This window comes from Numenius arquata, chromosome 6 (genome assembly GCF_964106895.1).
Source record: "Numenius arquata chromosome 6, bNumArq3.hap1.1, whole genome shotgun sequence".
Taxonomy (NCBI): domain Eukaryota; kingdom Metazoa; phylum Chordata; class Aves; order Charadriiformes; family Scolopacidae; genus Numenius; species Numenius arquata.
The window spans coordinates 4,469,688-4,541,776 of NC_133581.1; the positions used below are offsets into that span (position 1 = coordinate 4,469,688).

The window sequence follows — 72,089 nt, forward strand, 5'->3', positions numbered from 1 at the left end:
TGATCCAGTGAACGGTTGAGAACAGCAGAATCAGCAGCATTAACAACAGCAGAGAGTGAAATAGGCACAATTCAGCACGGGGCACGTCGCAAGTGAACAGGTAGTTCCGTCTGGTCTTTGCAAAAGTTATACACATTTACTGGACTTCAAAAATAGCTAGCGATCTGCAAACCAAGAAAAAACTAGTAGAATCTTGCACTTAAATACTTTACACTTTTTAATCTTCTTTTTCTCTCCTCTTTTTTTTTTTTTTCAGTAGGCTGTATGTAAACATTCCACTAGTTGTACCTTTACTAAAAATACTCAAAGATGATGCAAATGTTCTTTTCTCCTGGAGCACGACCACGGCATGACATCACCGTAGATACATCTAGGTCCTCGCTCACAAAGCTCGTACACATTCTTGCAGGGATTTACATTCACACCATCAGAACAGAACAAGGGGTTTTTACATTTGAAAGCGTCAAACTGAGAACATGGTTTTTCAAGTAGAGCAGAAGAGCCAGGGGGTGGGATTTTGAAAGGTGCTCATGGCATCAGGCAACCGAAGCGCGTGGAAAACCCCAAGGGGCCCGAGCGCTTCCTTCCCTAAGACTTTGAAAATCCCACCCTTGGTTACATTTCTTTAGTCAGGTACAAAACATGTGAAAGCAATATGGCATGAGAGCGACCCACAGGCCAGCATCACCCCTTCCAAGCTCAACGCAAGGCCCATCCGTACGTAGCTCGTGGAAGCCACCAGATACCTCCTGTGCTGACCCTGGGTCACCCAGCTACACCACCATGCGTCTGTTACGGTCGCACTGGAGTCAAACAGAGGCATGTTTTTGTGGTTGCGTACAGTACTGCTAAGAACGAACAACCAGCGAAGGAGTAATAGCCAGGTGGCTTGCTCTTTGGCTTCTCTGGAGCTGACAAGCGCACGCAGGGTGTACTTCAGAAGCAGTGGATACAAGAAAAAAATAATGTTGCATTTCATCATTGACTAGCAAAACTGTTTTAAATGCAAAGAGCTGAGGCTGAATGTTCAGTGTCAGGGCACAGAAGCATTTTATAGTTTGGCTGAGTCACTGAGAAAACGAATCAAGCTGTGCCTCCTCCCTCCCCCTTCACACACACCTTTCCAAATCACAAACAGAGGCCAGTTGTTGCATCCTTATTAGTCACATGAAGAGGTACCATATTTTGCAGGTTGATTTAATTGATGTCAGATGTCTGCGGGCACCCTCTCAAGTTCAGAACAGACCAACCAAAGAACAAAATCCATCTCTGATGTGTTCATGAATGAAAGAAGAATCAAGCAATTTTCAAGTGAAAGTAAACAGAAGTCCCGCCAAGGACACATTGTAGAAAAACAAAATCCACCAGAGCATAGCCATGGAGATGTGGAAGTGTGGGTAACAAATAAAAAAAAGTCAGATGTCTGAGCAATTCACACGTCTCTACAGCAAAACTGAAACTAACATCCACACCTTATCTGTGAAAGGTCCTTCAACTCCTGGTGAGTTGGGGTAGCACCTGGTTGCTTCAAACCCTAAGCAAGAAGGGCTTGAAATATTGTGTCTTATATGTCAGGAATGATACCACCACTTACGATACTCATCAAGGACACAGTCAGGTATTTCAAGAGAAGACAGATCAGAATAAACGACTGAATAAACACATTCAGATAGTGCATATATTACAGGCAGAAGAACATGGAGGGCAAATTCTTTTTTTTTTATTCTGCATTCATCTATGTGAAATCCAGCAGATTTCTTCACAGAAGAGCATCTCCACACAAGCAGATGAGTGTTAGAACCTACTGGAAATCTCAGAAGGATATTTGTACCTATTGTTTACCAGCCAGCATCTTGCACGCTTAAAAGAAACTAACGGCCTGTTGGCATACTCCCAACTTAGGGACCCATCCTTTTTCTGCTGAAATTGCTAAAAAGCTCCCACTGGCTTCACCAGGAAAGCAATCACGGGCTTTGCTAGTAAGATTAAACACTTTGTGAGCATCCCTACTTATTTCAATTATTTTTACAGGTTCCCACTGTTACAACATTCTAGCAGAAAAGCTCAGGGAACTACTGAAGCTAAACTAAGGAATCTGCCACCCATCCCAAAATATGAAGTCACAAGAAGCAGTCAAGCGTGGGAAAACCATTTCCACCGGTTAAACTACACACTGTGTGAGGGCAAAGTGGAATTCATCTGCTCACCTTTCCCAGCAAACGTATCCTCCACAGCTACAAAAGAATTCCTTTACCCGATTACTGCTTATTGACCAAGAAGAATGAAAAAGGAATCAATACAAGACAGAAAAAAAACTGGGAGCAAACACATCTGGAAGAGGTGCCCTCAAAACCAAAGCTTTTGCTCTTAAAGCAACAAGAATTGCTTAGTGTTTTGTGGTTTAAACTGAAAGACAGAAGACAAAACCCAACGTTTTTTAAACAAGAAATCGCTCAGTGCAACTGCACATAATCCTTAGTGTTTCTAGGATTATAACAGTCCAAAAATAAAATCCAGATAAAAATCCCAAATATACCAAGCGCTTGATACTGTTGAACAGTTTCTGAAGAATACCACGGAAAGGTGGTCCTCAAGCACTTTTGCATTGAAAAAAATTCATAACAGAACTAAGCCGTAAAGGTGGAGCTACATTTAAGCCATTATTTTTTCAGTGCTGTCAAGTCAACACCAGTTCACAGCAACTGTGCAATAATTAAGTTTATTACATGAGCCATTGGAACAGATGTTTTTTCTTAGCAATTAGGCTAAATTGCAAACATCTTAGTCTTTGGCCCAGCCAAGAGCATTTGTAGTTCATTGTAAAAAGATTGTATATTTAAAAAAAAAAAAAAAGCGCAGCTTAAAGACAGCATTTGTACCGAAATCATGAAAATTTGGCAAGCTAAACTGTAAAATCTGTCTTTTTTTGTACCTACCCCAACTTTAGGCCTGAAACATCATCAAAAATAGCAACTGTATTAGTAGTCTTTACATTTACGCCATTATTAATTTTTACACTTTCCCAGGAGATAAACAAAGGGTTTATTCTGTCTTGTTTTGGTTTTTGGACTGAAAAAAAAAGGATGCACAACTGCAGTGTGGTTGCCTTTTTACAACGGCTGAAAAGGATTTCTTACACAACTGCACTAAGAGTTTCTGCCGGAAACCCCTGATATTGCACGATCATCCTGTTGGATTTGCGTGTTGACTCCAACAGAGTTGTAATGCTTCACTTGTACACTTAAAAAAAAAAAATAATCAAACAAATACAATACCAGAAAAAGTGTTTTTTTAAAAAAAATAATCAAACAAATAAAACCAAACCAAACCAGAGTACCAAAAGAAGTGTTTTTAAATTGCGCCTCGTTACAACTGAATAATTATAAACAGGCCAATGCAAGAACACTTTTGCTTCGGCAGCATTGAACGGAGCGGATGCAAAGCCTGCTTTCTTATGGCACACTGGAAGAATTGAGTAATTTTCTAAAAATCAGTTTACCTCTATGCTGAATATGTGCTGCTCCACAGTGCTAGTCTTGTTTAAAAGGCATACACAGACTTTCCATTCACCCTCACAGCATAGATTTGATTCTTTTATCTCTTTTTCTGTGCAACGTGTTAGCAATCTAAACAACTGCTCCACACAAACTGTCCACAAACCACTCATACACAACACTAACGCGACAGTAGATTACAACAGGACAGCAATACAAAATATTGTATCAGATCACGTATTTCTCCCCATCTGGAATGAAATTCGACTCTTGTAAGGTAGAAGACCCACAGTTCGATTTCTGCGTGTAGCCTCTCATCTGTGCTGGGGACAAAGTCTCCAGCGTGGACCCAGAAGCGTTAGCAGTCCTGACTTTATTGGCTGTGGATTGTTTAGCAGCAGCAGATGCTTTGTTACTGGCAACTACATCCAAGTTTCCAGTAGGGTCAACGATAGCGTTTATGACTGGGGGGGGGAAAGGGAAGAGAAAAAAGAAAAGAAAAAAAGAAATGAGACACACACAGACACATCAGCAGCCTTCAGCAGAGCTTCTCAACAGAAGGTTGCTGCCGTCATTTTGAATGCAGTACTCATGTACATTTTCGTCATGATATTTTCTTCATTAATACCTTCAGGCCTAAGCAGCTTTAATAAGCAAAACCTCTCCCAAACTGAAGCTATGAGGTTATGAAGCACTGGAATGGGCTGCCCAGGGAAGTGGTTGAGGCACCATCACTGGAGATATTTAAAAGACAGGTTGACATAGTGCTTAGTGACATGGTTTAGTGATGGTGTTTTATCAGAGTTAGGTTGATGGTTGGAGTAGATGATCTTAAAGGTCCCTTCCAACCCAGACAATTCTATGATTCTATGATATTCAACTTCCTGGTTGAATTGGGAAGGACAGCTACAGCAGCCAAATAACGAGCTTTGAGCAGGAGCCCAAAACAACACCTGTATGTTTCTATATGTCTTTATTAAGCTTCTAGATGATACAAGAGCTCGTCTTGCCTCTCCTGCTGCACAGAGCTCTACGTGAAAAATTCAAGCCCCAAAAGCACAGCACTGTTTATTGGCTGAACGAGCTGCTAAATATTATTTCAGAAGAACAGACCTTTGCCAGTTCATCTTACGGGAATACGCTAATTACCACAAACAAAGCATTTCCACAGCAACAGCTTCCACATTGCAAAAGTCAACAATTTTTCTCAAAAATTGGCAGCACAAGATAAATCTACTGTTCATTCCATATGCACTCATCAGAGAGCACTGTGCTAACAAACCGAACTTCTGCATCCTCTCCTAGCTTTCACTGGCAAATCAAGCCACATTATTTTATTTTGTGCAGCTTATTGGCATTTGAGAGACAAAAAGAAGATTTTATGTGACCAACCTTCAAGCTGTTTTTGAACTCTCCTGAGCTCCTTCAGGATAGAACTGATTTCCTGGAAACAAAAGCACCAGAATGGAAAATTAAGCAACAAAGCACTTAAATGACACAGGAATCTAGTCTTGTTCCCTCTGCCTTATCTGATCAAGAAGATTCAAAGTCAGTTCCAACATCACTTATTTAATGGAAAAGACAAAAGTAGTATCCACAGAAATGCTCCGAGGGCTGGAGCCCCTCTGCTGTGAGGACAGGCTGAGAGAGATGGGCTTGTTCAGCCTGGAAAAGAGAAGGCTCCAGCGAGACTTAATTCTGTGGTGTTTCAATACTTAAAGGGGGCTTATAAGAAAGATGGGGACAAACTTTTTAGTAGCAAGGCCCGTTTGTGATAGGACAAGGGGCAAAGGCTTTAAACTACAAGAGGGAAGATTTAGGGATGTAAGGAAGAAATTTTTTTACAATGGGAGTGGTGAGACACTGGCCCAGGTTGCCCAGGGGGTTGGTAGATGCCCCATCCCTGGAAACATTCAAGGTCAGGTTGGAGGGAGGGACAGGGCTCTGAGCAACCCTATCTAGTTGAGGATGTCCCTGCTTATTGGGGAGGAAGTTGGACTAGATGACCTTTAATGGTCCCTTCCACCCCAAACTATTCTATGATCTGTATCTAGGTGCTTCTGGTCACTGCATAGGGACCTCTCCTCTACATCTTTTCACCCAGTGCTACTATACCTCCTAGTTCATAGCCGCTGTGGATTTGATTTGAAATGCGAGCCAGATTAACGGCTCAAAAGCTCCTCCACATCCTCCTTAATACCAAATGCACATTTGCAAGCTCAACTTCTAGACCAGACAAAGCAAGTGGCCACATATATACTGCCGGGTCCATTACTGTACTTAAATCCCTGCTGACAGTCTCTGTAACTAACAATAAAGAGGTGATGAGAGCACAAACGCCACCCTAGGGCTGAAGCTTTTTTATTGCCCTCTTATTGAACTGTTACAGGTGAAGAAAACAAACATTGATGAGAAACACCTGTCTCCAACTGAAGCTGTGGGAATCACACCATAGGCGATGCTTTGGTAGATGTTTAAAAGAGGTCTAATGACCCTGAACTTGAACATATGTTACAGGACTGGGTCTTTGAAGATGAATCACAAAGGGAAGAGGGGAAGAGTTTGGTGAAACACAACACAACACCTGGAGGAACTCACTTTGTCACACTTAAACAGCAACAAAACCCAGCAGTTCACATAAATAGACTAGAAATCACAGAAATGGATTTAAGAAGGGCCAAAGCTTGTTATTTTGGTTTCTTACAAAGCTTTCATGGATGCCAGCCTTCAAAATTTCACTTGTTCGCATGGTCTTACCTTGTTTGATGTCTTCAGGATTGGCACTTCATTTTCTGAATTAATTTTGGCCTCCATCTCCTCCCAGGTCCTTTCCGAGTTCTGAAACAGAATCCTGCAGCACAAAAAGTTGAGCAGGTCTTAAAATTGCCATCCAAAAGCTGCTTGTTTAAAAGACTTAATTATCACAAGATGTGGCAACAAAGGAGATTAATGGATTAGGGGTCAGACAAAGCGCCTTTCAGCTGACATAGGAACAATCCAAAGTCCTTCCCTAACTGACGTCTCCTAGAGCACCAACATGCTTTGAAGAGCTTTCACAAGCCTTGGTGACCTGCAAGCTTTCTGAGAGCCTTAGGAGAGGGGAGGAAAGAGGAGACATGCCACCAACAGGAATACATTTTCTGCTAACGCTTTTCACCAGCAACATTTCAAAGTTAAGGCATCAACAGGCATTACAAATCCAGCAGTAAAATTCCAAAGGCCAAACAAAACAAACTTTCCAAGACAATGATGCATTATCTTCCACAAGCCAACAAGCTCAGCAGCAAGTCAACATTTCAGGCCAGGGCTAAAAAGTTACTTACTTCATTTTTTCAGCTAGGTTTTCTGTATTTTCACGGATTGTATGCGATAACTGGGACACAGGGTTCAACATCAGATTGTCAAAGATTACCTGAAATATAAGGGCAGATCAGAGAACTTTCAACAGAAGCGGCATATTACAAAACTGGAAATTTTTACAGTTAACAATCTCCACTGAAACACGTTTATCTTTGGGGATGACATTTGAAGTTCAACGGAGATTAAGATGACATGGAGCTTTGTTGCAGCACTTGGGCAAAAAGATTAATATTAACTTATTCAAATTTATTTTTTTTACAAAGGGACCAAGTTGTCTGCAGTAAGATAACTATTTAAGCATTTCTGAAAGAAAAAGCTTAAGACTTTCCAAGCCTCACAGGTATCTTCCCTCCCTGCAAAAACCCAAAAAGCCAAATCAGAACACAAGAAGTCCCACAAGCAGTCTCACTGAAACCATCTAATGCGATTTATATGAGTCCAAGCCACCTTCACATCCATGTAACATCCCACCACGTTACATTCTGCTTTATTAAAAACAACAACAAAAAAACCCACCAAACCCCAAATAGTCAAGTTCTGTGGTTCAAATGGAGCCCCAGGCTTCTGCCAGGAAAGCCCAGATCAGCTGAGAGGCACTGAACCTGCATCTTTTATTCAGCCTTGGCGTGTCTCTCCAGGGGAGTGAGGAATTGCTTCAGGCCAGTCACAGGACAGGACAGGGACACTGGTGGCTCAGCCAAAGTTCCCCTACATCACCCGTTTTGAGTCACAGTTCCCCTCCGGAGCAGCAGAGTGACTGTCCTGGAGCCTGGCTATCCCTTCCTGCCTCCCCAGAGCCTCTGCCCCAGCTCTTCCTTTTCAACCAGAGCCAGTAGAAGCAACAGCCTGCTCCTCTGCTCCCTGTCACCATCACCCCATTACAGCCTTCACTCCAACACCATTCCCAGCCTCAGGTTTCAGGCCAGGCTTCCTTCAGGCCAGAAATCAACCCAGTGATTTCTGGGTTACCCTGCTCTCTAGTTCCAGAAGAACTGCATCAAATCGCACACGTTGGAGGGAACAACGCGGGACAAACAGCTCGCTGCATAGACAGCAATCCAGCTGTGCCACGGCACTCGAGCCCAGCTGCAGAAACTCCTCATAAGGTGCAGACATGGGTGCAGAGGAGGTCACAAAGATGCTCAGAGCACCCCTCCTGAGAGGACAGGCTGAGAGAGTTGGGGTTGTTCAGCCTGGAGAAGAGAAGGCTCCAGGGAGACCTTAAAGCCCCTTCCAGTACCTGAAGGGGCTACAGGAGAGTTGGGGAGGGACTCTTGATCAGGGAGGGGAGCCATAGGACGAGGCAGAACGGTTTTAACATAAAAGAGGGGAGATCTAATCTAAATCTTAGGAAAAATTCTTTACTGTGAGGGTGGTGAGACACTGGAACAGGTTGCCCAGAGAAGCTGTGGATGCCCCATGCCTGGAGGTGTTCAAGGCCAGGCTGGATGGGGCTTTGAGCAACCTGGTCTAGTGGGAGGTGTCCCTGCCCATGGCAGGGGGGTTGGAACTGGATGATCTTTAAGGTCCCTTCCAACCCAAACCATTCTGATTCTATGATCCTGCCACTACTGCTGTATGGGCAGCTCTGACCAGCACACTCACTGCAGAAAAATAAGGTGCCTTTATTGGTTAGGAACAACTCTTTTCATGCCATGATTTCTTGCCATTAAACTATGGGTGCTGCAGATTTCGAAGTTGAGATTTTTGCGTTTTTCTTTAAAAGAGCACTGAAATAGCCTAAGTGGGCTCTGACACCAAATGCCTCCTCCCAGACAAGTGACCAAGCCTCAGGTTTTAATGGAGTTATACACAAGAGAGGAAATTTCCAGTCAGCATTGGCAAGAAGAATGATTCTGTTCCTTTTTTTTTTTCCCCTTTTTTTTTTTTTTTTAAACACAGTTTCTATACTGTCAGGGCTCCTGAGAAGTCCTTTTTTTTTTTTTAGTAGCCTCCTTTGGCAGCTTAGCAAGAACAGGTATACATACTGCAGCTTAAAGCAATGTCATATATGAAGTAAAGAAAAAGATGGCCTGCCTCCTCACGGTTTCTTGTCCTTGTTTTTCTTGAGGGATCCTCTTCTCTATTATCATTCATATTTTGGTCAAAATCCTTCAGTTCCACAGATCCCGGAGGCACTTTCTGGTAGTTCAGACTTGCTTCTGGAATGTGCTGCACCAACTTGGAAATAATGAGTAATGAGTCATTAAAAAATTAGTAGGGAAGGAGGCACACAGGCACTCACTGCAGGTATTGCAGATTTTCAAGGCAAGTCTCAGAAGAACACTAATTCATTTAAGACTTGTTCAGACAGGTATGGGTTCCTAAGCAAATTACCAGACCCCAATCCTGCAAGCATCTACCCACTGGAGTCATCCTATGAAACTCAGTGGGGCTATTCCACTTTATAATTTTGAGACTTGAGCATGTAGCTGAGAAGTATATCTTTGCCTTTTTTAAATTTAGGCTCCAACTCAAAAAGGCCCTGTTTTCCTATATCTTATGTTTTAATATATCAATGCAACATTAAAGCCACATTAAAAATTAACCAGTAACCATTCAGTAACACATGGAAGAGGTGAAAAAGCAATACAAAACCACTGATAATGCAAATAATTAACAGGAAGAACAGAAAAGGCAAGACATCTACTCCTGTTTGGTTGACTGACTGACAAAAACTCTAAAAGAAGGGGAGGAAAATAACAGTGACAAGACAGAGATACAAAAATAATGGGATGGAAAGTGCACCTGAGATGGATATGCCAGCCGAAAAGATCTACGAGCAATCTGTGTTAAAACAGAAACAAAGAGATCAATGCTAGTGAATGACTGTGACAGCAAGTATCAAAGAGAACACGTGGTTTGGTGTTATTTTGGGTTGACATTCCCAAAAGCGCATTCTTGAGGACCAGCACTTGATGCCCAACCCCCCGCATGCACTGAAGCCTGTGGAGGTCCTGGTCACCAACCAGTTCTGCACAGGTGGTCTCGGGCAGCTCCCCAGTTACTTCAAAACAGCCTGTGCTGAGTGGCATCCTGCAGATTTCCAGCAGAAATCCCAAACTCCTCTGAGCACAGAGAACAGGCTGAACGTACAGCCCAGGAGGCTCTTTGGTTGGCAAAGCACATGGCCCTTGCGAGGAAACCATGTGCCATCCAAGGTCCAGGTTCCTCATACCCTACGCAATAGCACTTTGGTTATACACAGGCAGAAGGCATGAGATATTATGGTGCAGGGGCACAACAGCCAAAATGTTTAGCTCATAAGCTTCGCTTTTTTTTTAAGCATCCTTTCGTGAAGCGCAGAAACAGTAAGTTAGGCTGCTTGCAGCGGTGTAACAGCGTCAGAAGGGAATGAGATATTGCTAAAGTCCAGCAGTTCCCAGCACAACCAGTTGGAAACAACCTGAGGGCAGCACCTGCTCCCTCATCACCAGGAGATTTTCAATGTGACCTGGTCTGTTCTCATGCTTTCTGTTCTGTCACACCTCTAAGCATTTCCTCTCACCACGCCAACACTCATACCCAGTACGTTAAACAACAACTTAATGAACATAATTGGGCTCTTAAGTTTTTGCTGCATCATTATCAACTTTTAAAAAATACCAGCCAAAAAAATTTTGGCTAAATTTTGCAGAAGTGGCCCATGATTTGGGATGACCCAGTTGACTGACTCCTCTGGCAGCAGCTGAGCCTTCAGTTTGACTGCTTGGCTCTGCAGAAAGCTGGCTCTAAGCTTTTTAAGATGTACAAACCCACAACCCAAGGCATCCTAAAGAAACCATGATTTTGGTAAACAGGGATCACAAAGGTCTTACCCTTGCTAGACCTCTTTTTTGTTTGGTTTGGAGGTTTTTTTTTTTGCTTAATTTGTAGCAGTATTTAGCTCAGTATGCCAAGAATCCAGGTTATTATAAACTATACAGCCGAGGCTACAAAAACAAACAAAAACATCCCAAACATGCACTAGGGAAACTGAAAACCTCCCTGGCGAACACCCAAGCCAACACTGGACCTGAAAGGACAGAACATGAAGAATAAGGTTTAAATCTAAGGCTACATCTTAGCTTTTAAGAGAACACTCATGATTTTACTCTTTAACCAAGCTTCATCACGAAAGTAACTTAAAAAGCAATTCATTTGATGCTGAGAAATGCTGTGCTACACACTGGTCCAAAGTGACACTTCTAGTATGGCATTAAACCCTCAAAAGCAATTCTGGCATCAGCCCTTATTTTTCCTGCATTTCCCCCTACTTCATTAGAATAAATATTTAGTAGTAGAAAAATAGGACCTAGCAGAATGGCATACAGCACTGCAAGAGCCAGAGGAGTATAAGACAGTCACACACAGCAAACACTTCTTATTCACTTATTTCCTTTTATGAGATCTTTCAATACATTACTGTTATAACGATAGTAGCTATTTCTTATCACTATCTCCTTTCCTATTTAATATAAAGTTGTTTAATAAACACCCACAAAATTCACAGTGTTTAGCATCACACACACTGATCTTCAGACACTTCCTACCAACTTCCCTGCATTAAGCCAAAATAATTATTTTAGCACAGATTCAGCAGCACCCAGACCGAGGGAAGCGTTCCCGCTGGTTCCACTCCAGTTCTGAAGACGAGATGTGTGTTTATTAAACCCACATCACTTTATATTGCTCCCATTCATAACGTGGCCCCCGAGATGCACAGTTCAGGAGCCCAAGTTATTCAGGATTCAGCTCTACATCTTATCATCGCCAGTAGAAAGTCCTGCTGATTTAACCTGTTCCTGGCTATTGGTCACATACAGCAGCTCCACTGATGCATTGGTGGCGTTTTGGGTGTAACTCAGAGGCCTCCCAGCCGCTGGCCCAGCTGGAATCACAGTGCTGCCCAAGCCTGTCTGGAGGAGTCTAATTAAAAGCCTTTACAGTGATTTCAGCCAACACTGGCTGAACACACCAACGGTTATGGCTCCTGATCCATCTTGACAGGCTCCTGAAGGCTTCTTCCTTCACACCACTGTAAGATCTCAAAAACCACTGCGAGGGGGCTGGGTGGCACGTCCCTCACAGCACACGGCAGCACCGCAAAGCCACATTGCGGAGAAACCCTCGATTCGCCTGGGTCAGAGCAATCCTGGCTTTGCAATCCTGCCGTTCAGCATCACAACCATGTGCTTCTGGGGCCCATCATTTCACACAAACACTGTGTTTTGCAGCGTCCTTCCTCTAGCAGCAGAGGACATCCCTCTGTATGAGCTGACTTATGGCCGTACCCTTCAGTGGCACCCGACAAAAACATAGGCACACTGATTTTTTGGGAAGGAAGTGGTGCCAAGCACCAGTTAGTGCCAACCCACAGCAAACCTTGCGTTTGCAAGTCAGAAGGCAGGCAGATTTGTCACCTTAACTTCTCAAAAAGAATAACACAAAAGGCAGTTTTGCAGGTGTGGCACTTGCATGGAAACAAAGCAATAAAAACACGTTATCTCAGAGCCTGGAGTTATGGCACATTTGTGCACTGTGGCTCCTAACAGCCTCCAGGAAAACAATCCCTCCCTGAGCAGGCTGCAGTTAACCTTGGTTTAACACAACCACGGCCACACTCGCCTTATCTTCTGGGTATCTCCCTAAACTTCTGCTTTGCACCTTCAGTGATGAACGCGGCAGGGTCACAGGGCCTCCAGCTACGCTCTTGGCAGGGGAACAGGTTAGGTCCTCAGCTTCGAGCCCTGCTTAGGACAGGTCTGCAATTCCCACAAAAGTCAAAGACAACAGAGGGCAGAGAGGCCCATCTGAAGAACAGACAGAGAAAGCTGTGTATTTTTTTTAAGCCCAAAGCTGGCGGTAGACAGGAGGGAATTTGGATTTAAACAGCACCAAAAGCAATTTTGGTTTAGCAGCTGGAGCCTCCTGGTGACCTTGCCGCCAAGTTTGAGCTGAGTCCCTGATCTGGTGAGCCAAATGAAGAAACCACCTCTCTCCTCCCCATTTCAGACAAACTGTGTTACACAGTCCAGGAGGAAGCCGCAGCTTCACTGAAGAGCTGAAGGACAGCATGTCCCAACCTACCTACCTCCTTCCTTGCCCTCCTTGTTGGCTGGAAAGCAGCGTCCCAGCCCTCGCCCGTCAATAAACCGTCAGAGGGAAGGGATTCAAGTAACATCTGCACAACGTTTCAACAGCCCTGGCAGAAAGGACGCAGCAGAGGTACAAAATACTCAGCTCATACAGAGCATGCAGCCAGAGCACATCATCAGGGCCTTGTCTGAAACAAGGAGGGAGGCTCTGGCTCCCTGGTACTGCAGCACAGCACAGCACGCCTGCCCCATCCTGTTCCTCAGATACAAACTTCAGGGACCAAAGTCCAACTACAGGCCATGAAATCCTTGGGAAATAACATGAGGAATCTAACATTTTGACACTAGGACCCCTCCTGCTTCCTAGAGGCACAGTAAGGAGCCCTCAACAAAAGCCAAACCTGCCCAGATCCAGTACAGCTCTTGACCCATGCAGCCCGCTCCCGCCTCTTGGCAAGGCTGACTGTGGCACAGGGGAGGGCAAAATAAAGAGCACCCAAAACAGACTGCAGTCAGTCTTCAGTCTTTCTGCTGGTGTTTTTTTAGGGGGGGGGGGCAAAGGGTGAGGTTTTTTAAGTGCTGCAGCAACTGGGGACGCTGCCCTGATCTTCCACCTCAACCGTACCCTGCAGACTTGTTCGCATTCGGAGGCAGAGATTTCTGTCGTTTGGGTTCTTACCTCTTCTCTCGCCGATATGGTAGAAGCAGGAGTGTTGGGCACAGAGCTGAAGGAGGTGCTCGGTCCCGTCCCTGATGAACTCTGCGAGTCCCCATCTCCAGCAACATCGTGAATCTCTCGAGCAAGGATGGCCACGTCCTTCACCAAGGTCTGGCTGAGTCTGAAGTACAGGGCAGGTAGCAGAGCCATTAGGACACGTGACACAACAAGCCTCACGCTCATAAAATATAAAAATAAGTTTGTGCGAATTACAATCTCTGCAGAGGTGAGGAAAAGCAGGTTTTTTGGGGGGAGGTGTCTTGGCAGGGTGCCAAAGGATACTCTGGCTGCATGTAAGACGAACAAAACATCCATTCCCCTCTTGAACCCAGCTTCAAAGAAGAGATTTGATAAGAGGCAAATTCTAGTGACTACACACTACCAGAAAGTATTGGAGACAACCCATAAAGAAGCGTTATGTTATTGCTCCCTCAACCATCCACTCTTCTATTAAAAAAAAAAAAAAAAGGAAGTAAATAGCCACGTTTGCTTCTTGAGACTTCTTTCTTTTCCCTTTAAAGCCTGTGCAAGGAAAAGCTTTTTTCTTTATTATTTTAATAGTAAGATTTCAAACTCTCTTTCCTTCTCCTTTGTGGTTTATAGACTGTAAATCAAAGTACGCCTCCGCATTCTCCGGAAGGGCTGAGGGATTACCAGGGTAAGCACGGCATAACTTAGAGGGATCTGGTTTTCAGAAACCAAGTCTTTAAGCCCCTTGACAGGTGCCCAGTTAACACTCAGCAATTGCAGCACTCTGCTCTACTCGCTCTAGATCTCAAAACCAGTTTCTAAGTCTCTGGATTGCTGCTAGCAGAGCTTAAAAAAAAACCACCCTTCAGACCAAAAGTAGCTGTTGTAGTAATTCTAAAGAAAAGCTTCTAAGAGAAAAAAAAAAAAAAATCGTTTCCCAGCTAGCTAGCTTCATCTGAAAGATACTTCCTTTTTTAATTTGAAAAACCAAGCAATGTAATAAAACTGTCAGTTCATCAAAACATTTCCTTGGAAAGAAAAATGCATAATTGAGTTAATAAAAAGCAGTTTGATCTGCCTGCCTAAGGTGCCCCCTATGCATGCTGGTTTGGATAGAGCTGTCACCAAACGCATCCATTATATGATTCACTCACTGTAAACAAGGGGCATTTTCCCTTTTAACTCTCTCCGACTCCTCTAAACCCCTCCCAGTTAATTTGGGAGCAGCAACGGAAATCAGAACTGCAATTACAGAGCAGACTCTGTGACCGAGCCCTGCATCGTGCAAGGCCAGACAAGTCTGATGCAACCACTTATTTATAGCTGCTGCATCCCGGAGTGCTCTCCCGCGCCGGGAACGCTGCCGGGAGGGAAGCGGGCATCTCCCGCACACAGGCTCCATGCGGCACAGGTAATGCAGCCTGGTTTGAAGGCTGACAGCAACATTCAGGCAAGAAAAGCCTTTTTGAGATCAATGTGGCAAGCGATAGGGGTGACGGTGACGTGGAAATGCCGACCAGAAGCAGCCAGCTTCCTCTGTCAGAAGTATTTCAAGTATGGCCAGTACAATGGAAGACCAGTATTTCTGGAAAGTTGGCATAACACAGTTGCATATTAGAGATGTCAAACCTCAAATGCCACTGTTTAAAAAAAGAATCTATTTGCTTTACTGCCGAGGTCCTCTAGGCAACCATCAGACCACCAGTACACAATAGGTCCCATATCCAGGGACATCAAGCAAAGCAACAACTCATTTATACACCGGGCTCAGACAGATTTGGATTCAGTTGTGCCATGAAGAAAGGTTTCTGCCCTGCAGCAACTGCTTACTGCTCCCTCACCACCTTCGGGCAAAGCAGCTTCAACAGTTTACATATTCGGTCTTCGCTAATCCCTTTGACTTCCTCTGCAGAGAATTAGGACAATTCACACCAACTGGTCCCGCACACACAGTGAGCTCCAGCAGAAAGCAGAGATAAGCAGGTTATAGACAGTTACATCTTCTGACAGACTTTGAGCTCCAGGAGGAGACCCACCCACAGCTTGAACAAGAGACAAACCGAGATAGAACGCCCTGCAGTTTGGCATTTTCTAGGGAAAAGGTACAACCAGCACATCCTAGCACAGGCTGTAAAGCTTCATGAAAACCTTCCAACTCTGAACAAGTCGAAGTTCAGATATGAAGGGGATGGGGGGGCACACAAACAACAGGGGAGAGCACCCCTCCTTCCACCTCCACAACTGGGTGTGATTTGAACACCAAGGAAAAAAAAAAACAACCCATTTTCAACACGAGGCTTGAATACACAAATCCATAAAGCCCCACCTCACCTGGCTATTTCTGCTATCTCTGCTGTTTGTGCCATGAAGTTGTAAGGGTCAGGGTGGTCATCAAAATCTTCATCATCATCCGTTTCTCTGCTGTTGTGCTTCTGCTTGCTCAGCCCGGAGCCACGTAGCCTCGGTGTCTGTGTGGCTGTTGAAGTATGGGAGCGTTTGTGTTTAGGGGAGCTGTGATTTGAGCCATATTCCTCCTCCGAAGTAGAAGTGTAATCTGAACCCTGTGGTCTCCGCCTTGATGCTTATAAAAAATGAATTGGTTTCAGACCAAGGAAAGTAGTAAAGAATAACTACAATAGGGCAAAAAGGTAACACAAAACTAGCCCAAGAACACAAGGAAAGGAGAGTTTCTGTGCAGAATTTAAGTTAAACGGCACATTCTCAGAGCTTATTTCAAAAGTTGAGCACTTCTATGGCTCCCATTCACTGTACAAATTTGCAGTGGGAAATTCCAATGGAAAAGCAAAATGACTGTGTTACCAACTCCAATGTAGTAATTTATTACCACAGACTTGGCTTTCCATGCACAGAAGCTCTGCGGATAAGTAGCAAACGTTTCAGACTCCTCATAGTCCCACAGAAGTCTTTTTTCTATAAAGAGCCCAATTTTCAAGCCTGCAGACACCTTTCCAATTAGCTGCGAGTACAAGCAAAAGGAGGGGGTTTTTGAGTAAAGAACAGACTATAGTGATGGGTGTTATTCACAAGAATCCACACTCCCACGTTCACCTCCTGCCTCGCAATTCACCATTAATGACACAGTCAGGGCTGGCTCCAACCCCTGGAGCCAAGTGGAAGCTGCCCACTTATCCCAACTGGTTCTGCAGACACCCAGGTCCTCCTCACCTGGGAAGCACCTCGATGTCCTGATTTGAAAACTGGGCTCCCAGCGTTCGCTGCTGCTCTACACTCTCTACGGACACCGCTTCATTCCCTTCCATCCTTCCCTGGAGAATGAAGACCCACCAAACCCAGAACCAGCCGCCTTATTTAAAAAGTTACAACAGCTAAAAGCTTCACTCTGTTACCAAGATTATTGTAACGCTGAACCACTGCAAGCGAATTAAAGCCAGCATCATAGACGATACAAACAAAAATAATAGATTTGGCATATAAAATGCAGGTAGAAACTACAGATAGTTACTGCATGGTGAAAAAAAATTCCTAGACATTGCTGTTTCAGCTACAGCTAGATAAAAGTCTTGGCTTAGGATTAAAAAAATTATATATATATAAAAAATTTGCTTATATTCCAGCAGTAGAGATTTTTTTTTTTTTTTAAACATAGGTTTAGAATCAAGAGGTCACCCTGTCACTGAATGGCAATTTTAAAATTAAGAGCCCGATTTTCCATCCCCGTACGCCAAGGGAAATCAGTATCATTTGAATGGTACAGAGGGAGCTGATACTGAATAAACAAATCATGTAAACAGAGGAGTAGGGGAGACAGGCCCTTAGCTTTGAGAACTAGTAACGTGGATTATTCACATAAAGTTACTTCAGATGGCCTGACAATCTACTGGCATTTTTTGTCTCATGGCCAGATAGTTCATTCTGTTCTTCTGTTAGTGACATTAACTTTCTCCCACTGGGAGAGTTGGAAACTCTTGAGGTTAGTTAAATGCTTTAAGAAATCCTTGAATAAATCAGCCACATCTGCCTCCTTATTCCCAAGGTTTGACAGTCAACGTTTTCAACGTATCATGCTCAAAAATGTCTTGATGGCACAGTGCAATAGTTCAGTTTCGCTTTTGTTCCAGGAATGGGGTGCTCGGCGTTGATTCACTATAATAGCATTAGTAGAAGAACATGCATCACACACTTGGTACAGCACGATGAAGCACGAGAATACCTAGAGCTTGTGCAAGGTCCACAATCCTATCAAGGAATTAGGAGGTTAGTATTTTAAGAACAACTAATTCAAAGAAAGGATTAGCATAATTTGCTGCAACTGCATACGAGGGAAGGTGTTAGCACGCTGCTACAAAGCTCTGGAAATCAAAAACCAATTCATTTAAACCAAGAACTGGCCAACACTTAGCATTTTTCTCCACATGGTTCGAAGTTTGTGGTCCAAACGCAGAGGGAGCGCAAAGAGTGCCTCCTGTTTGGAAAACTCTGACCACATTATTTTGTTTTAATTTTGTTATTGTTTACCAAGAAGTCAATAATAACATCATCTCAAAAAAGGCAAGAGAAGAGACTGTACATAATCTTTTAGCTTATTCCCATTCTGATTTACATGCGTATATAAATGTGCAAGAACAAAAATAATTAAAATAAAAGGGAAGCTGGCACTAAAACAACCCAAATCAAAACAAGCAGCAAATACCAATTTTTAGCATGCAATAAACATGAATAGTGCAAGAAGAATAATTACTTCAACTGTATGAAAGCGTACGAAAAGGATACACCCAGAACTTTAAGACTCCTTACAAAAACACAGATCTGGTGACAATAGCATCCCTCTCAACAGGCCTGAGAAACCCAGCCAAAGGGGTTCTTCCCATTCCTTGCCCCTCCCATCATTCCTAAAAACCGAAGCAAACATCTGGTTTGCCACATCCATGGTTGGTCAAAGAGTATGGGCATAGATCAGGACTTAAACCAAAGGTGTCGGGGACAATCTCTAACTACCAATTACCATCTTAGAGTGGTTATCTGCATTGTCCACCCCATTTAATTAAAGGCTGATTTTAATATGACACGTCAATATTGCAAGGGTCTGTTGAATGCACAGCTGGGGGGGCAAGACAGCCCCCAAACCACCGAAACACAACTGTGCACCTGCCTTACCTACGGTAAAAGTGAATGAAAAGAGTAGAGGGACTCTCTTGGGGCAATCACCGTGTAGTGTCCATCCCCACATTTATTTGCATTTACAGGAAGAACAAGGGAACAGCCTTCAAAACACAGGGGCATTTATTTCTTGTTTTCCTGTTTCAGATGCCTTCAAAACTTCCACCTTCGACATGAGCTGTCATCAACACCATAATAAGCTCTCTTGGAGCAAACTTTGACTCTCAGAAGTCAAAGAAAAGCAGAACAGAATTCCTTATAGCACCGGAAAGGCACTAAATTCTACATTTTTTAACAGAAAAATAGCAAACATGCTCTTGTCAAATGGCAACTGGTTGCTTAAAAAGCAAATTCACTGAGGGGTGGGGAGGGTGGGGGGGAAAGAAGAAGAAAAGCAGCTGTTTGCAATATCAACACAATAACATCTCACTGGGTCTGAGAGATGCCCTGCTCCAAACCCACAGAAATTTCAACCACTGTAACACTCGTTAATGCAGACTTTTGTACTCACCGATGTAGGGCTCTTATTACTGAGATACCAATCCTTGGCAATCACGTGCAGCCTGTAAATCAGAAAGAGGGGAATGGGGGAGAAACATAAAGCACGAGCACTTACTGGACGAGGAGGAGTACTTGACACTGCTTGAACGGGTCCTGCTGAAAGGCTGCTTCGTGGAGGCGGCAGCCGCCGTTTTCCTCGCTGCGTTTCTAACCTCCGAAATACCCATCTTCCGATAGGACTCCGCGCTCCGGCCCGAAAACCCCGACCTCGACTGAGCCGTTTCAGAGTCACTGGGCACCGTAAACGAACCTGCCCGTTTCCTCGGCATGGCGAGGATGTCCAGCCGGGACAGCTTCTTTGTCTCCATGGATTGCTTGGAGGCCAAAGCAGCAGCTTCAGCGTTGGAGGATGTTTTCTCAGTATCAACACACTCATTGTCGGAAGCATCTCCCAGCCGGGCACGACGTAACTTCGAAGCCCTCGTGGGCCGTGGGGTGGATAAACTGTTGGAGCGGGTGAGAACTTGCTGGATCTTCTGCACATTGGAAGTCGTTTTGCTGTGGTCCTCCTTGGCAGCCTGAGTAAAAGGTTTCCTTCTGGGAACTGGCCGGGTTACCGAGTGCTCATGGTCAGACACAACCGCATCAGGCACCGGCAAGTAGGGCAGGCTCGAGCTTCTCTCGTCATCTGTGAAGTCGAGCGACCCTCGAGCCCCAGCGCTCCGCTTCATCTGGAAGCGTTTGGTGGCCTCAGTGCGGTTTGATGCCTCCGGTGCTTGCGTTTTCCGCTTCTCCGTCAGCCTGTCCCGAGCGCTCGGCTGCCCGCACTGCTCCTGGATGGACGGCGTGGAGGACGATTTCTCCTTCTGCAAACTTGCAATGGCTTTGCGCTTTGGGGCGCTTGTCGGGACGTTTTTGCCGCTCACCAAGCTGACCGTGCTGGCGGTGTCCACGTCCGAGTCCCCTGACAAGGAGTCCTCCAGCTGACCAGCAGTTTCCGAGGGCTCCAGCTGTTGGCTTTGACCAAGTAATTTGGCTTCCAGTGCTGCCAAGGCCGTTTCAGTGTCCTTAAGGAGAAGATGAGTCTCCTGACCAAAGTCCATACGGGTTGACCGAACAGCCTCTAAATCTTTAAGCAGAGGATGACTTGAAATATGCGGGAGTTTATTTTGAGGAACACCACTGCTTGATTTATCTTTGGTAAAACTTTCCTGTCTGACAAACGATGATGTCTCCTTTCCTGCCATGTTTTCCTGGTCTTGAGGAAGACTCTGATGAAGGGAAATAACCACTTTTCCTGCTGCATTAATGTAAGCACTGACGTCTTTGACGGGTGGCTTTCCAGGAACTGGCATGCTAGCAGACTTGAAGGAAAATTCCTGATCCTTGCTGTCTTTGTCTGCTCGAGTATGGGACACGCTTAGGGAAAGCTTGGAGGGAATCCCCACATCATTGCTGTCATCTCCAATGTAGAACGAAGCAGTAACTGGCTCACTTACAACTCTCACGTTTGAGACCCGGGAGGCTCCTGGCTGCCGACTCTCCGATTTCGCATCTTCTCCCATCTGCTCTAGCACTTTATTGTTCTCTTTATATTTTTTGCCTTTTTCCGTGCTGAAGCCATCGTCAGACCTGCTGGCATCGCTGAGGCTGTCTGGATCCAATTCTTCCTGGATGAAGAGGCGGCTGCTGGAATCGCCATAGGCCTCCACACAGTGGTCCTTCACAATGGTTCTCTTGGTAGCCTCGGAGAAGGACTCCTGGCAGACCAGGACAGCAGGCATGGGACTGTCTGATTTATCACTTGGTGGAAGCTGGGGAAGAAGGCGCCTTGTTCTCAAGGGCATGGCGTTCTCTGGTTCCCCAGGTTTTGGGGCTACACTGCTTTCTGAAGAGAAGTTAAGTGGACAAGAATCAACTGTTGTACAACTACATCACTTTTTTTTTTTTTTTAATTTAGTAAGAGCTTGATCCTGCAAAGTGCAAATCCACAAAAGCACTCACAAGACACATGCTTATAACTCAGCTTTTACGTAATAGGAACACCAATACGGCCTGGCTCCTGCTCAGTCCCTCGGGTTTGTCAACATAGACATTTAAGGTAAAATTGTACTTAATTCCTTTGCTGGATCAGAGTGCTCAACACATTCCCTCTGTCAAGGTAGGATTTCAGATTCATTCTCCCATAATCTACCTCTCAGTACAAGCACATACATTTAGAGGCTAAAGGCGTTGCTGACATCAATCTACCATAAATCAGGCCATGGGAAGGAGATGAAAAACTACTGCAGTGATGCAGTGTTTTAAAGTACCATTCTATACAACGTAGCCCTTTTGACTAAATAGGTGGTATTTTTCACAGTACAAGTTCTGTGAGGTGATCACATCCCACAGGAAAGGCTCAGAAGAAAGACCCTGAAACAATGAAGAAGCTGTGAACTGGAGCTCACCATCCCAGCCTGGGTGGGATTATCAGCATGGGCACACTTCATAGAAAGTGTTCTTATTTTTCTCATTCTGTGCCCAGGGCTCCACATCTGATATCACCTTTAAATACCAGGATAATTGGTTATTTGACTATGGTAATATTCAAATGCTCCAGAAGTCAGGTTCTCACACAGTGTGAAAACAGTGGCAGTGACCTACAAAACAAAGGTTTCTTCTAATCTTAGTATACTGAGTCTGTTTATCAACAGCAAACCCCAGAACGGCCTAAAATTCTCAGTACAGCCAGACACAGGAGAAGCCCACAAAAACGCCCCAAATTGCAAGTCAGCAATTAAGTCCAAGACAACTCACAAAGGGCTTTCATCTGGCATCATAAGGCAGCCTAAAGAATCACTACTTGGGGCTAGTTGACACCCAAGGCCCTTACGATCTTTCTCCTTCCCAGATGCCCTTTAGTCATGTCAAACATAACACTTAAGAACTTCTTGGATGACTCTGAAATGCAAACCAGAGGCTCTCTCAATCTTTACTCACAGAATCACAGAATGATATGGGGTTGGACGGGACCTCTGGAGATCATCTAGTCCAACCCACCTGCCAAAGCAGGTCCACCCAGAGCAGGTTGCACAGGAACGTGTCCAGGTGGGTTTTGAATGTCTCCAGAGAAGAGGACTCCACCACCTCTCTGGGCAGCCTGTGCTCTGCCAGTGCTCTGCCACCCCATGAAGTTCCTCCTCATGTTTAGATGGAACTTCCTATGTTCCAGTTTGTGCCCATTGCCTCTTGTCCTGTCCCTGGGCACCACTAAAAAAAGACTGGGCCCATCCTCTTGACACCCACCCTTTAAGTATTTAGAGGTGTTGATCAGATCCCCCTTCAGTCTTCTCTTCTCCAGACTAAAAAGACCCAAATCCCTCAGCCTTTCCTCATCAGAGAGATGTTCTAGGCCCCTCATCATCTTTGTAGCCCTTTGCTTTACCCTCTCCAGCAGTTCCCTGCCCTTCTTGAACTGGGGAGCCCAGAACTGGACACAGTACTCCACTGGGAACCATTCACTCTGTCCTTCCCACCCCAAGTACATTAGCTAAACCAGAAGTAAGTCACAGCCAGATGCACAGAAGCTCTTAATTCTTGCTTTTCATACCATCCTGATTTAGATACAGCCACTTTCAAACAGTAATGTCAGGATGAGACTTACCTGCACCTCCATCACCCTGCCCAGAGACAGATCCAGAGTCAGAATAACTGTCCGCAAGGCTTGCCCACCTGGACACCCACTTCTGACTCCCCTGAGATGCTGCAGACACCTACAACAAAGGTGGGGAAGGCAGTTTCAGAAAGAGGGTTTGTAAACTAAATCCCAGCCGCAACATCTTTCCTCTCATACACACATCACTCAGTCTCCTCAAAATGGAAATCAATCCACGCATTGCATTTCCATCCAGACAGAAAACCCATCTACACCTCCACCATCCCAGCAAATCCACCTGGACTGCCCGTACCTGCGCATCAGCCTGAGACCCACTCACAGGTTTTGAGGCAAATGCCTGGAGCAAGGGTGACTTCTGGCTAGTGCCATTTTCACTGATTAGATGCTGATGAGAACTGGAGTCGTCTTTTTCACCTTTAATTATTGGTCTAAAGGCTGAAGAGATTCTGGAAAATTCGGGCGACTCAAGAACACCAAAAACCTGAAAAGGTGTTTGCACATGAAAGATTTAAAAAAAAAAAACAAACTAGAAAAATATTAGCCCAAAATCCAAATCCATGAAACAGTCACACACAAACTATGATCCCAAAGGGCCAGAAACACTTGCCAACGCTTCCATACAAACTATGTAAATCATTTTTCTTCTCTACTCCACAGTAGCAGCTCTAACTACACTTATTCACAGAATCCCACTCACACCCACCTTTTCTCTCACCCTCATTATTTCAGTGAGTTGCTTTTAACAGTAGTAACTTTCACTGAAAAGGAGTCCCTTTTCAGCCCTGAGAAGTTCAGGATGAGTGTCAGGAAAGCTATTTACCAGCTCATTCATGGAGAATTAGGAATAAAAAAAAAAAAAAAAAAAAAAAAAAAAAGGGAAAGCTCCATCTCCAGGGTCTTTCACAGACTGTAGCAGAAAGTGGGCTGAGCAAAGCAGCGTGAGGACCTGCTTTGGATGCACGTCTGAGACGGGTGAGTGTTTGAACTAGTTGGCCAGATTCCCTCTGGGGATAAACAGGCCTTCCTGGGGGGGTGACCAAGACCCACACCTCAGAAGGACTTGCTTCTCTTCCCTGACTATAAGCTCAGAGGACAATGCTACCACAGAGGGTACGTAGGCTGGGCAGAGATAACCATCAAGGTCTCCACACTCACTTCTATTAAAAAAATGTCTGTGCGCAATAGTAAAGGGAATAAGAAGCAGAGTCACCTCAAAACCTCAGCAAGTCCAAAATTCATACCATCATTCTTCCTGGACAGAAACACTGAGGTCCAGCGATGTTTCCTAAGTGGCAGGTCTGCACTGCACCAAGTCTACAGCAGAGTCAGGAGCAGAACTTGGCCAGCACGTCTGCCTGAGCCACAGCTGCCAAGACTACTAGCCAGAAATAATTGCAATTTTGTGGCATTTTTCCTCCTGTTTCCCCACCAGAACAATTAATCATCTAATGTCAGGACTAGGGCCTTGCTATGGCTTAAACCCTACCCTGAAAGCTTCTGATCACATTTCAAATGAAATGTAAGGAACAAATGTAATAAATAAACAAATGAGGGAAGCTGGATCCAGGCTCACAGAACACTGTATACAAAGCTCTAAAGCCAGGTTCAATTAAGGCTTCCTTTAAACCTCACCATCCTCCTGCCTACACTTCACTAAATCTTCATAGCAACTTGCCAGTTTTGTTTTCATAATAGACCACAGATGAAAGTTAAACCTGAAAAGCAGCCAAACTTTGGGTTGCCCTGAGGTTGCTTAGTTGGGTGGGTTTTTTAAGCCTCTCCCTCATCTCTGGGGTTTTGTTTTTAGGCTCCCATTCACTTTGCAAAATCCAAACAAGTATAGATTCATCTAGGATTGCCTCTGCCCTCGACCGCACCCTTCGCTATCTCGACGAGCTGCCACTTGCCCTGGCAGCAAGCACTCCCTCTCTAGCCAAGCGCAATCAAATACAGAACCACCTACCACTACGGCTCGTGAAGGATCAAGAGCACCAGCCCTTGGCCTCCGTTTCCTTTGGGCGTACCCAGGGATGCTGCATCAGTGACGGGCAGCAACTCCCCATCTTTGTAACAGCGGGCAGGAGGCGATGCAATGCCATGGCAAAGGCTTGGGAGCCGTCCTAGAGAGCAGAGCTGCTCCCAGCCAGGATCTCAGCAGCATCAGCCCCATCTTTGTTCTCCTCTTGCCTTTCCTCTAAACAGGTAGAAAACCCACTCTTGCACTTTTACATCCAAATCTCATTTTGGAAGCAAGGCAGCTCCTTGCTACGGGTTTACACCTTGCCTTCTTGTACTCTGTGGGTTTTTTGTTTGTTTGTAATTTTGTTATTTTGTTGGGGTTTTCTAAAGCCTCCTCTGTTTTTTCGAGGCCTATCCCTAACACAGGTCACCCAGGATGACTTCCCACCCCTAACCATAAATCCTGCTGCATCCAATTCAAAAGGGAGCAGTCCTTCATGGCAACATCCAATGAAGTTAGGCCCTCCAGGACAACATGCAGAAGCCCAAGCCTTCAGCCCTCAGTTCACTGGCCGAGGTCAGAAAAGTAGCATTTACCTGATCTATCATTTTTCGCGCTTCCTCCACCTCTTTATCCTGCGACTCTGTCTCGATGGTATATGTGCCCGTCTCGCTCACACTGTCTTCCTCATCGTTCCTCCTGCCCTGGGCAGACTTTACCTCTGGAGGTGGAGCAGAGGCAGGCTCTGGTTCTGACGATATAACCACGCGTGGAGCTACCGGGGTAGGCAGAGGTGCCGGTTTCTCAGCGCTTGGCTTCCCAGACTGAGCAGTCTCCTTCAAGTACTCGGCCATAAAATCCTGAGCCATTTTAGACTTCCTCCCGACACTCCCGTAAGTTTTGGCTGATGATCTGGAAGCAGAAGAGGACGAAGAGTTGATCCGATCCTCCGTCTTCTCCCTCTTGAAGGAGCTAGCTCTTTGGGTCCCAGAGGAGTTGCTATTGGGCTTGCCCGCCTGGGCCCCAAGGTGGGATGGTGGCATGGCGTTTCCCAGCTTCTCCGCCGGCAACGCATTCTTGCGCTTTTCGACCTTGGTCTTCAGCCCCGGATCGGTGTCACTCTGAGAGGAGTGAGCGCTGTGAGTGAAGGATTGTGACCGCTTCTTCCGCGGCGTGTCCTCGAAGAACTCGATGACGAAGGCCTGCTTGTTGTGCAGCATCTCGTGGGGATCACGCCTCATCTGGCGCTGCAGCCTGGTTTGCTCCGTCGCGCGTTCGCTGCCCGTCGTCGTTGTCGTCGTCTCCTTCTCTGCCTTGGGTGCCACGGGATCTTCGGAGTCACTCTGCGTCCCGTCCTCGTGCCTATTGCCTGGAGACAAGGTACGTAGATTTGACTTTCATATTCTCGGTTGCTGTGGCCCTGTCGTTACCTCCCAGTTGAAATTTATCTTTTCAGTTAAAAGAAAAGAAAAATCCTACAGGATTAAACAACCCCAAAGACACCCGCTGTGGTACAGGGATTGCATCCCATCAGAGGAAGTAAAAGAGAAGGCAGCTGTCCCCTGACCCCACTTAGCACAATTAGTTGTGAATAATTTTCACAATTATTTTAATAATCAAGTTATTAAAAACCAATTCAAGAAATCATTTCAACCTCAAGGGTTTCTGATTTTGTAATGCTGACTGCTTTAGATACTTCACGTTCTGTTTCTTTCTTTTTTTTCCATTTAAATAAAAACGATGACATTATTTTGCCATTCTGCCCAATTACTGTAGTCCAAGATCCCCACATTAGGTTCTCTCTGTTACAGAGCAGAAATCTCTCTGCAGGATCAGTAGATAAACCCCGCACGCTGCATCCCATGAAACCAAATCCCCAGGATGAAAGACCAGATCAGCAAGTTACAAGTTCATGCAGCTCCAAGCACCCACCTTACCCCACTCTACAAGAGGAAAATAAACCAGAAGCTAAAAAAAAAAGTGAATTTGCAGGATTCTTTACTTTTCCTGAAGATTTAAGAATCGCACCATGACACCCCCATGAATTCCACCACCCTATCACCAGCCAAGCAAAGGTTAAATCGTTACTTAGAGTTCACTAAGCTTAAATAAGTTTATAATTATTTTCACTTATGTTAGCGACAACCATCTTTACAACCTTCTCTTTGTATCAGTGATGCTCTGCCCCTCAGCGCCTTAGTTCAGGACTCTCAGAAAGTAAGTTAAACAAAAAGTTAAAAATAAAACAAAAAACAAACCTTTTTTTGGAGAAGGAAACGGGTGTGAAGGCACACAACACGATTCAGTCAACGACCAGGAACCTGTCATCGGGAGAACGGGGAAAGAGGTCTCTGCGCTCTAGACTGTAATATGCAGCAAGATATACTGGCTAAAATACCACGTGTTTGAAAGGAAAACTGCTCAAACCTACTTTGCAAGTTCTCCAGACACATGGATGAAGACCATTTATTACCTCGAGTTAACTGTGAAAGATTAGAATTTAATACAAGATCCATTTCAACCCAAGAGTCAGTCCTCTGAAGAGTCTCCTAACACCCTCATGAAGGGAGCCAGCAAACTTTGCATTGTGCCCTGAGGGCTGATAAGCTTCGTCCTTGGAAGGGAAAGTTCTTAAATTAAAGCGTCTTGACTAAGAACTCTGCTGAATGCAAAACGGTGAGGACACAAGGAAAAAAACACCCACCGTACCCAAGGATGCCCCATGCACATCCCCTCAAGCTGCTAAGACCTGAATTCTCTAGTCTTGAGACCAGACTTTACATTCACTACATTGCTCCTGAAAAAGGGCAAATGTTACTGAAGAACCCCAACGGTGGGCATCTCTGATCCTGAAGACCCAAACCTGGTAGGCAGCCAGCAGTAGCCTCCAAGACATCTTCCAAATTAGCCCTGCTAGAAGAACACGTTACGCAGCTATCGCAGATAAATGACACCCCGTCCCCTGCCAAAGCAGAGGTAGAGAAACTCCTCAGGCCACCAACACTTTATGTTTTAATCAAATGTCCAAAGAGTTGATTTCTTGATATGCAAATTACGCACTAAATTACCTCAGCTTCATTCCATGCCTTATGGACTGTGAAGAGGCAAATGCAGTCGGTCTAGAATTCCTGTGCGTTGCCCAGGAAAATCCTAGGATGAGCAGCAGCTGCTTAACTCTCTAGTTTTCTCCAAGAGGAAAGAGCAAAACTACTGAAGCACATTTGTATCCCTGGCACAACAAAATCCAATATCACAATAACAAAAAAACCCCAACCCAAACCCAAAAACCCGTCTATCACACAGTCACAGTAGACTGAAAATACAACCCTAAATAGTCAGGCAGGGCACCTCAACACTGTCCCTTATCGGGAAGAACTAGAAACAAGCAATGACAACAAAACAATTCCATTGCCATGCCATGCCAAACCCCAGGGCTGGATATATGAGACCATTTTGACCATAGGGGTTTCTCAAAAAACTGTACACAAAACAGCAAGTTGGAGGTGTAATAGGTAAAACTCTTCATATTACAAGGAGGTTTTTTTCCAACAAGGACCAAGTAAATACTCCTTTAAAGCAAAACAAAGTGTTGCTTTTGTTTAAGAAGGACCTCAAGCACAAGTAGGTCCGGTAACCTTCAATATGACTTTATCAGTTAATGTTGTGGTTCAAACCAATAGCTTTTCCAGAGGCCTGCAAGGCAGTGAGAATGCAGGAATCGGTGGTCTCCTCCCAGCTGTTCAGTACATGACCCAAGAGAGACATTCAAGCAAACCCAAATCTTGCAAACTATATTCCAAGTCACATGAGAATCACATGAGTCCCACCAGCTGCTCTAAGAATTGGGCTCCAAACCACACTTCAGACCTTTGAAAAATCCCCAAAGAATTCCCCACAGTGACACACTTAACAGGACACAGGTCCATGAAACCTTAAGTTTTTGAACTGAGCAGGATTTCAGAGAAGCTTTAGTTTAAGAGAAGAAACCTTCTTAGAATCATAGAATGGTTAGAGTTGGAAGGGACCTTAAAGATCATCGAGTTCCAAGCCCCCTGCCATGGGCAGGGATACCTCCCACTAGACCAGGTTGCTCAAAGCCCCATCCAGCCTGGTCTTGAACACCCCCAGGGATGGGGCAGCCACAGCTTCCCTGGGCAACCTGTTCCAGTGCTTCACTACCCTTACAGTAAAGGATTTCCTCCTTATATCTAGTCTAAATCTCCCCTCTTCCAATTTAAAACCATTACCCCTTGTCCTGTCACTACAAGCACAACGATTTCCTCCATTGGTGATCATGTATATCTCAAATCTATCACTGGTCTCCGTGTCTTTGATGACCTTTGGTCACTACAACAACCAGGATGATCACACTTAGCCTCTTCTGAGCTGCAGCTAAAAAGAAAAGTCATTCCTCCAGCTAGAAGAAGCCAAGAGAAGAAAATCCACTGAAATACCTGCATTTACCAGCCTGCCTGATCACATGGAAATTATTTTAGACATTTAAAAATCAAAATTCTTTTTTAAAATCACTGTTACTGCTGAGCTGGCATTATAGATGTAGAGGAACCAGATTAGAGTGTCCTGAGGCCAACATCACACATGACAACTTCAGGGCCAGCTGAAAGCATGCTAGCCATATGCAAAACCATTAACAGTCATTAAAGAAATATTCTTCATCTTGCAAACTTGGAGCAGAGATAATTAATTCCAGTTCTCCTTGACAGAAGGGTTTTCCCCCTTTACTATGCTGCATTTGCACAGCCAACAGAGAACTATGTCCACATGACATGACATTCACTCACCTTTAAGCGTCCTCACATGAACCGGCAGGTCACTCTTTGTACTGTACACATCATCTCCTGAAGACTGGCGTCTCATCAAGCTTGGGTCGTTCTGGACAAGCCAGTCAGCCACTTTGCTCTCTGCTGACATCACTTCTGTATGAGCTGGTTCCTTACTATACGGTCTTCTCTGTCTGAGCGAAAATTTAGTTACATGGTCTTTTATTTTTATTTTACCAGGGGTACCGTCATCAAATTCAATGGTGAAAGAGGCATGACTCTGTACAACAGGGGCTACGACAGCATCAACATCCTTTGTTGGAATCTCATGGACCTGTGCTTCTGGAGATTTTGATGGCTGCTGAAATTCTTTAGTTGGAATCTCAAAGTAACTTGGCTCTCTCCGAAAGCCAAACACTGATTGTTCTTGGGCATCTCTATAAGCTGAAATATTACCATTCAGTTCCTCTTCATGTTGGGTTATCTCTTTTGATCTTTCTAGAAAAGGGAAAAAAAAAAAGGCAAGAAAATCTTAAATTTCACAAATATTTTGCTGAAACGGATTAAAGAAAAAAAAATCCAAGTTCTGTTTGAGATAGCTTTGTACTCTGGCCTCATCACTGAAATCATTGCTTACTTGTTATACTCACTTTTGTCCTTTCTTCCGTTGCTCCCCAAAGAGAGCTGAGCACACACACACACGGTTGTATTTTGACAGAACCTATGGGGCTGGTGGCTTTTTAAGGTAATTTGAATATGTAAAGCTAATCACAGGCATGGATTTGCTGAAGCAACACCCAATTCTGTAACATCACCAAGGATAAAATCACATTTTTTCCCAACAGTACCCAAACTTCTCAGCTAGAGGGTCACATTTATTTTGACCTCTTGGGAGGGCTGCTAATCACAGCCCCTCTCTGCTACAGAACAGATACGCTGCACGTGCATTGAAATAAAACACTTCTTTGTGCAGTAAAGCATATGCTTGATAGAAACATCATGTTTACTGCACAAGTGAAAAAAGATGTATTTTTCATGCATATAGATTCACAACAACAGGAGTGGTAAGATTAAATTGCTTCCAAGGATGACGAGGTGAGAAACAGATTGCTTCCACATCAATCAAATCCCGTCAATGCATCAGCTCTCCAAGGGCTTCTTAGATAGGAAACTCCTGGGAGACACAGTGGATGATTTATTCAGGTGGGCTGCGTACAATCACAGACACAGCGCTGCTGTATAACTCACTCTCAATCAACCTTAGAGAGGGCTTTCTCATCCATACCGAATCATTCCACAACTGCTGTTTCTAATGTTGAAATATTTTAGGGGAAACATTTTAATTTTCCCTTTTTCTGGTTTCACCAGCAGCAATCTAAACATAGAGATGTGCAGTAGGAGCACAACAAAAACGGTAATTATAAAGCCTTGAAGAAGGATGGCTTCACACAGTAAAGATCAAAAGCGTGCAGAAATTTTGTTGTGTCCTCCTCCCCCATCTTCTCCCACCCCAAATCACCTCCATTACCTGAGTAATGTTCCTCTTGCCTTCTGTCCTCCTTGTTATTGGCATCATCTTCCCCCCACCAGGAGGGCTGCCCATAAAGAGGGGTGCGGTAAGTATTGGTTTCTAGGAAGAGGATAAGGAAATACTTTGAGACAGAAAAATATCCATTTACCAGGTTCACAGAAGTCAACCACATGCCAAAAAGGGCAAAACAGCAGGGTCAGATGAGATCATGTACCTGTGACATTGCAGTTATAACAGCAGCAAATAATACATAATAATGAGTATGTTCAGGCTTTTCTTTTTTTCCTCCCTTTTTTCTTTTTTACATTCTTCTGCAAGATGCTGACTCCACCTCCCTTCGCTGTCTTTCCCGAATACTGGCTTTTCTCCCTCTATAGCCTCATTATTCACAGGAAGTGGAAGCTTTTTGCCAGGACAGACTGCAAATGGCTAACCACAAAATTGTCTTCAACTCACCTGCAATTCAGGTGAAAATCAGGCTTTTGTCCTTCCCTGAACTGGAAAGACTTTAGCTCTGCCCCTTCTTGCCCCACCACCACGTACTGGGATGTTGGGAGGCCAGGGTTTTGTTGTTGGGTTTTTTTTTGTTGGTTTTTTTTTTTTTTTTTCAAACTATTCACCACTCTCACTCGAAATGACACACATCCCACAACAGGAAATTCTTGAAGCGTTACAAATTTAGGGAATATGGTAAAATCACCTCCTTACATGCACATAAAGAACTAGTAAACTCTTGCTCTCTAAAGCTTAAAGTAAACCAAGTGGATCCCAGAGTCACTGCAGAAAAGAGGTTTTTCTGATGGAGAAGTTTACTCTAGAAAAGCCAAACTTCCCTTGTTTTCTCTGCTCAGTGAGCTCTCACTGGAAGATCAGGGCTTCGCTGCAATAACTGGTACCCAAAGGAGCTGATCCACTGCTTCTCCTTTTGTCTCCCACAAAACAAGGTTGTGTTTTGGCAGTGCCTTGGGCTGCTGCTGTTTATGCAACAAGTAAAAAGAATACACCTCAATTTAGCTGTGGTATGGTTATTATTATTATGTTTTTATAATAGTTGAAGAGAAGCAAATAAAGTAGCTTTTGTTCTTTCATCTAGAGGTGATAGAGACATAAGGATAGGTCAGGGGCTGAGGTTAAGCTCCAGCTTTGTCAGCTGCTTTTGCCTCCACCTCCAACAGCCATCAGCACACACTTTACCTGCCACATCTTAAACCCTGGCTCCAGCTACAGCCCAGCTTGTGGTTTTCAAGCCACACACTACTCTGTGTAGCCCTCAAACAGCCCAGCAATTTTGCATTCCCTACTTTAATAGAGACATGAGAGAAAGCTGTCGTTAGCATAAGGGAAGTCAGGAGAGGAAGAGGAATTAAATAATTCAAAGAAAATAAAAAAAAAAGAGGCTGATTTTATGCTGCTGTTTCTAAAGCAACACAGACCCAATGGCCACAGCTTCAGATGTTTTTTTCTAGAACAGTTCCAGAGATACATAAGCTCATACACTGACAGTCCACAGGCAAAAATTTTGCTTTACAGATGCAGCCCACAGGCCCTTTTCAAGAGATCTTCTCCGTGTTTCAAAATCAACCACGCTGCCTCCCTTCACAGCGAGGATCAAAAGAGGCTGAAAGTATTACTCTCCTTTCTGCCTAGAGTGCATGGAAGATAAACTGTGTTCCCATTATGTAGGCGGCCTTTGAAAGTTCAAAGGAGGAAGCATTTCTCACCGTGAATAAATTGGAATTGCCAGGCAATATGTTTCATAACCGAGGATGGGTAAACCACTCAAGGGAGTGGGGAACGGAAGAGAAAAAAAAAAAAAAAAAAGGAAAAAATCTATTCACAAGCTTGTCAATGAACAGAGGCACCCAGATGTAGGGTTTGACCTCTGCTAGGCTGAGCCCTTCTGTCACACAGCCTACAGAAACCTACCACCCTCTCTTCATGCCACGATTTGCCCACTAGACCCCCAGCCACGCAGGATCTGCTCTACCAACATCTGGCACTTCTCCTGGGCACATGCTGCAATGGATTATCACCCTCTGAAGTCAGTATTGATCTCAGGGTTGGATGGCCAAGAGGCAGGGGGAAGGAGAACACCACTCCAGCTATGTCTGGGGTAACTCATGCCTAAAGGTCAATGGGGCACAGCAAAGGGCTCAATCCTGAACAAACATGTGAGATTTCGGACACTTGTCTCAGATTAATAAGATCAATTATGATAGCTCATCAGTGGCTTATTTGAAGTTGCTGGTAGAACACACTCTGAGCATACTACCCTACAGATGAAATGCAAAGACCATCTCACACTCGACTCTTGCACAAGCAGCACCTTTCCCAAGCACGGGTGCTCTAACCTCCTGCACCTTGCAAGGGGTCGCCTTGTTACGGCTCCTCTCTCCAGCACATCCCAGCCCCTCACAGGATCCCGAAGGCCCCCTAGTCTAGAAGATTACAGTTACCTGTTCCAAGAAAACTTTGTTTCCAAAGGGGCAGAAATGAGCTAAGAGAGCTCACATCCATCCTGCAGGACAGAAAATTCCCAGAAGCTACTCCAGCCCCAAGATCTGTCCCCCACCTCCACACTGAACACAGGAGCTACTGCCTTTGTCCCCCAGGAGCTTTTCTACTACAGGATATAAAGCAGCCAGGGGAGCGCATCAACCTTGGTCAGACTTTTTCTGTTGACAGGGAACTTTGGGATTGCATGGAAAGATGAAGGAAAAAAAGGGGATTTATAAAAAATAATAAAGCAGCTCCTTCTCCAATTTCCGCCTCTACCCTAAAGAGCTCTAATAGATGCTTGGAAATTCCCCAAATTCCCGCTCTGACAAAAGCTAGCACAAAGCCAAAGCCCCAGGGCACGTCAAGGAGCACCTACACAGAAAGCATCAGGTTGGGCAGAAAGCACAGACCTGGGGCCACCACGGTGGGAGCCGCTCCACTGCCCTCACTGCATGGTGGCAGAAGGTCCCTCCTGCCCCATGGCACAGAGCTCCTGTGGCCCCACCTGCACCGCTCTGGTACACGTGTGTAACACATCTGCTCACTTCTGTGGGGCTTTTTTTTCATTCCTTCCCTCTTCCAGCCTCCACAATAAACTGGAAGTTCATTTGAAAGGCTGCAAAAAAAGCATAGCTGGGAAACCGAGGAGTCAGTATCTTGCTATCTGGGGACACTTTCAATATTTTAAGAGCCATTAATGTTTCCACTGAGCCTTCATATTAATTTGCATTTTGAATAACATTATCAAGTGACACAGACACCCTCATTCTCAGCTACTGCTGAGAGTGGCCGGATCCTGAACCAGAGTAAAATTTCCCTGACTTGAGAAGAGCTACATGAATTTGCTGCCCTGCTCGTGTCAGAAGCTTCTGTCCCTTCTAATTTTCCAGCACAACCGACCTGACACCTCTCCCCGCTCCAGCTCTAACACAGCAATATTGTATAAAAAGGGGGAGAGAGGGGAGGAAAAAGCACAATAGGAAAGCAGCTAAAGCAGATGGCTGTGACAGAAGTGGGCCAGGGAGCAGCTCCATATGCAGTTGTGCCAAGGGGGGCTTTGCTCTTCACCAGCTGGGATGTGTTTTGTGTAGCGACCTCAACCTGGACCTGCAGCATCCAAAGCTGCGCATCTGCCTGCATCCCGAGACACGCATCCCACGCTGAAGCCACCGCCTGTCTGCTATATTTTAGTGTAAGGTGGAAGCTCTTGCAAGAGCAGAGAGACTCAGGGGCTTGCCCGAGTCAGCGGTGAATCAAGGAACACCAAAGAAAACCAACTGCTCAGTCATTTTAATGACGTGAGACTTCCTCTAATTGATGGCAGCTCGTTACCACCTCTCTCCGCTCCAGTGCCAGGCTGCCCAGATGGTGCCAATTCATTTAGACATATTTCTTGGCTCATCAATTCAGGCAGACAGCCTGAAAATCATCCTTTTAGATAACTGAATTGAGGTCAGCGCAGGCACTCAGCCAGACAAACACTGAGCTATCCGCGACGGTGTGTAATACAGGGAAGACCACTGACATGTACATGTTCTGCTCCTGGATTTCAGCCTTTGGGGCAGCCCTTTTCAAAAGGAAAAATAAAGGCTGATTTAGCACAGAACAAAGAAGGTCCATTTGTTTAACAAGTCTGACAATGACGTGGCCAGTTAAATTAATACAGACCTATTGATCACCTGAAGGAGAGCCACCACAACAAGAGAAAGTGAGACATGTCAATACAAAGGATATATTTATGGAGAAGTGAATCAGACAGAAGAACACAAGGGCAGGACCAAAAAATACAGTCCAGGTGATGAAAGGGAAAAAGCCTGCATTATTGCTGCTTTCTGTCAGCAAGTGGGCAGAAAAGCTTTCACAACAAGCACGAAGCTCCCGCTGCAGGGGGGGCTGATTTCCCTTGAAGGTGTCCCCTGTGGTCAGGACAGGGCTGAGGGCTGCACTTCGCCCAGGTCCTCACAAAGCTTCAAACCATCACGAGAGACACACACAGACAGCAACGGCAGATTTCTTTGCTGACAGAAGCAGACGCATCTTTGAAGCTGTCTACAGCAAGTCATAACAAAAGCATGAGAAATCCAGCTTGCTTCAAGTCAAATCATTTGATTCATTATTAATAACAGTAATGTCCACCTTCAGAAGATGCAGAGTAGGCTTCTTATGGCAGAGGCCTTGGGGGAAAAAACGATGATCTAGCTAAAACATTTTAAAATTAATTCCTTACATCTCTGCTTTTTAACTCCTTTCCAAAATAGAGAATTCAGACCTAGCAGGAATAGCGATCAAGGAATTCTCTGACTCTTTGCTGCAGTATTTATTTCACATGAGCATGGCAAACCTAAGCCCTGGCCTTTTGTGTCTGCTGTGACCATTCACAGATCTCAGAGGCTTTCAAATCAGATTGATAGTCACAAATTTACTTGTATTAATTACATGGTCAAACCTTTAACATACTGCAGATACCACCACCCTAGCTCAGACGAAGAGCAGATACACCACCACCACTCCCTTAAATTAAAGGCTAGGGTAGAGCTGTGTGTCTAAATAGCTATTACCATGATCTCATGGGGAAAGCAGCCAAAGACCATGGAAACCACTCCACAAACTGGGCACAACTCCCACTGCCTCCATCCACGCTGCCTGCTGACCTCAGCCCCGGACACCAACAAGACTTTCAAGTCAGGCACTCTGTTGAGAGGACTCCCCTAATGACGTGGACGCCAAACTGGTGAGAAAGCCTGTTTCACAGATCCCAGGAGAAGTTCAAGTCCTGCTCCTGCAGCTGGTGATGGCCATTTCAGCCGGACACTGCAGGCAGCCTCCACCCCTGGAAACTCAGGCCTGCAGCAGTTATTCAGAGTTAGTCATCAGATTCAGCATTATCTAGTGCCATCAGCCTGGGAGGCCTTTAAAGAAAAATAAGAAATTAAGATCAGCCTGAGGATTAACTATGTGTTGAGAACAGAAGACCACAAAGTAGCTTATCTCATCCAGTACCTCAAGTCAGGTAGCAACAGATGGGGATTGTGACAGTCTTAAAATCTGCTCAGTTCAAGGCAGTACCTGGCCTCCTGATCCTTAAGTCTTTAAACATGAGAGTGGATGGCTATTTTTAGCATTAAGTAGCTGAACTGTGGGCACTTTTCTTATTCATATCCATATTCAAACCACAAGGCTTACCCAAGCTACTTGCCTCAAACATTTCACAAAGACTGATGATTTTCTGCTTACAGGCAACATACACCCAAAAGCTGCAAGTTCAACGGCATAAAGACTAAAAGGCTGAGCTGTTTCCCATTCCCTCTGCTGGATCTCTTTATCCTCAGCCCCTCACCTCCTCCCATTTCTAAGCAGCTCTAATTGTTCACATTGTTTTGTTAAACCTCTTTCCTGAAAGCTTGCATTCCCTCTGCCTCTTTTCCACCCGGGCCCTGGGAAGCGATCCGTCTAAAGGCTTTTGTCACCCCAGACCTTGCTTTAATTAGTCAATGCAAATTCCTAAATACCTACAGGCTTAGCAAAACAGCTCTCTCCCCCAAGCCTCTTTCTGCTGCCACTAAGCAAGCCCACTCCCCGTAAGAATCCTACATTCTTCTTTCCACTAATCATTTTAAATTGCTGCCACTCCTCTGAGCAGCCAAGGAGAAACTGTGTATGTGTGCAGCTGAAGACAAGGTGAATTAGTCACATCGCAGATGAAAAAGGGACCCACTGATCATTCTGCTCACGTGACAGAGATGCTTTTTGGACAGCGAAGCGCTGATTTAACGCTCAGTCCCCCTTCTCTTGCTTCCACAGGCTTCAGTCCAACCCAGCAAAACACTTCCAACAAAAAATCCCAAGTTCCTCCATCTTTCAGTGGGGTTGGGAGCACTTCATAGATATTTTTTTTTGTATCTGTCCATCAGTCCCACTGCACTGGCCCCCAGTAAGTACTCACAGCCCTTTTTGCCTTAGACCTACGGCCCGTGCCCACTAACGATGCCCAGAAATGTAATGCAGGTCTGTGAACCACACGCCAGAGAAATGGGTCACCTTGCTCAAGAGTCACTCAACAGTCTGACTTTGAAGATGTTCCAAATATCAACCACTTACGCTATGTAGGTTAAAACCAACCAGGGTGTATTTTGAAAGGTGGCAAGAATAAAAATGAGAATGTTCGTGCAATCAGGCAGCAAACGCAAACTGGTTCCAATTACTGGCAAACTGGCCCACTTACTGGCAATGCTTTTCAAGAACCTCATGCCCCTCGCAATGCAGCTGGAGAGCTCTCCCCCCAGTGAGGTTCACCTCTTCTCACCCTCTTTGGTGTCACGGTTAATCATCACCAGCTTCATCCCTTTAACTCCACACTTGTGAGGCAAAGTCACCAACGCTACAACCATGGGGGAGGGCGACACATACAAACACAGCTAAAGCAACACAAAGACAGGGTTTGCGGCGGGGGAAAATGGGAGTTGGGGACATGGATGCGTGTGCATGTGCTTCCATGCACAACTGGAGGCATTGACAATACCGGGGAGAAAAACTACACCGTGTTTTAGTACAGTGTGTCAGCTTAGAGGGATTTTCATAAAGACAATACGTGGGAGATTAAGGTCAGCCAACCCACTCCAATTAGTTATCAGGAAACCTTAACGGATTTACCCGGAGTTGTACACATTTCTAGAAAGCCGCTGTATCTACCTCTAGGTCACCTCGCCCAAAATGACGTCTTACTCTTTTACTTGCTTATCCTCTTCCCCCCATTCACTCCTTCCTCCAACAGACGCAGTGGGCAGTCTCTCTGCTAACCCTAACGCTTTCCAATCGCTCTGCCATCCTGGTGCCACAAGACCACCACTGGCAGTCATCCGTCACTGGGATCCTTTAAAACCAGATTTGTTCTTCCCATGCATCATCAAGCTCTAGAAGGCCACCAACTGACATCTGAGCAGAACTAGGGCAGTACGTGCCGGAGGTAAGGAATTGGGTGAGACATGACCGCTGGGAAGGTCTTAGCCCACCACGATGGGGAACCGGGAAGAAGCAAGTTTGACGGGGTCTTTAAAGGAAGGCAGCAGCAGGTACAGAAACAGAGAACAGAAGGAATTTTTCAAATGGAAAAGGTTTGGAGCTGGGGAACAGTGAACCTGAAGCAAACATCTCCCGGTTTGGCAGTCAGTTTCAATCCCACATATTGGCACTTTAGGAAACACAGACATTTAAGACCATACAGGGCTTTTTGAAAGAAATGGCTTATTGCTTCTTCACCTGCCAGCACCACACCACAGCAGCCATACATTTTCTACTCTGAGTCACCGTCTCTGTTCAAACACCAACTCTTGATTAGGAAATTAAAAATAGACCAGACAAGTGCCAAAGAACTTCCCAAACCTGCTCAGCCTACACGTTCTCCAGCATGCACACAGCGACACGGCATGTGTGAGCCATCACACCAGCTAATTCTTTTTGGAGTCTGAATCTCCAAAAAATGAGAGTCCAGAATACTCAGAGGTTTAGAAAGATGACTCTTCTGGAACTGCTCCTAGATGCAACCCACAATACTGTGCTGTCAGAATCATGACCCAGCGCAGGGCTCAAGCTGCACTTAGTTCTGAATCTTGATTAACTGGTTCCCGAACAAGTACCTGTAATTGCTTTCCTCTCTCCTTTCTCCAGCTTTGCTTGCGGGGACTCAGTGTAGACACCGTGCTCCATGGGCTGCTCCGCCCTCTTCATCGCCGTGCCTTTGTAATTCATCTGAAGTTGGCTGGTGTACTTCTCATGCTGCAGAGACACAAGCAACAGTTGCAGGATGCCCGTGCCATCTTTGTGCCAGCCCGTGGAAAAGAGAAACCACCCTTCCCCACAAAGATCGGATCATGCCAAGGCTAATACTGCAGCTACATTCTGCAGCAAAAAAGAAGCACACCTGAGTAGAATCGTAGAATCATAGAATGGTTTGAGTTGGAAGGGACTTTAAGTCCATCCAGTTCCACCCCACCTGCCACTAGACCAGGTTGCTCAAAGCCCCATCCAGCCTGGTCTTGAACACCCCCAGGGATGGGGCAGCCACAACTTCCCTGGGCAACCTGTTCCAGTGTCTCACCACCCTCACAGGAAAGAATTTCTTCCTGATATCTAATCTAAACCTCCCCTCTTTCAGTTTAAAACCATTAACCCTCGTCCTATCACTACACTCCCTGATCAAGAGTCCCTCCCCATCTCTCCTGTAGCCCCCTTTAAGTACTGGAAGGGGCTCTAAGGTCTCCCTGGAACCTTCTCTTCTCCAGGCTCAACAACCCCAATCCTCTCAGCCTGTCTTCAGTAGAGGCCACAGAACAGCAGAAATGCCAGCTGAGAGGCTTTCAAATACCCCACTTGGAAAGTATTAAGTGACAATTCTAGTCCATGAGAAGGTCACTGTGACTTAGCTCTGCAAAATAACTATTTAGGAAACCCATTAAAGAATAATCTGAGAAGAATCAGAACTTAGGCCATTTTCCATTCAAGATTCAGATCCTGAAATCCCCTTTGTTCTTAAAGCAACATTATAAATTCTTTCAGTGCACCTATCTGCATTATCTCACTATTTCAGCAAAGGCAATTAAAACATAGTTTAATTATTTCTCTCCAAACCCTCTTGCCAGCTAGGAAAGTGATTCTGCCTTAAAACAGGCCCCACATTAATATAGTAAATGAGCTATTTTAAAGTGGGTTTTTTACAAGTAAATTAATAAAAGGATGTACCCGTCCAGATTACCACTGAGTAACTTCAATGAATCATTTGCCCAATTCTAGCTGTTACATTTCTGATCCTCTCCAAATCCTAAACATGGAACCAGGGCTAAGAAGCCAGTATCTGCTGGCCACAAGGTGATGCTTGGCACTGGTAGCCCAGTCCCTAACTGAAAAGACAACTTTCTGGCCTAGAGGGGGTTGCTTTTCTGCCTTAGATAAAAGGATGCTTGAGTGTTTCGTACTTGCTACTGAACTCTGTTTAAAAGACACCTCACTCATAAGAGGACTACTCAGTAAGTAAAAACTGGAAGCTTGAAGGCAAAAATGAGATGATATGCAGGAATAAATTAAGCAAACTTGGGCTGCTGGAGGAAGTGTGATGGACCTGGCCTAAGTCACCATGCTCGGAAAAAGTCATCTGTGCTCCACTTCTGGGAGGGAACAGGCTCTGCTGTGCTTCACCCACAAGTTTATGTGCTGGCCGTTCGTTAATACGTTACAGCTTTAGTAACCTCTTTTTGTTGGCAGTCATGAAATGATAAATAACTTCATCTACGTGTTAGCACAGGGATAGGAGAGATCAGAGCTGAGATAACTGGAAAATGTAGCTCTCCTCAAAGGAAGGCTTTATTAAGCCCCAATCCAAGGAGAGCCTCACACTGTGGAACATTTCACTGCTGTCAAGAGGACTTGAATATTTCAGTCTGCTTGACCATTACTAGAGCACTTAAATTTTTTTTTAAAATGCACCTACACACAGACACTCTTACCTTTAGTGCTTCTTCTGGGACTTTGTGTTGGATTTGTTCCAGGACATACATGTTCGAATGTACAGAACTCGTTAAGGAAATGGCAAAGGAATTGGATGGACAGAGAAATCAAGCACTTAGTCAAGAAAAGAAAACAAGATCATAAAACCAGATAATCTTAAAATACGCAGGGTATTAAAAGTTGAGTGCAATGTATCCCACCACGGTGTGCAGTCGCGCCTGCTGGCCAGCCCCATGCCAAGTGAAGGGGCAACAAGGGGAGCAGGGCAGGAAAAATTGGGGGGGGGGGGGGGGGGGGCACCAGCAGCTCTGTGCAGGACCCAGGGAAGCAACCAGAGCCCTGGCTCAACTCACACCTCACTCCTCTCCACCCAGCTGGCATCTCCAGGCAGACCACTCTCTCCCCATGGTATCCTGGCCAAGATGGGGCAAGGGAGTAGTAGAGTTCAGCTCCCTGTAGGATGCCTGGGACTGTGGTGTCCTCTCACCCTGACAAGGCTTTTCAGTCCCTTCAGTAGTTTCCTGGATGTAGTTTTCCTTCCCTTCAGTAGTTTCACGGATGAAAAGTAAATCAGGTCATGAGCTGGCATGACCTCCTAAGGAAGGGAGGCGTTCAACATGGTTGAGCCTAGGCAATAATCCTCAGCAACACCACGTTAAAAAAAAATAAAAAAGGAAGCATCTGGCAATGTCATCATGATCATCATGACCAATCCAATCAGCACAGCACAGAGCAAAGGGGAGGAAAAAGGAAAGATGGAAAATGTTAGACTAAAAATAAACCAAGGGAAATGCTGCATGGTCTCTGTAAGAGAAACTGTAAATGGAAGAGAGACAGACGCTCTGACGAACAGCCGGAGCTGGCTCAGAGAGCTCAGGAGATGCTGCTGAACACACCGAGCTGAGCACGGCATGCACAGAAAGCACTGCTAGCAAGAGTGGCACCGAAAAAGCAGAGGAAAGGAACGGATTGTAACTGCCATAGCAACTACGCTGAAGTAAAAAGATGACTCTGAAACCTAGGTTCTTTATAGTTTCCCTGTTGAGGGCAACAGATTCTACAATTCATAAAAGCAATCATTCATTTCACATGAATATCCATGTAAGGGCTGCAGGACTAAACACTTCAACTCAGCTGCTTAGCGCTCAGAATTGTCTATAAACAGTTTAAACCTGTATCGCAGCCATTAAAACCTACCCATGCTCTAGGCATGGGCTGATGCCTTCGCTAGACTAGAGTTTACAGCAAATCTTCTGCAAGTTTCCCCACACATCTAGAGACCATAAGACACGTGACCAGCTACACCGAAAAAAAAAAACCAAACATTTGCAAAGTCAAGAAAAGCTAGAACTGAGGCTGCCTACGAGACTGTTAACAGGCTTCATCACGTGTGCGCTGAGATGCCATCTTTAATGGCATGATCCCGGTGACAGTGCTCTTTTACTGGGCAGCACTCAGTAAGGGGCTACTCAGGAATTGCTTAATTTCTGCCCCCCATGTATGCCTGAACCCTCATCAACTGCACCCTGTTCAAATACTGATCTGAAGGCAAATAATATATCTTTTTTTTTTCAAAAAAAAAAAAAAGATTCAGCATCTACCTCCCTTTAAAGAAAAAAAAAAAAAAAAAGAAACACCACTGTGAAGCAAGGATTTATTATTTCTAAATCCGCAAGAGACAAACGGTGAGACCAAGACCAAAAGTATGATCCTACACAAGGCCTAGAAAACCCTCTGTTCCAGCAGGTCCAGGACTGCACACACATCAGTTTAAGCATCCCTCTTGCAAGACCGAGTGCTCCCGCTCTGTCACTGCCTAGAGTCGAGGTCCCCAGATCCCTGGAAGACCCGGGAGGCTCAGCCTCTCCTCACTGTTCCAGCTCTCGGGGCTCCAGCAAGGCTTAGAGTATTTCAAGGGCTATAGTGTGGCCAAGCACAAACTGATTATCAATGGGACAACAAAAGGCCAAAGAATGCGGCCTTGGGGTCAAGGATGCACAGGAGTTTTTCAGGCAAACACTTCCTCCCCCCCAAACGGTGAAATTTAGTCTCTGCCTCTAATCTCAGAAACGTCTGGACTGTTTTAACTGAAATTTCCCCACAAAAGAAAAAAGAGACTCAGAGAAGACACTTACTACTTCCAAATTCAGCCTGAGTGGGTAAAGTTTGGCAGATAGAAGCAATGGGAAAAAACGGAAAAAAAAATAATTAGATTACATAAAAAGGCAGCAACAAGAGCCTCTACTTACCACTGTTGCTCTGCAGGCTCAGAAAGGCATTCCAGCATTTACAGGGCATTACAGCGAGTCATACAGTCATATCGGGATAAAAAGGAAAGGGATGAAGGCAAAGGTGGTTTAGCAGACCCTAGCAGGATTTGTGACTCTAAACAAAGAAGTAACTGCAGCCTAGCATCCCTCAGAGATGAATTTTGCTATTGCTAAACAGAGATTTACTCTTACATTTTGCGGCAGAAGCAATTTGCACAGGCCAACTTCAATCGATACAGAGTCAAGAGTCTGACCACAAGCCCCAAAGCTAAATGTTTAAGGCTAGAGACCTGAAAATTGTCTGAAAGCAAGAATTTGGGTGAAATGATTAATAAAACCACAAAACTTGGATGAAAAAAAATATAAATATGTTAGTTCATACAAAAGCATATGAAATATGTTTGCTCCCTGACAAGTACCAGCTACAGTTGCCAATGAAGCCTGATTCAAATGCCAATGAAGGTAGCAGGCATCATTATTAATATGCTCTGAATCAGGTCTGTGGTGGAGAAACAAAAGCTTATGAGCCATCCAAAGGCTCCAGGAGGCAAAACAAACACCCTTATTCATTAGTCCCAATTAGCACTGTTAACTCTTCATGCAGCAAACAGCACAAAAGCCAATCAAAGACTGTGTCCCACTCCCTCTCCAGACGAGAAGGATATCATAGCCGAAGCGAATGACATCGTTCAGTTTTAGGGTGATGTACTTCTGGTCAGGAATCCTCACGTCATTGACAAACGTCTGCAGGAAAGAAGCACAGAAATGGTTTTTTACTGAGGGTATCACGGTGATGCATCTCAGATGGGCTCCTGGCGGGTACCGATGCCCATCTGTTAAGGCACTGCAGACATTCAGGGTGCACCAGCACAAAGTCAGCCAGGCCAGGAGCTGAGTTGCCTAGAAAAATCAACATGGGCAAGTAGCTCTCATGGGCAAGTTAGAGCACACCAATTATGCTTCAAAGCAAAGTGCTCTGAAGGGGCCTCTAGGGAGATTTACCTTTCCACCAACTGCAAATAAAATTTTAGTCCCCGACTTGAACATGTAAATGACGTGCCTGAAGTTAAGAACTTCAAATGTTCTCGGTTCTCCTCCATCCTTCACAACCAGCCAAACGGTGCGACTCATACTCCAGTTACTGAGGTGGGAATCAGCTTTCCACTGGAGGTCAAACAAGACTGGTGTCAGCCCCAAGGCCTGATAATTTAACAGGCAAAACCTATCCCAGAGGAAGGGGGAAATGAAAATGCCCAGGAAAACAAACATTGGCAGTGGCTTCACCATGATGTCTGAGGTTACATTGTCCAAGACATCACGTATCAGCGCAACAGGCCCCTTGCACAGAAGATTCGCATACTCATTTTTCCTATGCTCCAGGCAGTTAATTGAGGCCCAGAAAAGTTATCCTTATAAAGGTACAAGAAATGTACTTCATAGCTGTGAACAAGCATCTTGGATGCCTCAGGTGCCTGCTTTCCGAGGCGACCCCCTAAGAAATAATTCTCACAGAACAACTGAGAAACAATTCAAGCACTCATTGACATCTTTCACAAATAAACCCATGTACTTTTGCAATAACCCAGGCCAAATAAAAACAAATTAGGAACTCAGCTGAAGAAGCACAAGTGTGCTGATGGGGATGAGGCATTCTGTTGCACCTGGGGCAGTCACAAACTTCCCTACCTCGCAAGGTGGGATTCATCCAGCCTCACAGACCAGGAACCTGCTTGCTGGGGCTTTGCAGCCTCAATACAAATCCAAGTATGCTCTGATGAATCAAAATTATGCTAGAAGATGAATTTCCGTGCTTTCACCACTGAGGCACAGTCTTCTCCTTCTGCCTTCCCATCTCAGCCAAGCCAAACATGCATGATAAGACCAAGTATTAACCACAGGGGAAAAATAAATGCTAGAGGAGGAAATTAGAACCTCAGCAGACAGCAGCCCCCAGCTTCCTGGCAATTTACAGAAGAGTTAGGGAACAGGCCTGTAATTTCAGAATAAAAGCAGTAAAGCTGGTTAAAAGGCACAGAATTCCTATTTGCATGATTTTTTTTTTTAAATATTTAAAAATCCCACAACAGTCAGATCTGGAACAGGAATAATTATTTGCTGAATTTTCTGCAAAACAAAAGTCTGCAAGAAAATCCATTTTAATGTTGTTACCTATTCATCCATAGTCACTTCAAATAAAATAGCACAAGGAAACTGCTTATTGCAGATAGAAACACTACTTTCAAAACCAAAAGGCCCACAATAGAGACTGCAGAATCAGCTGAATGTTATAATAAAAACAATACAAAACTTTTAGACAATGAATATGAACCAGATTATCCAGCAAAGCCATATAAAGCATTGTTAACAAGCCATAAAGTAAATACCAAATAAAATCAAATTCTGAAAAGGGAATTAAACTCAAGATCCTAAAAAGTGGGGGTTTTTTTTAGTTTCAGGGAAGAAAACAAGTTTTCGTGAAAATTTTCATATAAGGACCTATGTTTCTTTCCTGCAAAATCAATTCAGTTTGGGCACAAGAGTCTTCTCCAACAGAGGTGTGTTTGAGCAGCTGCAGAAGACAGGCCCTGCTGTAACTCCTTTCACTCCACTACCCCTCTGAGCACAAGCCTATTATTAAAATTTGTAAATTCACATGCTTAACTAGGTGAGGACAGAACAGTGGTACAAGCCTTCCGTCTCTTGCAAGAGATTTTTCAGCTGCTATTTTGCTACCATGAGTTAAATACCACAGGTTTTGAATCAGGGATCCAGCTAGAGCCCAGACCAGTTACTGAAAATAGTCCCGTTTCAGCAGGGCTCTGTGCCTTCAGCCACTAGGCTGAGAAGGATTAACACTCATTCTTGCTGTTTTCAGATGCCAGAAGAGGCAGAACAGTTGAGGTCTGCTATAGCCACTGGCTTTGGATAAGTTTCTGAGTTCGTTTTATAGTTATGATGGTAGAGGGCTTCTGTTTCTAAGCCCAAAACAATGACTGCAGTAAAACCCCTACTAGGAAGACAATTATATGAATCTAGATTAGATCTCCTCCAGCAGAGGAATAGCTCTGCTGGTATGAAGAAACAGTGAAAAAAAAGGCATATTATGACATTAGAACAGTTTTAACTAAGGTGGAGTATTTAAAAATCACAGAATTCAGGTGGGCAGCCAAAGCCCTCACCAAGCTGCCTAACACCATTGTGTGAATTGGGACCAGAGCAGGAATTAAGATTCAGGCAGGCTCAGCTTCAGCTCCCTGTTCTGGGCTCACATTATTCCCAAGTCTTCACACAAACCAGGCTCAAGGCAGGCAAAAGAGCAATTTTTCTTACAAAAAAAAAGTGGTGGTTTTCAATAGTTTCTCCCCAAAGAAATTAAATGTCTCATCGTCCCATAAATCACACCATGCACTGACAATGAATTACCAAAAGGTCACCCTGCTCATTCTGAACAGCTGCTCCAGAATCTTCACCAGTTTAATGTTAACATCCCCAAAGTAAGATTGAATTTATTTCCTCCTCTTTTGCAAGAGGCTAGATGATTTTGAGAGCCCTGAAGCATTCTGCAAGGACCCCAGAAGAAAAGGAAAAAAGGAAAAACAATATTCACCAAAGCTTTCCTCTTCTAAGATGACATGCTACACGACCTCCATCTCAGGCCTTGCAAATAATTATGTATGTTTAGCTTAACTCATGCCAACAGTTGCAGTGACCCAAAAAGGTCTAACAGCAGAACGAAACAAGCACTTGCAGACTCAGCACGCCGCACGTTCGCCTCCGTCAGCCAGGAGGTTTGCTACTTACTCCGTTTAAGCTCCCGAGATCCTTCACCCAGTGCTCATCTTTCTCCTTGTCATAGTTGATTACAGCATGCTGCTTATCGACACTGCGGGACTGGCAAGGAAAAGCACAATGAATGTGAGACCGGTCAGGCATAAGAGACACTGTTAATCAAAGCAACGTTTAGACATTAAACTAACTTGATGTGGGGTAAGGGGAGCGAGGGGAAAAGCAGGAATGATTAAATATTATTTACTACCATAAATAACCAAAGGATAAACAGTAAACACTTTCATGGTTGTTTAAACATTTCACTGAATACAATACACTATTTGCATGGAGAGTGGAAAAAAAAATAATAAATCACTGACAGCTGTCAAGACTACACCGTAATTTCAATAAATTATATCAATACACACTGAAAACAAAACCAGTACAACTGAAAGCCTGGGGGGCATGATCTCAGCCAGTGTGAACTAGAAGAGCTCCGTTTTTCACCAGCTGAAGCCAGTGGCCTCATCACTAGGGACATTCCCATTTGGGATGATTTCTTCTTATTTTTCAAAGGGAAAAAAAAAACATTTTCTTAAGTTACAAACCAAACTTATTCACAACAATGTATACTGTTCCCAGGATTATGGCCCAGAGTTGATTTAAGCTCTAGGATGTTTTCCAAGTTGGAGGGAGGTTAGTAAACTTGGGATGAGAAAGAAAGCAACTCTAGGAAAATTCAAATTTAAAGCCACATTTGAGAACACTGAAGTGGACAGTGATTTGGTGCCACTTGCTTTGCTACAATGCACAAGTACCAAACGCACCTTATCTTCAAAACAGAGCATGACACTTCAGCAGGAATAGTGTCAGACTTCTGAGGAAGAAGTCTTAGAACAAAATCTCTGAATAATTTTGAAATATGGTGTGTTACAGCTATAAAGACACCAGACTGTATTTAGAACAACTGCCTCTCATAACTCGAATTCTTGCTGCAGTTGACCTCAACCAGTCACTGGAACCGGTCACTCCATCAGCACTCTGAGACCTCCCTGGTATCTCAGGCCAGGGGAGGGCAGGACATGCCACCAGAGCAGGGAGACGAGGCTGGCTCTAAATCAGCTAATCCTCCTCTTCCTGGGCATCAACCAACAAATTCTTGTTGAAAAATCCTTCCACTTTCCCAAGTAAAAACACGCTGGTTTCCACAGCACCACTCTCAGCAAGCCTTTATCTACTTCCTTGCAAGCATGCAGAGGCAAAGATCGTTTCAGGGGAATTCCTTGGTGAAAACACAGAGACTTTTTCCAAACTCCTACCATTTGCAGGAATTTCTTCTGCCCCTGCCAATGTCAAGCACACTGGTAATATCCCAACAGCTGATAAATGGCACCTCCTCCCCCTGCAGAGCATATGTCATTCCAGGAGACCTGTCCTCCTCAATAACCCTGAAGTACCAATATAAGGCAAGCACATAACTTGGCCAGAGGACTGCCCTTCCACCTCTTGATGTCCCTCACACCATTCATGACATGCCACCGCAAGCACAGGGGGCAAGGAGAGGGCCAGGTGACTCCAAGCCTCCAGCTGCCTCACTAACACAGCTATCCATATGCTGCTGAATTTACAAGGTGTCAGCTCACACGTCCCAGCTGAAAAAATGAGGCAGCGCTCAGTGTTTTGATGGCCAACTGGACAGCAAGTGCTCCCCAAATTGAAAAAAAAACAACAGGTGGGACAGGCAGAGACAACACGGTTGGGGACACCCCACTCGTATCTCCTGCTACGCCGAGCCCTAAACACAAAAAGCAATGCACAGCAACACCCTTCCAGGAGGGACACCTGCAAACCTCTCACCCCCACACAACCTCATGATTGGTGTCTGACCCTGACCTCAAGGTAGGGCAGGTCTTAAAAGTTTGCTGCTTCTCTCTGTTATTATTCATATTAGATGCAGCCCCTCAATCCAATTTGCAATCGCCCAAGTGGCTGTGGCAGGTATGTGCAGCATTTAAACTGAAAGAGGGGAAATTTAGATCTCAGGAAGACACTCTTTCCTGTGAGGGTAGTGAGGCACTGGAATAGGTTGCCCGGAGAAGCTGTGGATGCCCCACAGGCTGGATGGGGCTTTGAGCAACCTGCTCTAGTGGGAGGTGTCCCTCCCCTTGGCAGGAGGGCTGGGACTAGATGATCTTTAAGGTCCCTTCCAACCTGAACCATTCTATGATTCTATAAGGTATGGACAGTCCAGATAAGGATGGCTGAGGGATGCGGCCAAGGACCTGCATCTCGACCCATGGCCCCAGTGACAGGAACATCTCCAGCCACAGCCTCACGTATCGCAGCAGCTGGTGCTACACGAGGTGGGGTTGTACCTGACCTGCCACATGGTCCCTCACACCCTCTGGGAGGATCTGAGAGGGTCTCCTTCCACCGCCCTGCCTGCAAAAGGTCCAACCCTGCAACCATCGGGTAGACCAATGGGCATTTATTATAACTACATTTCATCCTGCTGGACTCACAGACAGCTAGGCACAGGGCTCCTGCCGGCACAGCACAGATGCAAGGTCTTCCTTGGTCCCTCTGCTACCCAAAATTGTGGTCATTAATCACTGTTCCCAACAGGATGCGAGGGAACATTGATTAACTGTTGCAGCAGTGTTTGCTTTAGCTTTTTACAGCACGTCATAGACACTCATTTAAAGATTAACGGATTTTACAGGCAAAACAATCCCTCTAGCCCCCTTCCAAGGGCAGAAAGGCTTCCACCCCAAAAAGCTAATCCAGACAAAAAATTAGGGTAGATTTTATCTGCTATCTGATTTTAAATGAATCACAGGTCATTTAAAAAAGGGTTTATTTCTGGGAACCAGCTGTCTCCCAAAAATTCAACTTGCCCTGCATCTGACCCCGATGTAAGTCAGCAGAGCCTTTGGGCTACTGTATTTTACAACAGCTGACTACAGCCACTCAGGGGTCCCAAACCAGAGAGAGTCATCACAGGGAAGCAGAGATATATTCCAGCAGCACGACATTCCCCTACATAAAAACAGGAAGAGGTCACCAAAGGAACCAATTTATGCCAAAACTTCCCATCTTCCAAGGGAGAAGTGTTCAAGATGGCCCTTTGCAAAAGGAGTCAAAACGATATGCAAAATCTGACCCACAGTCTTGATAGACCTCTCAGCATCTCTTTAAAGATGAACACAGCAAACTGTTACACAGATCACACTTCTGTGAAATTTCATGCTTTTCTGGAGGCGAGAGGAATTTTCTTAGTTTTGTTTATGTTAAACCAGCAAACATCACAGGAACTGGCAGCAGGAGTTCCTAAGGGCCTGTCTCCAAGGAAACTCAACTTAAAATAACTAAAATCACACCTTATTTATTTTGGTGCAGACTTGCCAAAGGTCACTCTTGCTTGAGAACTGAGGTGTGGTTTATTTCAACATCAGTCACATTTAACATAAACTGTTCTTGTGTGCAGTGGCAGCAGCAACCCAACAGCTGATGCTGCTTTTGTTCTCAGAGAGGAGCAGGTTGCCTGAATCCCACTGCCAAAGAAGAGACTAACCAGTTCCCAGACTGGTAACAGCCGAGAGCCTGAGCCCAGTCCTGCAGAAGTCCCTTCAGCCCAAAAGGCCAGTGGTTTCTAATGCATGACCCACTGAATCACAGAAAGTGATTTAAGAAGCCTGAGTCGACACATGTTATAGAGCTCCCAAACATCTGCAATTCCACTGAGAAGACTTTAGGCATCTATAAATTGAAAAGCTGCAGTTAAGTCGACTGAATCACAAATACAAAAGGACTCCCTAGCTAAAATGCACATTTGCACCAAATACTGAGCCTTGCTTATGATCAGTCAAAACCTCCACAACAAAAGGCCAGATTGATCCATCTGTCGGGAGGGGATACAGGGGCCCAAGCAAACAATAAATAAACCAATAAAGAGTTAAAAAAAAACACAAACCCTGAACTGCCTATGCCCAGATTTCAAAAGCAGAAAATAACCAATACATCCTTGCAATTAATCTATTTCACCAGAAAAGCACTTACAATGGAATGAGCAGCACTTCTGAGCTATGGCAAAGATCACTGAGATTCTGCTTGGATCTGAACAAAACCAGAGCTGGAGCACCTCAGATGAGATCAAGGGGAAAAGGCAGGGAAGCGAGGTGTCCTCCTAAGCACTGGTGATCTGCAGGCAAGAAATAAGGCTAAACTCCGAGAGGCTGGGAATGAAGGAAGAACACAGTGTTCTCACCATGTCCCAACATTGGACCTGTTATCAAATGAAAACAACTCTCGGGAAAACACGATGTCTGCTTTTCTGATTAACAACATTTACATGTCTCTGAAGGGAAAACATGAACACTGATTTGTTACTACACTAAGCTCATCCAGGGCTCGCATTTCCAGACATTCAGATCACACTTCCTAACATAAGGCTGTCCCGCTTATCCATCATACGATCTATAATGCATCACGGTTGAAATACCTAGTAGGCAAAAGGCACATGTGGCATAGATCTGAAGACAGAGGTATTTTATAGCTCTTCTTTCCACCAAGATCACATTAAACAATCCAAATCACAGATACTAAAGGCACCTCTGGGCCTGCCAGTCCCACGCTGGTACCATTATCTTGGATCATCAGTTTTTAATCGGACACACAACCAGGCAGCTCACTTGTGATTCTCAAAACTGCACGCATCAAATCAGCAAAAAAGCCCCCGCTCAGCACGGGAGCAGCAAAAGCAGCTTCAGAAGCAGGCAGGAGCCTCCACAGAGGTACGTATCACACTGGCTACGTGCGCTGCAGACACCCTACAGCTCTGCGTTTGGTGAAGGGCCTGAAACATAGAACAGGGCCCTGGGGATGAAACCACGAGCTGCAGAGACGCCAAACAAAACCCATGAGGAAACAAGACCTGCTCAGGAAGGCGGGAGGAGAAACAGCCAGCCAGCCCGTGTTTCCCCAAAGGGCCGGGGAGCAGACAAAGCTCAGCTGTCTACGGAGATACAGATGCTGCTTCTTCCCCAGGAGAATTGCCACAGGCAAAAACCTACTGCTCAGGGCTGAGATTTGGACCTCAGTCCTGCCAGTGGCATGAGGCATTGTGGTACTGGAGATAAAATAAACAAACGAGAGCAGTTTCCCTATTCCTCGCTGCAGTCTGTTGTGCACGTCTGGCACCAGATAACTGCAGCGTTCTGGTGGCAGCACGCAATAAACATTTGCTCAAATACTTTCCATAGTGAACAGGTTACATTTCTGCCAGTACTGTGCTCTGCACTAGTGTCCCAGTAAGGAAATACAAACCTCTCCCAGTGTCCCATGTTAGAAGGGAGACAGACAAAGCCACATTAAAAAAAAAAAAAAAAAAAGAAAATAAGCCCTTGCGTTCTGGCCTGAAATAGTATTTTTGCTCCTCAAAAGTAAAACCCTGGGTAACATTTAATGACAGATATGAACACTGCATCTCCCTCTTTCCCCACAACGTGTTTCAGAGTTGTGTATACTGGCCACTTCAGTACTTTTCCAGAGTACTAGTGAATAATCCATCCTGCCCCAGGCTGGTTGCAAGTGAGACAGCCCCACAAGAGGTAGCCTGATTACTCCCAGGGCTCTGGGCTGCTGGTTTCTAGATGGCTCTGCCTAAGCAGGCAAATGTCTCTTCAGCAAGTGCAGACACCTCATCCTGGGGCTGGACTCGCTTTACAGCTCCCAGGCTGCAGAGGCTCCTGCCTTCAGCTCTGCTGCACTGGAGATCACGGGCTTAGTGGATCTGTGGCAGGACCAGGGCCTGAGTATTCATGTAAAAAAATAAGGCACTGAACAAAAGAGAGAAATCCCCCAGGAAAATGAAACTGTAATCCCCACAGCTTGGCAAAGGGATTTGGAGGCTGGCATAGTTCCCGTAACTACTTAACCCGTTGTTTTGGGGTAGAATGGGTGTTTGCTTGCTGGTTACCCTTTCCCAAAGTGGAGCACCGGTTCAAGTGACCCAGGGTCAGATCCTGACCACAGGCAGGGAACATGCTGCCCGTAGATGCACTGGCTTTCCCTTCGTTTTACATGGCCACCCAGGAGGCATGGCAAAGCATCATCTTAGGTGGGACAAAAACCTGAATTTCTAATGCAGCCGAGCTGCGTGCCAGCGCCTGGTTCGGGATCTCAGACGTGGAAGGGGTCCCCTCTTTCCCTGCCTGCTCTGGAGAGGGACAAGCCCTCCCTCCGCAGGCCATGCTGCCAGCACCGTGCCACCTGCATGCAGCCCTCTCACCCCTAATCACCACCCGCCTGCAGTGCCACCATCACCTCTCCCTACCCTGCCTCCAGCAAGGAACTCCCCTCCCAGGTTACCCAGTCCTGCTATGCCTCCAGCCTCCTCAACCCACATCTCATCAGACATCCTAATCTTCCCATCAACTGCACATTAACAGAAAACAATGGGAGAGGCAAGAGCCAAAATAACAACTCTAGGCCTAGAAATACGGGATGTGCATCCTTTCTCCTGCAGCTGCTGCCCAGGCACCCGAAAACACTACCTGTCAAAAAGCAGAGCCTTCCCAAGGCTAGATCCTCTCCCTTCTGCCTGTAAGACACCTACTTCCCTTGTGACACCTAATGAATGACTCTCAGGATCACTGCAATTCCCAACGCCCTGGGACTAACGTAGGTGCAGCTTTACACCCGCTGGATACTGCCACAAAACAACACCGCCCCGTCCCGACTACAGCTTCCCACTCTAGCCCTGTGCTTCCATGGGGAAGGAAGTCCAGACAAAAAAGGCAGCAGAGATTCCCCATGGTTTCTACTGTGAGCTCCCAATGCAGGAAAATACCTGGGTGATGGAGGGATACAACCTCTGCACCACAGTGAATTCACCTAGAAGTTAGAGGAAAAAGATAATCTACCAAGTTCACACCATCTGCTTAACGCTGTAGACAAACTACACCGCACCTATTCACACTTGTTTATGTATACACTCACTAAACTACAGAGGAGAGACATTGCATTATCAAGTACAGCCCGAGGAAGGTAGGATATGTCAGGTCAATGAAACCTTAATTTGACCAGGTGTCACATACAGGCGGAGTTCACCATCACACTGTATTATTTGCGGAGTGCACTGTGCGCCGTGTGTACCAAACACAGAACAGATCCGGCGGGGAGAAAATATCCGGTAACGACACAGTAACAGATTGCATCTCCATGCCTATGTACACAGGGGCAGAAGCAGGATTACACAGGCAATATTCACATTGATGTGTCGTAACTGCTCCGCAGTTACAAACACTTGCCTTAGCAGCCACAAGAATGTTCCTTCAGTACCTAGAACGTTTGTAATTCCCTAGCTTTTTACCAAAGCAAGCGAAAGAGGGAAATGCCTATTCAAGCACTATCAAGTAACCGTTTATCCAATTCACCAGCAGAATGAACTTGTACGTTCAGCTCACAAGCCCCTAGGACTTGAACTGACTAATTGAGACCATAAGCAGCATGCGATGTCCCATACGGGCCAGCGACAGATGCTTGGCTAGTAGGTTTCACAGCTATCTGCTGACACCAGAATTAAAAGCGAGTCTTGAGCCCATGTCAGGCCTCAGGGAGATGCTGCTCAGCAGTCATGTCCTGTAACGCCCCCTTTCCCCACGCTGAACAGCTTTTCTGCACGATATGCACCACTCTCCACTTTTCCAACTCCTGCTGCTCCTCCTCTCACTCTGCACAAATCACAGAATCGTCTAGGTTGGAAGGGACCTTTAAGATCATCTAGTCCAACCATCAACCTAACTCTGAAAAAAAAAACCAAAAGAAAACTATACACACACACACCCATTACTAAAGCATATCTCTAAGCACTATGTCAACCCATCTTTTGAAAACCTCCAGGGATGGTGCCTCAACCACTTCCCTGGGCAGCCCATTCCAATGCTTAATAACCCTTTCAGTGTAAAGATTTTTCCTAATATCTAATCTGAATCTCCCCTGGTGCAACTTGAGGCCATTTCCTCTTATCCTACCACCTGTGACTTGGGAGAAGAGACCAATCCCCGCTTCTCTACAACCTCCTTTCAGGTAGCTGTAGAGAGCAAATGCCAAAGTCCTTGCTGTGCCTCCCTGCTCAGCCAAACCTAAATCTCCTGGTGAGGCTTTGTAGAGTAGAAATCCCATGATTAAATCCAAGGATCTGGCCTCTGGCTTACGGAAACACAGGTCAAGAGGTTGAGCAAGTATTCTGCAAGTATCATTATACTCTTGGCTTGGCCTCGCACTTTCCTCGACAGCTGCTTTGACCACTGTCTGAGTCAGGGTATTGGGCTGGATGCACCTTGATCTAATCTAGCGCAGTTGCTCTTATGTCTAAACCCCAGCCTTGTCCATCCCTGCACATAATTCCTCTTTGCCCAACCTGTGACAGCTCTGTCCCCCAATCTGTCCCCTCAACAACCTCACTCCCAGATGAAACATGACTTAAGAAAACAGCATCCAACAAGTCCCTGCTGACCACATGCAAACTCCAACTTTTTTTCAAAGGTTTGGAACTTGGTCAAACACATTGAGATTATTGATTTAGGGGGTGGGAAGGAGTAGAAATCACCTCTGACCTAGGCTTTCACTCTTGAAAAGCGTCATCCCCCCAGTTCTACAACACCAGAACTTCAAAGAACAGGTTAAACATACTTTTAAATAGTTTACATGAAGAAAACAGCGTTTTTCTCAGAGTTGCTCACAGCTAAGACTAAAGAAGGGAGCTGAGCACATTCAGAACGCGCTGCCTAGAACAGATGCCTGGAAAATAACTCTCATCCCAAACAGTTACAAAGATTAGAAGACTATAAGCAATTGAAAACAGTGTCTCCTGATAGGAAGTGTCAAGCTGTCTTAAAAGGCACACAGGACAAAGGCATAAACCAGAAAGCATCATGTCATCTGCACCTACTCCTACTGTAACTCACACTCGTGTACAACCTCACCTGGCACAGGACAACAGCATGTCCAAACCATCGCTCCAAAGAGAATGAAATACTCAAGGGAGCACTGGTTAAATATTTTTGTTTTCCCAAATTTTCCCATAAACATTTCTTGCTCAAACAAAAACAGGGAAATCATGACCACCTCCTGTTAAATATTTACATTTAGCAAAACAAAAAAAAAAAAACAACACGCAAAAGAGGCTTTGTTTAGGGGCAGAAGGGAAGATTTTAATGGTTAAGAGAAAATTTGCAGTCTGCAAAATGTTTGCCCCCTAAGTAGCCATCACATTAAGCAAATGATCAAAGCTGATAAAAACGGCAACTACATTTCCCAAGAAGAATGTTGGGGGAGGGGGAGAATTACTTTGTTCAAGATGGTCCAAAACCCCTCTTATTTTCGCTTTAAAAAAAAAAAAAGTAGTAAAAAACCAAGAGAATTACTTCCTATCACCACCAAGCTTCACTGAAAAAGCATGCAAGTTGGTGGTCTACAGATTTCCAGCTGCTTGCTGACTGTTACCTGAAGGGAGCCAGTGAGACTGCTGAAGAAATCAAGCACTGTTTTTCACAAAACAAAGGCAGAATTGAGCCCTTGGCTCTGTGTAATAACACTGTGCAGCCCAAGCTACACTACACGGCGTTTTCAACCATGCATTAACATTCAAACCCAATGTAAATCTCGCATTTACTTTTACTAGAAGCTTTACAGCGCTGCAAAAACATTGAAAATATTTCTAATCCTCTTAGTAGGTATAGAAGATTTCAAGGTAGATTATGCTTCCCCATTATCAACCTACTTAAATTTAAGCTTAAAGACTCTGGTTTTCTTCACCTCTTTGTTAATCAGAAAGCAAATCTAGTACTTGTATGAAATGAGTAAACACAGGAGAAACCAAAGCTTGATTGTTTGGTGACAAAGCCTTTTTTTTTTTTTTTGCTGTTTAGGGATCTGATACCTTGAGACAACATGTTCCAAGAAAATGCCAAAAGACAAGACACTCCTAAAACAGCAAAATGAGAACGGCAAGACTGCAAGGACAAGGGTCATCTGGGTGTCGTATGTTTGCACGCTGTCTAATACACATGGTCTCAACAGGGAACCACAAACAGTATCATGATGAAATCACTAAGCTGTAACAGTCTTAGAGACGAAAAAACACCGACCAGGTCATCCAGTCCATTCCCCAGACAGTGCCAGTCTGCTCCCCGTCATACACTTTAAGGGATTAAATGCCAATATATTGAAATACATAAGCAAAATAACTGTGCAGTGAATATACAGCTTCACGGTCAGTATCACAGGAATACTACAGGTGCCAACACTATCACAACAGCTTTCTGCAAGACAAATGATTGTGCCAGTCTGCACAATGATTTTGTGACATGGACAGTCACAGCAGGAAAAAACGTCTATTTTTAGATCTCATCCTCCATCTGCCCACACACAACTTTGCTTGAATATCAAGTCTCTGTTCAGGCTCTCTTCTGCATCTAGTCTTACTACAATCATCTCATTTGGAGCCCAAGTAGCTCCAGAAAACACCTTTATAAGGAAATAGCCAGGAAAATGTGCTGTGCTGTTCAAAATAAGACCTTACATGTGATCCTGGAAAAAGCTTTATTACTAGAGATAGTAAACTAATATGTTTATAAAGGCCACATGTAACTCACCCCATGAACACAAACAGCTGGTTTTTACACACAAGCTTCACTCTGGTGAAATAATGAAAGCCACCTTTAATACCACCACCACCCATGAGGCCCAAACATAACCACCTCACTCTCACAGATACTGCTGGCTCCTTCAGTAATCCCAATCCACTATACCTTGTAGAAAAGACCATGGCAAATATAAAGTGTCACAAGGTTGTTAGTCCACACGCAACACTGACAAGCCAGCTCAGACTTGCAAAGAAGCAAGAAATACTCCGCAGGGTGTAGAGTGGCTCACAATCCACACTGTCCACTTAACCCCATAACTAGCCAGAGAAATAAGCAATGCATTTTAAGCATGACTGATATTTGGGTACTTTCATTTTAGGGTGCACAACTTGAGACGTGATTCTCAGAGTGCTGAAACCTGACAGTAAAAAAGCAAAAACAACCTCCAGTACCTTCAAAAGGTATTAATATAGACTAAAACTCAGGCCATTTTCGGAAACCAAGGTGACTGTGTATGCTTTGCCCTTTCACGTCATGAAAGAACACATTTTTAATGTCTCACCTTTTCGTGCCTCACCAGTCAGACACGCAGAAACATGAAAGAAAAGATAGTGTGATTCACGGAAAAACCCAAACAAACAACCTGCTGTCAAAGAGGAGCATCCTTCAGACTCTACCACTGCAGCACAGCCGTGCCGTTCGCTGCCAGCGAGCAGAGCAGTACAAACACTGCAAGCTCTCCTTTTGTGGACGCTAACATTTTATTACAGCTAGACAACACCTTGCCTTCCAAGTACACCTCGTACACTTCTACTTCCCTAAACAGACCTCCCGCTAACATATCATACCAAATCCCTGCAGTAACTACAAACACAGCCTGCCTGGTAGAACATCAGCAAACAATTTAGGACATACCTGTGTCCAGGTCAGCAGTGAGAACTTAAAGCGGAGTGAATCCCTGTTGGGCAGCTTCCTAATTTTGCCACCAACAGGCACATTTGGCACCTTTGTAAAGGGGCAAAAGGGGGACAGGCAGGTACAATCTATCTCTCTCTCTCTTTTTTTTTTTTTGCATTTAAGTACTCATGGCACTGGTCTAGCAGAAACACTAATTTAATTCTGAGCTTCTATAAATTCCTGAGCTAAACTGCTCCTGTCAAAAGCTCTTCGCGAGATCGCAGCTCTGTTTGTTTGGAGTGACATCCATTACATTACGCTGTCAAACATCAGACCACAGTCAACACTTTAGAAACATTGGATTAGGACCAGCAGAGACACATACTGGTATGGGAAGCTCTAACAGAAGTTGTAAGTTTGCCCGAGTAACACACTTACTCTGGGAAGAGGTCACCACCTTACTGACCCCGCTAAAACAGCTAGTTTCTCTGCTAAACATCAGTATTTCCTATCATGATAAACAAACCCTAAGCAGCAGATACAAGCACCGACAATTTAATCAAATTTAAAGGGAAAAATAGGCAAACAAAAAGCCTTACCCCATCTAAATCACACATACTAGCATGTATTAAATGTTACAAAAAACAGTAGCACGACCACAGATTAGGACAGAATGGTATGTCTTTGCTCACTACTTCTAGTAGCACCAAGGTTGTTAATCTATTTGACTAATCTCCCACCACTAGAGCTCCTATCTGATGACATGGCAATTTGAAAGAAACCTCACTTGCACTTTCACTTTTTTTCATGGGAACCACAGATTCAACTTAAAAAAAAAGTTCCTTTTAAAAAGATGTCATTTGAAGAAAGCATGCAACATCTCTACAGATCCCCAGCTTTACATTCGCATCTGCTGCATCTTCAGAAGAAATAACAAAAAAAAACCCCAAAAAAACAACATGTTACCTGGAGCATCAGTTCACAGTCATCTCTGCCAACAAATATCATCTCCCGAGGGAGCCGATGGCGAATGCCGGTGCTGCTCACCAAGAACCACGAAGTCACGCTCATTTTGGCGCTTGGCACTTAACCTTTATACATCCTAAACACACACAAAAAAAACAGGACAGACAGTGAGCTATTAACGAAGCGTGGAGTACACCAGTGCATAGCTGCAGTTCCCAAATTCCCTTGTGCAATGGCACCCAGTGCTGCCTCTTGCACTTTGTGTTCATGTCAGAAAAACATCTCCTGGTGACAAGCAGCTGTGAAGTATGCGCCAGGATCTGGTGCCCATGTGCCATGTGTAGGAGCTCTGCAGCCCTGGAACTATTCCCACAGCGAAGACTAAGGATCTGAAGGAAGGATTGTTTTGAAAAAAAAAAAAATGGAGCATGCAGCTGAATCCAATCAATGAAATGATGAAATATGGTGGGAAGGAAAAAAAAAAAAAAAAAAGACATCTTTTCCAGAACATTTCCTCATCATCAGCACTGTGTGCGAATCGCAGCTTGAGCTTCCCCATCATCAAAGATCTGGACCAGCACATCAGTAAGGTGCCATAACCTGGCTCTTTATAACCTTTCAGGGCACACTGCCAGGTGCGGTTACACCGGCGCTGGGAGGAGAACAGCCTCCCTATTGCTCATCCCACTTCCACACTGATAGAAGCCGGGAGCCCACAAGTCCTGCCTCCCTTCCTTCCTCCCTCACTGCGTGAGCTGGTCCAAAACCCAAACCCAGGACAGGAAGCACAGGCTGCCATTCCCACCGGCGGGTGCTGGTGGACTCCGCTCCTCTTTCCCCCCCCCCTCCCCGCAACAGGCAGAAGAGCAGGGAGCTGTAACCTGGGAGGGCAGCAGGTCTTATCGGGCACTCTCCCAGCCACACCTGTTTGTTGTCGCTGCTACAGCCCGGCTGCAGGCAGCCTGTTCCCGGGGCCTCTCCTCCTCCCTCTCCCCACAACACCGCCTTTTCCTCTCCCCGGCTGAAGGAAAAACACAAGCGGCACGCACCGGGCCCTCGCCTTTCCCTCACCCATCTCCCGGCATCGAAGCTGCCGTCCGAAATGCACCGAGGGAAGGAGATCTCCATTTTTATCTGGCTTGCGCTGCGCTCCCCGGCCTTCCCGCCGGCCTCCCCCGCCCCGGCGGCCCCGGGGACGCGCAGGTGACACCCGCGGGAGGATGAATGGCCTCCCCCGGCGGAGCGCAGGCCTGGGGCGGGGGAGGCGAGGGCAGACCGCACACCCCGCCGCCCTCTGTCGCTGCGGACACGCAAAACCGCTCTGGGAAGCAGGCGGCTAAGGGCTTCCGTGCCCGTGTCACGACACGCCAGCGGCCGGCCCTGCCGGGGAAACGCCGCCTGCCCGACAAAGCGCCCGGGGAGGGGAGCCGGGAGCCGCCGGCCCAGCCCCTAGCCTGGCTGCGGGGCGGCCGCCGGCGCCGGCCCTCTCCCCAGGGCCCCGACCGGGCCCCACTCGCCGCTGAAGGGACAACGGGCAGCCCCGGCCGAGGCCGCGGCGGGCCAGGTACGGTGGGGTGCGGCGTGTCGCGTCCCCCCCTCGCACACAACACCACGGGGCGGGCTCGGCCCTTTTGTCTGCCGGGGCCCGGCTTCCCTCCCCCGGCCCCCCGCCCGCCCGGTCGGTCGGTCGGTGTCTACGGGAGCCGCCCGCCCCCCGCCGCCCTACCTGCTGCGGCCCTCGGCGCGGTGGCAGGCCGGGCGCCGCGCCCCGCCAGCCGGCTCTGCCCGCCCCGCGGGCCGCTCCCGGCGCCCGCCCCGCCCCGCCCCCGCGCGCGGCAGGTTCCCGACGTCAGGAGGCGGCTCCAGCCGCCGGGCCCGGCCGCGGCCCGGCCGCCTCCCCCGCCCGGCCCCGGCTCCGGCCCCGGCTCCCCCCCGCACCGCCCGCCTCCGGCCCCGGGCCGTGGCACCCGAAGGGCAGGTGTGACAGGGGCGAGCGGGATCTCTGGGTGGTGGCCCCTCAGCCATGCCCTGGCTCGGCACGCCTCGTTCCGGGCTCTCTGAGGGGCTCGCCCAAGCCAACAGAGCCTCGCGACACCCCTCTGAGCGGGGTGCAGGCTGTCCTCGACTTTGGGAGGCCCAACGGGCAAACTCGGGGTTGTGGGACTGGAGATGCTGCTGCCTCCGGTAGCCACCGGAGCGAGCCCCGACACCAGCCTCTTCTCCCACCAAGGAAGCCCCAACACCAGCCTCTTCTCCCACCCAAGGGAGCCCCAACACCAGCCTCTTCTCTCATCCCAGTGAGCCCTGACACCAGCCTCTTCTCTCATCCCAGTGAGCCCCGACACCAGCCTCTTCTCCCACCCAAGGGAGCCCCAACACCAGCCTCTTCTCTCATCCCAGTGAGCCCCGACACCAGCCTCTTCTCCCACCAAGGAAGCCCCAACACCAGCCTCTTCTCCCACCCAAGGGAGCCCCAACACCAGCCTCTTCTGCCTCACTCTCCACCAAGCTTCAGGTATCAGGTTGACATCCATCTCCACGTGGCAGGCCTCAGGTCCTCTTGCATGGCAGTACCTAAAGGCGGTTGACAGGATGGAGTTAATCTCAAGGATCTGACCATGGAACAAGAGCCAGAGATGGGTACTGTGAAAGGACGTGCTATTTTATGGGTTCTTTTCAGTTGTAGGTAACTAGAAAATGCCTGAAGAGCAGTAAGTGCAGAGAGCAATGGCCCGATTTTTTTTCCTGTTGGGAGGAAGACTGAGTATCATGGTAATGGATCTGACTATTTGCCGATGGAAACGCTTTTTCAAGAGTGCCCTCAGCTCCTGCAGAAGTCAATGGGGCTGCAAACAGCAGCAGCTTTGCACTGGCTCTCTGGCTCCAGCTGGCACGGGCTGCTAAGGAAAGAATACAGGAGGACAGCAAGTTTGTAGTGGTGCTTCCCCAGGTTCATATTCCACTGGAAAGGCATCTTTGCGTTTAGATGCTCTTAAGTTTGGGTTTGAGTATTGTTTCTCAATCACCTGCTGGAGCTTCCTTTGATGTCTTCAGTGCTGTCGTTAAGAATTTTGGCTCCGAACATAACCTTAATAAAGCCTGATGGCATGGAAACCATAGGTCCAGTACACCAGTCGCTGGGGGCAGTCCTACAGCAGCGTCACTCTGTGGGCTTACTCCTGGCCTACAGCCATACTGCAAGGCTGAGGAGCCAGGGAGGCAGCAGGGCCGTGAGGAGGGAAGGAAAACAGCATTTCTTCTTTTCCCTCTTCTTTCTGAAGAGCAGTAGGACTTTTTTACTATTTAATTAATAGTATTATTGCCTTCTTTAATCAACATGTGACTTCTTCCCTGGCAATACATTGTGCCCCAGGCTGATTTCAAGGTGTGATTATCTTCAAAGACTTCCAAGCTGGCTGAGGCTGCAGCATCTGTGTTTTATTGGAGTGCTCTTGGTATCTCCTTGGAGCGGAGCACCACACCCTTGCAGCACGCCGTGTCCCTCGGATGCCAGGCAGGAGGATGGAGAGAGCAGCAGCCACTTCCAGCGGGCTTTAAGGGCTTTTGTATTGAGCGCTGCTATAAAGTAATAGAAATTTTTTATAAATAACAATGGACTTCCACTAGCTTGTCCTGTCGTTGAGTGATGTTTTATTTTTGATTTAACTGACCTATAGCTTAAGTTTTCTTAAGTCCTTTCTGAACTACATGTGCTTACTAGAGAGGCTGCTCTATGAGCTGATTTGTAGAGCATCTCTATACTGCTGTAAGGAAGTAGGATAATTTACTTTTTTATACAAGCCTGCCATCTAGGCAAATCTTTGTTATAAGTTACTATAAAAAGGTTAGTGTTTGCTTTAGTCCCTCTTTAAGCTCAGTTTTACCATTCATTAATACATGTGTATTTATCTGAACAGTCAGTACTTCACTATTTATAGAGAAGAAAAGTAGTCCCTGTTCCTACCTGTCTTCTGACCTGATTGAAGATGCAGTTTAGGCCAATACACTGGGCCTGGCTGACTGCTGCATTACAGCCTCTCGATTTTATTCTGGTAATCTAAAGGGAATAAAAAAGTTAATAAGTGGAATCTTTCCTTCTCCTCCCTCCTCACCTCTCCCAAAATAGTGTGTGGGCACCACAAGCTGCAGAATAGCCTGGTGCTACATCGTCATCTTTACATCCCAGGCAGGGGGTGCCTCTGTGGGAAAGAGAAGCTGTTGCACTGCTGTACTTTGATTTTTCAGGTTTTTTCCTATTGGAACAAGCCCCACTGGCAGCCACTGCAACCCGTAGGCTGCTCTAGTTTATACCACAGGCTGACCAAACACACAACTGCCTTTGGAAATAAGATACTATAGAAGTGTCTGAAAACCATCTCCTCCCGCGGGGAGGAGGGAGGGCCTGGGAAAGACCTCAAGAAGTTGGATGCAGCAGCAGCACAATGCGGCTCACGCTGAGTTTGCGACAGAAGGTGCTTATCTTGCAAGTCTCTCTACGCTCATCGACAGCGCTGTCACCTCCAACTACAAGGGACATGCCCACGGCTGTATTAACCTCCACGACCTGGGTGGCAGGAGGTTCATTGTACTGTACATTGTGCACGTGCAGAGTAAGGACCAGTCCCTGTCCCAAAACACTCATATTCCCAGCAAACAAGGAGTCTGATGTGGAGATAAAATGTCCAGGCAGAAGAATATCAGCAGGTCAAAGGGCTAAAGGAAAGCCAGATTTCTGTACCCAGAGCCGTTGAATTAGGTCACCTGCTCTACCGAAATACCTTTTGCCTGACACCCTGAGCCCACAGCTATCACAGCTTGGAGCAGAATCACTTTAGATCCCTGCTTCAAAACAAAGATCCCACCGTCCCCAGAGGAGCTGAACTGAAATCAAGCTCTTTCTGCCAGGCTCTGATGTAAGGGAGATTTTTGACAGAGTTCCCAAACATGAACCGTCTTGCTGCATCTTGCTGCAGAGGAGGCTTCTGTTCCAGACTGATCATAGCCAGATCCAGATATCCCATGTGGCTTCCCCCTGAAAGGCAGTTTCCCCTGTGCACGAGGTAAGGGAAAGAAATCATTTTGGTTATTGTTTAGATATTGACGTGACGGGTAGCTTATAAGTAAAGGTGTGCAGGACTGCTCGGTGAACTCTGCCTGATCAACCCGTCACAGGCTGGCTGAAATCTGGTGTGCGCAGCTGCACGCACATACATTCCCGGGCACACGTGTGCGGCTCGTGAATTCCTGGCTGCTTTGCATCAAAGAGACTGTAGAAGTAGTCATCAGGCACCGCTCCCCAAGGTTATCACATTTGCTCTTTGCTAAAACTTAGTTTGAGATGCACGGGGAGAGGTTCACAAGTAGGTCACGCAGGGTTTCTTAACCCCCTTCTTCACTCAGATGGATTCTGCTCCCCAGTGAGGACTTTCTTTCCCAGAAAGGTAAAAATTGCAGCCAGGCCAGTTCTTCTGGCCCCGCTGCAGGGAGCTGTGCATCCCTGCTGTAACACCTGCAGCGTTCTCACTTGGGATCAGGATTTCTGCCGTGATTTTTAATGCCAGCAGGAAAGATCTGTGGACTTTTGCAAGAGGACACTGCAGGTCTGAACCTGTGTCCTTTACACAGCTAATGGTGCTATTGCCTGCCAACAGAAAGTGTGGGGTTGAACCCTTTCCTACAAATCCTGAGACCACTGGTTCTGGGTATCAGCGTGAGCTTGATCATCATCAAATGCAAATATTATCCTCCTTCTGAATATGCACTTTTTAAGTGCCGTTTTGAAAATCTTTGAATTTTTTTTTTTTTTTTTTTTTTGTGTTTCTTGTTGATTGATTGATTTTTAAATGAGCAGGTATTTGTCAAGAGCACGGATGTTTATCTTAATTTTAGCTAGACTGGTGTAACAACGTTGCTGAACTGAGTTTGGACCAGCAAAAGCAATCTGCCCCTCCTCTGCCGAAGCATCAATCTTTCGCTCGGTCCAATACCTCAGTTGTGCCGGTTGCCAACATTCCCATCTCCTGTACAGCCAGGAACAGGCCCCAACCCTGCCTAGTCAACTGGAAAACAATAAGACCATTCATGTGCATGGTTATTCACTTGCATAAATGTTTGCAGAGATACAGTCAGACCGGGGCAGGCCTCTGTCGTTTGGATGGTTCTACAACACAGATTTTAACAAGACTAGTGTTTTTAACCCATTTTTAACCAACTACAGGCACAGATTATTAGCTGGAGCGTAGTAGCATTGCGCAAATGGCTTCAGCTTGGTCTCCTTGTTTTATACCAGCTGGAGAGTTTTTCCTGCATTTTTTTTTTACCCACAACATAGTACTATGTACCAACGTGACATTTAATTTTACTACTATGGCATTTACTAGAACAAAAAGAAAAAATTTCACAGAAAGAGTGGTCGGGCATTGGAATAGGCTGCCCAGGGAGGTGGTTGAGTCACCATCCCTGGATGTGTTTAAGAGACGTTTAGATGTGGTGTTGGGGGATATGATATAGGGGAGAACTTTGTAGTGTAGGGTAGATGGTTGGACTCGATGATCCCAAGGGTCTCTTCCAACCTGGACGATTCTATGATTCTATGATTCTATAAACCCCTATATGCGTTAACACTTCTTTTCAGAATATGCGGCATGGCCTTCTCCAGTCATTCTCTTTTATTCCCCTGCTATGCCACAGAAATTATTTTCTTTTTATTATGTAGCCTGAATTGTAGAGCTATTTTTAATTTATGACCCTCATAACTTGAGGGGGGGGGGGGGCGGGCAGGAAGAAATATCAGCGCAATAAAAGAGTGGAGCTGGTGTAGTGTGAACATTGGCAGAATGTCTCATCTAGGATTTGTGTGGTATAAAACTTTGCTGAAAGAATTAAAAACATATGCTTAACTGATCTCATATTTGGCATTTTTAATTAGTAAAAGCTCAGCAATGATGATGTCGTGCTGTCTGATGAGATTAGGTCAGATGATACATGGTTGCATGGTGTGGCATCTTAAATAGGAATCACCTTATGGCAAGTTGGAGCTATTTTGATACCACATTTAAAGAAATAGCTTCTCGGGGAAAGTTGATTGGTTTCATAAGAGAAGCAGCAGGGTTTTGAGGACTCCTGTGTGGGAGAATGGGAACAACGGGCAGCTTGAGATCATCTCTGTTTCCATTTTTTTTTCCTCTTATTTGTTCAATTAATTTTCGTGGATGTGTGTATTTCTTATGAGAAAGGTTGCAAGCCTACTTAGACAGAAAAATGATTTCATGTGGCCTGGAGAGCCCAGTGCAACATGCATGGCCAGAGGACTGTACTTTGCCCTCCAAATTCCTTCTCCCATTCCTCTGTGGTTGTTGTTATAACGCTAAGGCAGGAATATTTGGTTGAATACCGGAGATGAAAGATTTCCTTAAGCAGTTTTGCTCCAGTAACCACCTCTGGTTTTCTTCTCCTTCCGTGTCCCCTGGTACTCCGCTCATGCACTTGTGCATTTTCCGACCCAGCTCAAGGTTTATTTTGGGAGTACATTCGCTGCAGACTCTGCTTCACGCAGCTGATCCTCTACTACCCTGTCCCAAGGGTTTGTTTGTTCAGAAGATGTTTTATGGAACTTCTCCCCATTGGACCAATTTCAGGCCTTTCTAGGAAAATCCTCCTGATACTTAGTTCACTGGGGCCATTTGATTGATATTCATGAAGAGGATGAAAATCTTGATTTGAATTAAAACACTAGTTTACACTAAAGAAAACTGAGATTTTCATTCAGGACGCGCTCACTGATTTATGAACTGCACAAGGTTGCTCCTTGCCTGAGAGAATTATTAAGACAAGACTTAGAAACTTAGCAACGGGTGAATGAGAACTTATGAAAAAGACACCTTTCCTGCATGTTTTGATCAAATTAATGTCTTTTACTGGAAATCCAAGACTGCTGAACTTTCTTTGCTGGCCTTATAAATAAGGCAAATGAGAAGGGAGATTTGAGGTTACAATAGACAATTGTATCTCTAGAGGAGTCATTACTATTGTCTCTGTAGCCAAAGGTTTGCTCTGCTGACCAATATTAGATCATACCATTCTGGTTTAATGAAAACGTTCTGCTTGAAACTATCTTCTTGGTTTCTTGCATTCTATTGCATTGTAATTTTTGCCTGCAGGATGAAAAGCTTTGATGAAATACTTAACAGATACATTTAGAAAAAAAATCATAGTTCCTTTTAAGTTGAAGGATATGTCTACAGTAACATCCAATGTAGAGGTGAAGGCCTTACAGGAAGAGAAGGTTCATCATTTGCTGGCCTACAGAGAATAATATACTAAATCACTTGGAGATTCACCTATTTTCTGCCCCGGGAAATTAAAACCCTATTCCGCTATGTTGATTTTCAGTGATGCTCTTCCTTCACTTGAGAATGGTGGGGAAGAACATTATGCCTATGGATTAAAAGGTCAGCAGTGTCAGGATGAGCCAGCCTGTTTTGATGGGGTCAACTGTAGGGGCAGCTTTAGTAATTTATAGCATACAAGCCGTAGGTTGGAGATTTATAAGCTTGCGAGGCATTTTATGAGAACTCATCAGAGCAATATTTATTTTTTTCGGGGAAACAGTTGGATTAGCAGCACCATAGGAGAATAAAAGCCACCAGAAGGAGACCAGCAGAGCACTATTTTCAAGATGTAGGCGGTAGCAGATTCGTTACATGCCAATTCTTAAAAGCTTCAGGATACTTTGGGAAAATCTTCTTTAGTCAGCAGGTGCATGAACTCCCATGTGTTCCACATTCATTAAACCATCTTAAAACCCTGCAAAATATGTGTGTTAGCTAACTGTGCACACACACTTGGGGCTGTCCTTCTCACCATAGATTTTATAAGCAGAAGCTCCATCCATTTCAGGTAAACAGAGCGATCCCTACTGAGAAAAGTTCTCAGGCAAGCTGAGCATGGATCATTGTATCATTTCAACACTCCTGGCAAGTCTTAAGTTCCAGGGTATTAGGGTATTTCCATGCTAGTGAAATTAATTCCTGAAAACAAGTTGCGGGTAGGTGAGATAGTTGATTGAGGAAGGCGAAGGGACATCTGAAGAAGAACCAGAGGTACCACAGTGTTGGTTATCCGCCAAGCACAAAGCAACTATGTACTTCCTACACACACAGGCTGCTTTGATTAAATTGTCCAGAAGAGACTCAGAATACGTCTCACCTCCAGTGATTTTCACTATCTTGCAGTATTTTTCGAGATGAATAAAATTCTGGGCCCTTTCGATACCTCTACCTACAAGGTGAATGCCTGCTGGGAGATAACAGCACCTCCCATCTGCCATTGTTAATATCAGCTTCAGTGTTTGGGGATGAATCGCATTTTCTGCAGGAAAAGCTTTAGCAGAAACAACTCCGAACTGCTTGCATCTGGCCATTGCAGGCAGAAGGACTGTGTTGTAGCTCACTGGCCAGATCTAATATCAGAGGACATAGGAGCTCACAGAGCAGGGTCCGCCCGTCAGCTTTGGCTGATGCCTCTCCTTTCCCTGGAGCACAGCAGATTTGTGCAGATTTCCTCTATTTCGATGCCTTGTGTCCGTGCCACTGGTTCCAAAGAGAAAAGGAGGCAGGTAACACCAGCAAACAGTGCCTCTAGGAAAAAAAAGTGACTGTCACACCAGTCACTGCTTGTCACACCTGCCCAACAGCCGAGTACTTAGTGGGGAAAATGGATTACACTGCTAAATCTCACTGAGGGGCTGTAGCCATCCTTTTTGCACTGGGATGTGCAGAAAAGCTTCTGCATCCCATCACAAGGCAGAGCCTTCTCCATGGCACATCACCATCTCAGTCATGTCTAGCTTCATTTTGCCTTTGCCGCTGGCTGCTACAGGTCAAATTTCTTCTCTTGGGATCTTGAAGAACCATCCTAGATCTTTCTGCCCACTCACCAGGAGTTGAATTTAAATACAGAGACATTCATTAGCACTGTGTTTTGTCTTAATTTCTCATTTATTCTCAAGGGTTATTTTCCCCACTCTACATTTTAACATTAGATGTTTCTCAGTACCTGGGCCTGCATATGCATCAGCTCAAACACATAGTGGAGAACAGAGGAGCCAGCACAGCAGAGAGAAGCCATGAAGAGGTTCTCCAAGTGCTGTCACTGAGACTGGATGGTCAGGAAAAAGCAAGCATGAAAGAAAGTGCAAGAAGAGCGATAAAAAGGCTGAGGACCATACACCTTGGTGTTGTACAAGAGTGAGAAGTAGCAACAGCAGGTGGGGAATGAGAGTTGTCCCACTTTGCAGCTATTTTTCCTCCTGTCATCTCTGGTACCCAAGTAAACTGCAAGCATTTTGGATCAGGGACTGTCTTTGTTTGAACTATGCATTGAGCTTCTTGGCACTCCTCTAATACAAATGATCATTCAACAGAAGCTATTGTATACCTGGCATGGTTGAAAATCAGATCCCTTTGAGACCCTACATAAAGTGGAGATAACATCTTATTAGAATTTAACTATGAAGACGATAAAGTGAAGAGAGGAGAGAGATGGTGATATAGTTAAGGTTGGTGACGTGGTCTTTAATTTCTTTCTTTGATTGACTGGTAATAGCTGGAAAAGAAAGAAACTGAGCAAGGTCTTTCACTCAAATAATCACATTTATAATAAGTCATCTTATTAACATAAGGAGAAGATGAATTGGAAATTCTCCAGTGTGTAGTTCGACTGGTCCTATGATCTGTTGTTCAGCCATAAGCTGATTGCTCGGGACACGTCTGGACAAGGAGAGGAGCTGAGGTTAACCGCACTCTGCAGAGAGCTCGCTGTGCCCTTTCACAGTCAATTCAGCAAACTTCATGCAAATATCTTTTGCAAGCATTTGAAGGGAAGAAAAAAAAAGCAATACAATACTGTCTTGGTGGCACAAAAGGACTTTTGAAATTTCCAGTTAATACTTGAAAGCATTTTGAACTCTGACTAGTGCATTGGCCAATTATTTGCCAGGTTTCATTGTTCCATCCTGCAGGATGAAAAGTCACACATAAGTATGGCTTAGGTTTCCTCTCCCCTACAGATCAACCTTTGCAAACAGAAATGGGCATAATAGCTTCCAAAGAGATGACATTTCCTGCTTTAAAGCAAAAAAAACAACAAACCAAACACCCAAAATAGCTATCTTTTAAGCTATTCCTTAAAGAAAAGGGGGATGGAGTTGGAGTACGAGAGTGATTCTATCATTCCTAGTACGCCGCAGAGCCCCACGCACCATGAATAGGTGGAGAAGCACTGCACTGGTGGGGCTGGGGGGCTCCTACCACACGAATCCTCTGAGCAGCAGGACCACAGCCCCTTCCCCACTGCCCTGCTCACAGCGGCTCGAAGCTTGAGCCCAAGAGTGTCCAGGAAGAGAGAAGTCTACCTGATGTAACATAACCCACATGAAGGGATGTCGGCACCTTCAGAGCCCTAATCATTAGGTCAGGTCATAAACTGTAGACATTAACAGTGGCAGCGATGATGTCATTGGCCATCAGGCACTTCCTCATGGTGCACCTTTGTAGCTCTGAGCCATTTCTGTGCTGAGCTAACAGAGTTAAGACATTTTCTTCCGTCTCTGCGCTACAGCTGGTTAATTTTTTACATTTGAAGCACTTAGAGCGGATGGTGCATAGAAACCAGCTTTTAAAAACATGAAAGATGCCTGCTGTTGTAAAATAAATTTGAGAATGCTATTGGCTTAAGAAAAGTACTGTGCTGCCTTTCCGACTGATTTAAAACTTGAATTGCAGCCATTTATAGCTTTAACAAAAATCAATAAGACCATACGCTGCGTCAGTCATCGCCTGTTTCAATCTTTGAATTCATTTGGGCAGGCAGTAGCAAAGATACTAGGGAAGCTGTGGCTGCCCCATCCCTGGAGGTGTTCAAGGCCAGGCTGGATGGGGCTTTGAGCAACCTGGTCTAGTGGGAGGTGTCCCTGCCTATGGCAGGGTGAGTTGGAACTGGGTGATCTTTAAGGTCCCTTCCAACCCAAACCAGGCTATGATTCTATAATTCTATACCAACATCCTGGAAGGTTAAGTTCACTCCTGAAGATCCTTTAGGATTTCAGTGGGATTTTCATATTGCTGTAGTCTTGAACAATCAGGTCCTAAATCGGTCACAAGTACGTTAAGTAGAACAGGGCAATAAACTGGCATTTGGCTCTAGTTTACATTTAAGATGATGCTCACTTCAAAAGCACTTGCATCACTAGATGGAAATCGTAAAATTCTTGATGATGATGTGAAAAGGACTGAGGTGTTCAATAAATATTTTTGTTCTGTATTTGGAAACAAGAAGAATCATGCACTGATGTCA

General features: G+C 45.4%; 1 protein-coding gene across 1 annotated transcript; it reads right to left on the reverse strand.

Moving 5' to 3' along the window:
* Positions 1-3,722: 3,722 nt before the first annotated feature.
* On the reverse strand, positions 3,723-59,871 carry CEP170B (centrosomal protein 170B). Its single transcript, XM_074148769.1, has 20 exons — positions 59,736-59,871; positions 47,257-47,346; positions 44,121-44,199; positions 41,185-41,243; positions 39,322-39,460; positions 31,187-31,288; positions 29,680-30,156; positions 27,136-27,198; positions 25,474-26,246; positions 23,210-23,398; positions 22,906-23,014; positions 19,375-21,147; positions 15,951-16,200; positions 13,611-13,770; positions 9,603-9,641; positions 8,892-9,035; positions 6,818-6,906; positions 6,252-6,345; positions 4,887-4,938; positions 3,723-3,958 (listed from the first exon to the last, which is right to left on the reverse strand). The coding sequence occupies exons 1-20, from the start codon at positions 59,838-59,840 to the stop codon at positions 3,723-3,725; spliced, it is 5,022 nt and encodes a 1,673-aa protein (XP_074004870.1). The 5' UTR covers positions 59,841-59,871.
* Positions 59,872-72,089: the final 12,218 nt, after the last annotated feature.

What these genes read in the sequence shown, in the direction of transcription:
- CEP170B (XM_074148769.1), bottom strand. Translation starts at nt 59,840, where the DNA reads ATGAGCGTGACTTCGTGGTTCTTGGTGAGCAGCACCGGCATTCGCCAT. An exon ending in TCATGTGAGGACGCTTAAAG is followed by an intron (nt 27,199 to 29,679) that starts GTGAGTGAATGT and finishes TCCCGATGACAG; the next exon opens with GTTCCTGGTCGTTGACTGAA. An exon ending in GGCTGGCATATCCATCTCAG is followed by an intron (nt 9,036 to 9,602) that starts GTGCACTTTCCA and finishes ATTATTTCCAAG; the next exon opens with TTGGTGCAGCACATTCCAGA.